Source organism: Watersipora subatra, chromosome 11, assembly GCF_963576615.1.
Source record: "Watersipora subatra chromosome 11, tzWatSuba1.1, whole genome shotgun sequence".
NCBI classification, from domain to species: domain Eukaryota; kingdom Metazoa; phylum Bryozoa; class Gymnolaemata; order Cheilostomatida; family Watersiporidae; genus Watersipora; species Watersipora subatra.
The window spans coordinates 4,960,535-5,032,623 of NC_088718.1; the positions used below are offsets into that span (position 1 = coordinate 4,960,535).

At 34.9% G+C, this 72,089-nt stretch overlaps 2 protein-coding genes across 3 annotated transcripts; one reads left to right on the forward strand and one right to left on the reverse strand.

Annotated features, from left to right (window-relative positions):
* Nucleotides 1-4,506: 4,506 nt before the first annotated feature.
* LOC137407753 (uncharacterized) lies at nucleotides 4,507-24,055 on the forward strand. The gene is made up of 14 exons (XM_068094134.1): nucleotides 4,507-4,527; nucleotides 5,631-5,649; nucleotides 7,533-7,576; nucleotides 7,756-7,786; nucleotides 9,197-9,228; nucleotides 10,700-10,736; nucleotides 10,989-11,029; nucleotides 11,553-11,763; nucleotides 14,113-14,184; nucleotides 18,409-18,600; nucleotides 19,805-19,995; nucleotides 20,150-20,287; nucleotides 21,562-21,747; nucleotides 23,617-24,055. The coding sequence occupies exons 1-13, from the start codon at nucleotides 4,507-4,509 to the stop codon at nucleotides 21,742-21,744; spliced, it is 1,212 nt and encodes a 403-aa protein (XP_067950235.1). The 3' UTR covers nucleotides 21,745-21,747; nucleotides 23,617-24,055.
* Nucleotides 24,056-47,119: 23,064 nt separating this feature from the next.
* Nucleotides 47,120-67,554, reverse strand: LOC137408482 (uncharacterized). Of its 2 annotated transcripts, none has more exons than XM_068095026.1 (9): nucleotides 67,392-67,554; nucleotides 59,344-59,631; nucleotides 58,610-58,724; nucleotides 56,743-56,865; nucleotides 53,803-53,966; nucleotides 50,642-50,787; nucleotides 49,850-50,059; nucleotides 48,861-48,973; nucleotides 47,120-47,522 (listed from the first exon to the last, which is right to left on the reverse strand). In XM_068095026.1, exons 1-9 carry the CDS (start codon nucleotides 67,455-67,457, stop codon nucleotides 47,266-47,268), a joined length of 1,482 nt encoding a protein of 493 aa, XP_067951127.1. In that variant the 5' UTR covers nucleotides 67,458-67,554; the 3' UTR covers nucleotides 47,120-47,265. The 2 variants fall into 2 exon arrangements, with proteins under 2 accessions (XP_067951127.1, XP_067951125.1); XM_068095024.1 differs by having other exon boundaries at nucleotides 53,803-54,005.
* Between the last annotated feature and the right edge of the window lie 4,535 nt (nucleotides 67,555-72,089).

Genomic DNA, 72,089 nt, shown 5'->3' on the forward strand with positions numbered 1-72,089 from the left:
CGATCTTACTGTATTCGCTGACTATGTGGGGCACTGTTTCATCTTTCTGCTTGCACAATCTGCATTTCGGATCGTTTGTTGACTTTTCTATCTTGGCCTTCCTATAGTTGGTTCTTAATGCTTGATCCTGGGCAGCAATGATCCCGCTTTCAGTCTCTCGTTTGAGACATCCCCTCTTCACCCATTGCCATGTCTCCTTTGCTTATTATCATTATTATTATTGTAATTGTTATTGTTATTATCATAATTATTATTATTACTAGAACCCTGGCAGTCTGGTTCGCCGAGGGAGATCGCAAACTGTGATAGATATGTGCACAATTTTTCCAAAATATGGCACGATGACTGATTAATGCAGGTAGTAGGGTATTAGGCTGCTGAGCCAAATTTCATGTGTTTAATCTTGCGCAATATGATCAGTACGATCCGTGACTGCAGATGGACAAATGTACACAACAATTATTGTAGTAAAGATTATTATTATGAACAGGCTCATGAGGCTCATCGATTCATGCACTTGTCCTGTTTACCAAAAATTTTAGCAGCTCAAAAGTTCTTGGTAGTTGCATTAAATTTGTTGTTTAGGGAATTTTTATAAAACAGCTTAATTGATTTGATATAAATGATGTATCAGCAGAACATCAGCTCACTGATGTATTTATAGCTCAAGTAGACCACAACAGAAGGAACACTCTCTGTATTTATTGTTGATCCAAGGACTATTTATTGAAATAAAAATAGTCCCTAGATTTACAATAAATACTCCCTAAAAATTTAAGTCTAATTTTAGACTTCCATGGTTTTGTGGAACTAAGGAGTTCTTTAGGTTTGATGTGGTTACTATAAAAATATTATAACAATCATTGTACATCTCGATATTTCTTATGGCTTGAACACAATTCTGATAGGGTGTATAGAGGTTGGACTCGAAGTGAGGGATGGCATCAGGTCATTACAACAAAAGCAGGAGATATGGAGCGTACTTTGGTACACCGGAAGGTATGTATTTAATATATAACTAGTATGCTTGATGCCCTGCGCGCTGTGATAGATCACCGAGTGTAATAACTATGTGCACAATTATTCCTAGATGAAATTATTGTCCACGGTAGTCGTACTTCGTGAAGTTGTAAAGCATTCTCGTGGCGTAGTTAGCACTTGCCTGCAGAATGGAATATCTATGTTCGATTCCTGTGTGAGGTGATTTTTTCCTAATGCTCTTAGAGTGGCTTTGGACGGACACGGCCCTTATTATACTGAAGATTATATTAAAGGGGAAGTAACTCCCTCACTATGTTGCCATGATTTGCATGATGAGCATTTGAAACTGTGCGTTACTTTGCATTTGAGTGTTTCTATGAACATCCACATGATACGCATTTAACGCCAGCGCTTGGCCACATAGGTCAAGCATTAACGTAACTAATGACCTTATAAATAGCTACGCAGTTTTGTTACGCTAAGCTTAGCAGCATTTGTTCAGAAAATTGGCCCATTTAGACTGCTCAAATCGAAATAAAAATGACTGAAGCATGAAAATGTTAGAATGGAATAGCCTGCGCGATATTTTAATGCGCATGATTCACAAGTGTCGTTTCGATCATTCGCAAGCATGATAGATTCGATAAAGTTTTGCAAATCGCAAAACTAGCTTAGCTCACAGATTTATGCGGTTTCTATGATGCGATTAACTTGAGGATTAGCCCAAATTCACGCATCATGCGTGTCATGAAAACATAGTGACTGGCAGCAACATCATTAATGCTAAATATTTCATTGCGCTTTATCATCTATTTTGTAATAGGTATATTGTAAGTTTTCAGCTTTGCAATGCGGCTCGGGTTCTCAGAATACTAATGCAGGTACATTAATTTTAGCTACCACGTTGAATCCTTCAGAAATAGACGAGGAACAACCTACAAGCCAAGAACCACCAAATAATGATGACAACATCAGGACCAACAAGGCAACCAATGAGGGCGGCCAGGTAAAAATTGCTTATTTCTATCAATGTGTGCTCCTATCCTCATAGGATAACGCTGGCTAATATAATCCGATTTATCATGGAAAGCTCCTAGCTTCCTTATATTACAACCTACAGTTTCCAAGCAAGGAGGAAGTTTGGTGATTTTATCTTTGAGTCAGTCCTGATCAAAGTTCAATATTTGCCCAGACACCACCTAGTGGTTGGCAGCGTCTTCCGACATTTAGTACTAAGCATCTTCAAGGCAAGCAGTGCTTTGTTTGACAAATAAGACTTTTTGTTTGGCCATTTATGACCCATTGGGTAAAAGGCTGTACTAAAGGGAAGAGAGTTCTATGATGATGAATTGCTTTGCTGACAAAAATTGAATGCTCCTTAGCATGATGACATGTGTGTAAACTCAATGTTTAAATCTAGGTAGCTAAATGTATCATAGGCATTCATGAGCTAAACATGAATTTTCTAACTATGAATTTCATAAACTCAAATTATATGAGTTTTAATTAGTGAGTCACACTAGCAGCACTTAAATTAATAGACAATAAATTGATAGATGCAATATGTTACTCAAAATAAAAAATTAAACATCAACTTGAGTTTTTACAGCTAATACATAGGCTTATCTGTAATTTGGTAGTCTCACCATATGAATATCTTTACTTGCAAGGGTTTAGCTAGTGTCAAGCGCAAATTTGTTTAAACCAAACCTCTCTACTACAATTGATTGTTCCATAGTCAACTGCATTGTTCAACCTCAAAACAAAAGGCATGATATAGCTATGGCTCATATAAGCAGGTAAACTGCATGCAAACTCTAAATTCAATATCAGCTTCTCAAAGGGTTTGTGCGCAAAAACAACGCGCAAATACCGTTAAAACTCCAATTCCAATTGAACCCCACCTTTATTTAAGCGCCACCTCCATTTGACTGCCACAATAGGGAAATAGTTAGAAAATAGAGTGCCATGGCATTCAAATAGAGGTTTTACAGTATGTTTTGCACAAATATGAATTAGAATTTTAGCATTATTATAAAGATGGCTTCATTTCTCATCTAGGTCATGTATGTTCTATCTTTTTGGTCAATCTCCTAGGTCATGTATGTTCTATCTCCTAGGTCATGTATCTTCTATCTTCTAGGTCAATCTCCTAGGTTATGTATCTTCTATCTCCTAGGTCAATCTCCTAGGTCATGTATCTTCTATCTCTTAGGTCAATCTCCTAGGTTATGTATGTTCTATCTCCTAGGCTAATCTCCTAGGTCATGTATGTTCTATCTCTTAGGTCAGTCTCCTAGGTCATGTATATTCCATCTCCTAGGTCATGTATGTTCTATCTTCTAGGTCAATCTCCTAGGTCATGTATATTCTATCTCCTAGGTCAATCTCCTAGGTCATATATGTTCTATCTCCTAGGTCAATCTCCTAGGTCATGTATGTTCTATCTCCTAGGTCAATCTCCTAGGTCATGTATCTTCTATCTCTTAGGTCAATCTCTTAAGTTATGTATGTTCTATCTCCTAGATCAATCTCTTAGGTCATGTATGTTTTCAAATGATCTACGAATAGTGTTGTAAAGCTAGCATAGAGAGGCTTCCATATTAGTTACACTTATTTAGGCGTGACCAAAAAAGACTCTAGTTCAAAATGCTTTACGCTGTCAGTGTGCAATTTTAAAAGCATACACAGTAGTCCTTCGCTATGTCACAGTTAAGCTTTCGCAGCTTTATTATATTACGGGATAAAAGTTATCATTACAAAGCTCAAAGTAAATAATAAACTATATAAATCTCTCTCACACTCTGGCCCAGTGATATCCCTCCATGAGTAACATTCTGATAGCAGTCGCTGGTTCCTAATGAACTCAAGAAGAACAAACTGCTTTCGACTAATACAAATAATAATAATAGTTATTATTATTTGATTATATGATTAGACTTTATTAGATATGAGTTTATTAATTTTCATTTCATGAATCTTCATTCTTCATGGAAGGTGCCAATTTCGACTAACCGTGCAAAATCAGGAATTATTATTATCTCCTCCATTCACAATTCTTCACAGCTCGCAAAAAACAATGTATATGAAGTGGTCCATTATTATAGTCATTACCTTTTTTCCCATTATCCCAGACCCAGAATCAAACTTCCTTCTTCTATTAATAACCCTTTGATCAGCGCATTTTCTTGGAAATCGATAGAGCCAAACATAGGTTAAGTATATGACAAAATAGGACCAACTGAAAAGACAAAAATATGTTTTTAGACCGAGCTTATTCGGTTGTTTGTAGGTAGATGAAGTAGAAATACAAAACTGGCGTTGCAAATTGTAATCATTTTAGATTCTAGTGTAATTGCATCTATAAAAATCAATGGTAAGCAACTTATGAGCTCATGAGCCATTCAAATCCGAATAACTTTAACTTATTTAAAAATTGACAATAATATATAATATTTTAGTAACATATAAACAGGTTACAATATTTTAGTGATTTATTGTCAACTATGTAGCTCAAGTGAAAAGATGGAAAATGATTTTCATGAGGTGAGAAGAGCAGGTGTACATGTGGTTGTTGACAAACCTGTGCATTTTTAATGAACTCATTTGAAAAGCTTCTCAATTCTTTGTTATAAAAGACCAATGCTTAATAACCTTTCATGTCAGTGCCGTATAGCTTCACAGTCTTGCGACAAAAACTGGAAACAAAAACGCTTGTTTCTAAACAAACTCAATTGACATCCTGATCTCTAATAGAATATTCTTACCTCGCTCTCAACATCTCACTTTTTTGCATTTACTTTACTTTTTACAAAAACATTATTTGTAGCTTCTTGTAGGGAATTTTGCCCTCTTTCAAATGATATATAAAATCAATTTCAGAGCAACTGCCAATGGGAGTAATCTTTGTTGGTTAATGTTGCGGCCTCTCCATTATAGCTTATATAAAAAAATAGTGGGCGTGGCAAGTTTGTTTGGAAACGAGCGAGCTCCCATATACGCTTCCGTTGGTCGGGGGACTTTGTGAAACTATCTACGGCTCTGCTTTCATGTAACACAATGGTCAAGGTATTTTGGATCAATGTACACTTACTTTAATGCGGCGCTATAATAGTACAGGCTTTTTCTGTATCATGACCTGTACTATACTAATACAAGAAGACGTAAATGCATTCACTGTATCGTAACCTATACTATACTAATACAAAAGGAAATGGAGGCATTTGCTGCATTAGAATCAGCACCCCGGTAATGTAGAAGTAAATTTAAAGGGGTTGTGGGTTTGAAACGTGGTTATTTTATTTCATGGTCAGTAAATACAAATATTTTTGTATTTTTTGGAGAGAAAAAAGCAATACATAGCACTTTATTTTATAATATTTTAACACATTACAATGCATTGTATTGCAAGATATTGTAAAACATAGCAATAAACATTTTTATTATTACAAGAGTTATAAATCATTGCATCCTGTTGGATATTCATTGTCCTGCATCATAATATGAGGGTATTGTGGTGCTGTATGGTTCCTCAGTTAATATACCTTGTTCTATAACTTTGTTGAAGAGCCCAAAACCATACATAGTGTCATGTGTAGTTACTTGACCGTACACTGTATCATTTGCACGTATTTATGTTCTTGTTGTAGCTGCTACGGAAGTCTTCAGGTATAGTGCTACTACCTATTTTCTGTAACCATTAAATTTCTTTCTCACCTTTAACTGCTGCCTAGCGAGTTTGTCAAGGTCGAGCTCTATGTGCTGTTAAAGCATGTAAAATGAATGTGTTAACCACTTGGTGAGTAACAGCGTATGTAAGATGTTTGTTTGGGAGGAATTAAAACCTTTGTGCTTCCAGTGGCAAGCACAGACATTCAATGATTCGAACATGTTTAGGTATAGCTGGCTAATTTCTAGTTACAACTTGCTCTATTGCTGGTATTGTTCTATTGCTGGTCATATACAACACCAAAAAGTATCGCAGATTTATTGTGTGCATATTTGTTGTGGCTACACTCACACCGGCACTAATAAACGATAGGTCGTGTTGATAAATAGATTATTCAACAAGAACTGCGGGAAGTACAAGGTCATGACTCGTTAAATTCATTAGGATATTCATCAAATACGGAGCTCATAGAGTTGTGATAGCAACAACATATCTACATCTATTTGTATCGCTAAAATCTGTTCGGAAAAAACATTAAAAGCTAATGATAAAAACAGACAAGTACAAAAAATACTGTTTGTTCATGGCATATGGTTAACTTCAAAAAACATTTTAACATATTTTTATTCCCACAAGCATTATCTGAAACAATAGCCGGCATTTAGTTATTACAGAAAAAAAAGAATACTATATTATATATATATATATATATATATCTTTATATATAAAGTTATATATAAAGTAATATAAGTTATATATAACGTTATATAAGTTATCCCACGACCAAACAAGAGCGAAGCAATTGATTGGGAGATTTATGATAAATGCACATGTGCACCCAACTCCCGAAAAATTATCCGTTAACGGCCGTCACCAAACCCTTGCAACAAAATCCTATCAACAAATTTAACTATTTTTCAGTAACGTCGTTTAAGTATAATAATGATGCAAAATGCATATAAACCTATTTAAATATGTTACCAAGCCTTTGAAAGGTTACCGCAAATTCCTAAAACTAACCCATCTGATCGGATTATACACAAATAGACAGATTAATTTGGACGAAAATCGCCACAAAACGCTTGAAAAGCTTGGTTTAATAAAAGTTAAGACCGGAAATTGAAACGCCGAGCGACAGAGAATAGAACGATAAAGTCGTGCGCATTTCACAAAAAAATAACGCGCACATTTCAATCGTCTATAGCATTGTCGAAGGTTTCTGTAATTAACGTAAGAGTACTGAAATCGTTTCATTTTTGCCGATTTCAAAGTAACTGACATTTTAGACTCTTGAGTACTTCGGTATTCTAACTGATGTACAATGCAGTTGTAAGTAAAGGAAATGATGATGATATTTTTTTCTAACGATTCTTATGAGATTTTAAGATTATGAGATTACACTTATGAGATTATACTTATGAGATTATAAAAACTATGACGTTTTTAAGTGTAAACAAAATTGTGTATTGGTTTTATATTCTTACTATATTAATAATATTGGTTATTCTAATAATATCAGTGCATTTTACTTCTAATATTACATTTCTCCTATTGCAGGGGGAGAGATATAAACATATAATCTTTTCCTTTCATTATTGCTATTTGTTGTATATAATAACACCCACACCCAGTACATTACAGCTACCATTGCAGTTATCCTATTGCACTGCAGTGCCATTTGACTGCTAATATTGCATTTCTCAACTATCAGTACCCTTTCTTTTTTTTCAATATCTCTTTGGTCGTGGGCTGTATGACAGTGGAATTTCTAGTAAATATATATATAACTTTATATATATATATATATATACAACTTTATATATATGCATATCAAAAAAGCTGTAATATAAATATATAACAGTTAAAATAACTGTGTTTGCAGGTTATGGAAGCCAGTATGAGCCTTGTGATGACAGGGATTTGCATGTAAGTAGGCGGAGTAACTGACCAAAATTTCTTGTTATAAAATTCAACTTACTCTCTGCAGTGTTCTGTTTGATACACACATGTTGCTCATACCAATTTTATACATGTACATGTAATTATTGCACTGATCGTTTGCAAGATCATACAACACCTGAAACATGTAAATCCAATTATTTCAGGAAAAAGAAGACCTCACGTTACACTTCTCGGGTATGTAGTACTTAAGAGTTTAGCATGTTATTTGTTATCCTTGCTTCATTGCTTACCCAGTTTTACTAGTTAGAAGTAATCAACTAGGCCTTAACTATTTAGGTACTAAGGCTAACTATTAGTTCCTTACAACTCGTAAGAAACTAACTAAAATGTCTAATACTAACCAACTGTGTGAACTGTCAATGTGTGTCTTCAATAAGCAGTACTTACGAGGTCTGATTCAAAAGTTCCTGGAATGGAGTTGTATACACTCGCATATTCGAACGCTGGAAAAACCCATTGCAGGGAAACACCTGCGGAGTGTTATTACAAAATTTCAGGTTGCTAAGACAACGCATTCTCATTTGAGCAGACAATATGTCAAGGTCTGTCAGGTGCCTCCGGCGATTTTTAAAATTTTTTATTGTCATGTCTAATAAACCGGAACAGCGTAGTTGCATTAATTTTTGTGGCAACTTAAGGAAAACAAGGATATTATGACCTTCAAAATAAAGTTTTGATCATTTCTGAAAGCTTCCTTAAAATCGTAGCAAGCGTGCATCCTGAGCTCTTTTTGGTCATCAGTTAGCAAGCATGACACGAACTTTGCTGCGACTCATCTCATGTTTAAATTGTCAGTTAAAACTTTTTGAAGAGTTCCAAAACCAAGTCCAGTCTCTCCAGATATCGCTCTAATGGTATACTGTGCAGTCGTATACTGTGGCCCATTGCATGATACTTCAAATCGTGTTACCAAGCAAACAGCAAGTAGGAGTAAATATTAGTGAACATATCAAACAATATACCCCTTTACTGCTTGAATGCTAACTTACCACAATGCTGCCAGGACTGATAGTATCATGTTTCACATTGTTGTACTGTAAGTCTGTAGACTCTTGGTAAACTTGAGCTGTCATGACATTGTAATATTACACAGTTGTACTGCTGTAATACTATACCATGCACCACACAGTTGTACTACTGTAATACTATACCATGTCATCACACATTTGTACTGCTGTAATACTATACCATGTTATCACACAGTTGTACTGCTGTAATACTATACCATGTCATCACACAGTTGTACTACTGTAATACTAGACCATGTCATCTCACAGTTGTACTACTGTAATACTAGACCATGTCATCACACAGTTGTACTGCTGTAATACTAAACCATATCATCACACAGTTGTACTGCTATAATACTATACCGTATCATCACACATTGGTACTGCTATAATACTATATCATGTCATCACACAGTTGTACTGCTGTAATACTATACCATATCATCACACAGTTGTACTACTGTAATACTATACCATGTCATTACACATTGGTACTGCTATAATGCTATACCATATCGTCCCACCGTTGTGCAATTTAGTAATGCTGTTGAGATTTTGTTTTGTTTATTTCAAGATGGAGAGAGCCCTGGTTCCTTATCACCACAAGTAAGTTGGAAATGGAGTTTTGTGTGTGTGTGTGTGTGCGTGCGTGCGCGTGCGTGCGTGTGTGAATTCATAGTGTGTGTATTTGCGTGTGTTTTTGGTCAAGCACCAAACCTTATCCTGTGGTGACTTTACCTGGTTTATAAAATCACTTGTGATGTTATCTGGTTAATGGATTATTGCATAAACGCAATAATACAGGCACATAAAAATCACCTTAGCAATGGAGTCGAACTCGAGACATTTGAATCTCAAGTCTACTAACAAGGGCGCGCAACTACACAGCTACTATATCCTTTTCGTGATTGCACCAGCTAAATGTGCACTTTTTATTAATAATTAACAATACCTTTTGCGTTTGTAATTTTTTTGAAAATTTTGTGAAAGCTAATTTCTTTTTACCATCACCTATTTTATTAATTTGGAATTTTCAATTGTGTTGTTTCAATTTCAATGTACCGTTACAATTATATTTCTGGTTTTGGTAAATCTGTAGAAGCTAAATTATTTTTTCTGTTGGCATTCGCATTATCTTGAGTAGGAGTTGCCTCTACGATCTTTCTCCGTTCAGTCAGACAAAGTATTTAACAAAGAAAGTCTGATATCTCTTTTTGAAATTTTTTACCAGTATTAAAAGGTACCAGTATTGTCTATCAAAATATTGAACAGCCATTTCCTTGTCATATGAAATCTAAAAATCCAAATAGTAAATGTTTATGTTAAATAAAGATAATTTTTTGCGCAAAGACTTTTTTATTATCCACCTAGCTTATTATCCATTAAGCTTCCTAGCCTAACACATTACCATCTGAACCACTTGGTCACCTCTCAACGTCTAAGAATAACTGTGGAGAAAATTATTACCCATGACTACTGCCTGGATATTAGTTATAAATAGTGGTTAAAACCTGTAACAAATCCATATTAGAATTAGAGCACTAAAAAATACATGCATCATAAAAAATAATGAATAAAACCTACAAACAATGTGTTCGTTTACCTTTGGTGTTGACAAACTAGGCTAGGCTAAGTATTCACTGAAGTTCGCTAGTGAGTGAAACCTAGTGAGATGCACTGTACATATCAGCGAGTAAGAAACAGGCCAGTGAGATGGTAAGAAGTTCCTGGGTGTCAGCCGATGGCTGAGCAGCTCACATGTGATTTTTTAGGACCTGCTGCCCTTCCACATAAATGGCCAGCAGAGCGTTTTGTATTTAAAAGCATCTTTCGTTATTCGGAGCAATATTTCTATGAAAAAACTTCATAACTTGGAAATTTTGTACTCGGAGTCGTTTGTTAGTGGAGGTTTTACTGTATTACCTATTAGTAGTACATAACAACATCTAAAAACTGTTTTGCTTACAAGCTTTTTGCTGAAAAGAGATTGAAATGAAAACACACCTTGAAACCAAGTTTTACATGGATTAATGAATTTGTCCATGAATGCATCAGTGTACTGTTTGTTTCCTTGTAGGATTCATGCAGGAGATCACCGTTTCTCTCTTTAGCCAGTAAGTAGATTTTTTGTTTAAATCATAATCAATTGAGCTAGTATGAAATAATAATCGTATTAACATTAATAATTCTACAAACTATTCAATTTTTAAGCGTTTGAATTTATTTTCTGCCATATCCTCTGTGTACGTTATTGTTATTTTCTTAGGAGAATTTATGCTTGCTAAGTCTTGGGTTGTTCTCCAACATTGCAAAGGCCAATATTTGTCTCCTTACAATGATACATAAGAATTGTTATTTTATTTTAGGTCTAGGAGAGCTGAAACTGTCATCATCTTGTGCAATACAGGTTTGTATAAATGATGAATGAATTTGCCCAAAATTTTAGTAAATTTTATCAAAAAGTATTTTTATATTTGTGACAGTTTTTGATGTTTGAGGTAATCTGACTGCCAGGATGTTTCAAGAATAAATTTGACAAAACTTGGTCGCGGTTAAAACTCTCAGATCAAGTGAAAGTGCGATTATGACGTCTGTAGTTGCTAAGAGAACGACAGAATAAATAAAGCGATAGCCGATATCAACTGTCACAGCGACAACAACTAGCGACATCGATTTGCCCGTATCTTTTTTTAAGTGTTTTAACCATGATCAAACTTTTTCGATTATAATCTTGAAACATCTTGGCAATGAGGTTACCTCAAACATCAAAGACAATATCAAATGATAAAAAATTACCAATACTTTCCAATAAAATTTAGTAAAGTTCTGTGAAAGTTTATCTCTAAACCCACCCACAGCATATCCTATGAAAATTCTGTACACAGTACTAATAATCTTCCTATAGTATTATATGGCTCTGGTGTTTTCAGGAGGATCCCCTAGTTGCCCTTCATCTTTCTGACCCATTTTCGCAACAGCTACAAAGCATCTCAAAAGAAATTAATGCCGGCTTATCAACCATTTACTTGCCGGCAGTGACAGCAATCAGCTGCCTTATGGGCAAAAGCACAGTTAATACCTACACAGACCTAAGCTTCAAAGAACCAAATATAATTTGGTCTTTGGTTGAGTCGATAGCAGGTACGCTATAATGCCATGTAACCAAACTATCATTTTTTGCTATTTTAGTCATGGGACATTTTTGAATAGCAAAGAGTTGACACTGGAAATCAAACATTCATAACGACTATGGCTATTCTGAAATTTCTGTAGCAAATCCACTACTACAATACACTAACAAGCATTGCAAGCATAGTATCAGCTCAGCCTAACAAACCACCTGCACCTAACAACCTAACATGGCTGTCACGAATTTTGTGTTATTATTAACTATGAGTTCAAATCTCATACGGTGCAATCTGTTTTCCCAACCTGCAATTGTGGCTTCAGTCAGACAAATAAACACTGCTCTTATTGTAGAAAATATTTGTTACGGAATAAGTAACACGTATCAGATACAAAAACTATACTTCTTTTATCAACAACAACAGTTAGTCTAATTCAACCTGTAATGTTACGTAACATGTATGAATAGTGGAAAATCAATAATAACAATGATATTTCCATGATGGTTATTATTTATTCTATATCAATGGCTAATATCCTCATTAAAAAAGTCTGAGATGGTCGGGCCCCATATACAGAAAGGAACAAGCCCGGTCTCCACATCAACTTTTATACTCGCAGCTGTGTGATGGTAAACGAAATCAAGAAATGCTTGGACTTTGTTATAAAAATGTTGCTAAGAGAAACTTGAAATGGAAGCAGATTACTACAAAGTCATGGCAGATGATCATTTGTAATCAAGCTGATTGGAGATGTGATATCATATGAGAACCCCAACCATAGACAGTCTTAGTCCCCTCAAATCTTTGCAAGAGAAAAATTGTATATATATAACTATTAGAGAAGTTTGATATAAAAATAAATTGACTAGATTATCCATCCGCTAGGTTTATTGGCAGCAGGATCTCATAATCAATCCGTTAGGTTTATTGGCAGCAGGGTCTCATAATCAATATGCTAGGTTTATTGGCAGTAGGGTGTCATAATCAATATGCTAGGTTTATTGACAGCAGGGTCTCATAATCAATCTGTTAGGTTTATTGGCAGCAGGATCTCATAATCAATATGCTAGGTTTTGAAACATTTTTTTTAAACCTGTCGGCTTTAAAACAAAACTGAAACAGAACAATGTTCTTTTACATACATGTATTTAAAGTATTTCGTGTGTTTCTCGCCGACTAAGCATCCTTCTCCTATATCACATAATATACAAAATTTAATATATTATGAATATTATATAATACTACAAATTTAAAATGGAAGCATTGTGAAGGATCACTGTGTGATGAGCAGACCATATGGAGTGGAGTTGTTATCTCATGTGTTGGAAGCAGAGCGTATTATTAATAACAAGAGAAAGTTGTATCATGCCTCATCAACTTGATTAGTCTGCTGGCTTTGTTAGAAAAAAATTATTACCTTTTACAGCAGGGTTGGGAATCTATGGCTCGCGAGCCATATGTGGCTTTTTTGATGCCTGCATATGGCTCTCTCAGACAAATCAGCAAGCAGTGAAATTGGCCAATCAAAACAAATCTAGTAGAATTTTAATTTTACTTGCACTCTCAGCCGCAGCCATGCTCATGAAAGCCTTCACTTCACTGCAGAGTTAGTTATAGACTTAGTCCTTGAAAGCAGTGAGTGTGCTACCATTGTGTTATATATCTAAATAGTTATTATTCGTAGGCAAAACCGGGACAATAAGCTAGTTACTCTTAGCTTCACCTACTTGCTAAAAGGTCTATGTTATTATAATGACTGGATAAAGCGTAGTCCTGTCACAACTAGAAAAGCACAATTTGAATCAGAGATTTGCTAATTGTTTTCGCAGACTTGGCATATGGGTTCAGATGTAAGTTTACAATCATTGTCCTACCTTTGTGTGAGCAACATTTTGCATGTCAATTTATATGTATTATTCATAATATAATAATAATAATAATAGACTAATTTTGGGCAAAAAAATAATATTGAAAATTTTTCTTCAATTGAATAATAATATAAATAAATTATGAAAAAGTGTCGTTAGACCCTTTTGCGCGTGTGCAAAAGACTACAAAGCCATCAGCAAAACCATGCAGCACCAGAAGTCGCATTAATGTTGGAAAATACTCATTAGCAACAGTATAGCAATGTTATTAAACAAAATCCAGTGACATGTTGTACTTTAAGTGTTGAAATTAATTAAAATGCACAATTTATTTGTATTTTTAGTTTTAAACATATTGTATGGCTCTCACAATATTATACTTTAAAATATACGGTGTTTATGGCTCTTTCAGTCCAAAAGGTTCCTGACCCCTGTTTTACAGAAATTCTGTTTAATTTATTCTAACTGTGTTTTAAGAATGAACAATATTACAGGATGTAAAAGGCACCACACTATTGATGTCATTCGGGAGGCATTAGAACATGTTGACCAATCCGAAGGTGCTGGTAAGTTATTGTTATTGCTTTGTTAAAAGTATCTTCATCACAGAAAATTTATATTCTGCTGATAAAAAATGGCAATATTGTGAAAACTTTGACTTTTAAAGTGATCCCCTTTTATGAGAATATTGTTGTGTGGATAATTGCAAGTAATTTCTATGCAATTTTAGTTGCATGGGAACAATCTGCGATTCTATGAATGTTAGCCTGAGATTCTGTGACTGTTAGCCTATGATTCTCTGAGTGTTAGCCTGTGATTCTCAGAGTGTTAGTCTGTGATTCTGTAACTGTTAGTCGGAGATGCTGTTACTGTTAGCATATGGTTCTCTGAGTGTTAGTCTGCGATTCTGAGACTATTAGCCTGTGATTTGTTCAGTTCCACAAATAATTTATAACACTTTTAGCTTTTTTGCAAAAGAAGCTCAGACAAAATCATAAAACCATTACCAAACTGGGCCCAAACTGCTTAAGATCAGATATCTTGAGTAAAATGTAAGTTTGCATTTGTATATTTTTGGGGGCCTACCATTCTGTAATATAAACAATAAATGCTTATGTGTTTCGTTGCATTGTTATTTCTACTATATGACACTAATACCCTGACTTTTGACAACAGAGATATTAGAAAAAACTGCTTATGTATATTTATTTTCATAACTGAATCTAGAAGCATCTAGAAGCATCTAGTACGAAAGGCTGCAGTGATGCTTGGACAATGTGCAAAAAAATAACGTTACATTAGTTGAAAAAAGCATTCTTGGTCTCCATGTGAATTTACAGGTGTCATTCACTGTTTCCGTGCTTCGAATGAATTTGGAGTTGCCTCCACTCCAAATCATGGAAACGGTAAAACCTGAACGCATTCAACCACATTTCGCTTCACTAAATTTGTGTCAAGGCATTTGCCACGAGAATATATCGATACATGGCAAATCCTGAAAAACCAATATAGTACAACTCCGAAGCGTTGAAATGGCAGGGTGCAAATTCATCGGCAACGGGCTACTCTGAACCCACTCGAAGCATGGAAACACAGTGATTGTCCTCCACGCCAAGACTTTAAAATGGCTTAGAATGTAAGAATGAGAGCCAGTCTGATACCAGCCCTCAATGTCTAACAGGTTCTAGAAACTAGGCTATATAAACTTAAAGAGGAGCCGTATTATGAACTGTTGCATATTGTGTAATCAACTATGAATGATTGCACGCTATGCAAGAACTTGAATGGGGCGAGTGGGTGGATAGAGGATAGAATAGTATTTTTTCTAGTATTTTTCCTACTTGTCTCTGGTTTGAATCCATCCAGCAATTCCTTTCATCAATATTATGTTTGTATTTTTTAAGCATTACCTCATTACAAAACACTAAACTTAATCACACAAACAAACAATTTTTCATAATTACACCTGTTTATGGAATTATATTGAGCTATGTTAATTCATATCACACCATATGTTATATATATATTAAATTATGATCTTTTAAATATAATATCTATGTATATAAATCTCAATATTTGTCTGTCTGTATGTCCAATTCTAGCAATAAAATTTTAAAAATAAAGAATTTCCTGTGCATGGGATTTGAACTCCCAACCTCCAGGTAGGCAGACCAGCATTTATCCAATACACTACATTGTCCAACCTACAATACTATGAAATAGATTTGGCATATTCTTATTACGTATGCCAATCATTCATGGTTTCGCGCTCAACCCTGCAGCTAGTGTTATGCATAGAGCCATACCAGAAAAAAATGAGTGCCCATACATGAAGAAAATGCTTAAAGGACAACTCCAACAATACTATTGCATCCAATATAAAGCTGTGGTAGGCACAGCAGCCGGTACAGTACAAATTACACAGAAATACACAAAACCCATTCATTTAAAATTTAGAATGGTGAATGTTGTATATTTATTATCATTATATATATATATATATATATATATATATATATATATATATATATATATATATATATATATATATATATATATATATATATATATATATATATATATATATATATATATATATACTAATATATCTAGTGGAAATCTTCTGACTAAAAATTGCTCAATGCCATAAAGGCAGTGCATATAGAATAGAAAACTTCTTCTATCTTCTTTTAAATAATAGTCAAAATTTTTATCTTCTTTTAAATTATTCTATATATATATATATATTCTGTGCAAAAAGATTTTTATTATGTGTGCAACGCCAAGCATGCAGCTAGTTAAATATACATATATAGACTAGCTGATTTCCTGTGTTTCCCAGGGAATGAAAATGTCTTTGCACAAAAAACTTATTCTTATTGAACAAATAATAACAGCAATGATATACAGCCCCAAAGGATAGCCGACGGCGCTCATATGGGCGGGGTTTAATTATGAAGCTCTGTTGGGATTAACCCGGACACGGCACCCGAACAAACAAATATGCTGAATAAAGCACCTTGTAAATTTACGAATATTATGAACTATAGTGGTTATTTTACTTATCTGTTGAATTCATTTTGTTGTCAAATAAATATAGTATCCCAATATTGTCACCGTTATGATCAGTCAGTTGCCATTCACAAGCATTCGTGATATTAATAGTCACAATCGTAAAATAGCTCAAATTCGGTTTTGCATTTAGATTTTGAGTATGAAAACTACACTGCACAGCTTTGCCTGCTGTCCCATCTTATTGGCAAGGTAAAACAATGTGAAACCGATGAAAGACTTGGTCATTTTATATTAGGGGTGGCAAAATATTAATCAAAAACTAGAAAAAAAATGCCGTTGTTAGGGTAATTATATTCAACTTTAGGCATATACTACGACCTTTACTAATTTTAAATTTACTAAAAATAGGTAATTTGAAATGTTTTATTTTGATTAGATACATTATTTTGGTTAGGTATTACTCCTACATTGCAGAAATTCAATGTTTGCTATTGTGACCCGCGGGGTCTACTGGCTGAATAATCTAATGAAACGATAACAGCGATTCGTGTTTTCTAAAACCTAACAAGGCAACGCGACCGCCCCGCGAGAGTTGTGTTTGCTTTGAAACCCAGGCTAGCACAATCCTAATAGAGCTCCATAATTAAACCACGCCCATATGATAGCCGTCGGCTATCCTTTTGGGCTGTATATCATTGATAACAGTTACCATTCTAACTTTTAAACTTCATATCATGATAAAAGTTTTCTGAAGTTCAAATAAATTAAGAGAAAAATGAAACTACTGTAAAGGTTTTCATACTTTTTCAAACAACTGTAACTTCTAAATTTCATATCATGAAAACAGTGTTACGATGAAATTAATTAAGAGAAAAAATGAAACAACTGTAAAGGTATTTAGATTTAACTGTAAAATAATTAGCTGATTGGCTAAATAATGTCTGTTTTGCTACGATTACAATGAAAAGTTATTTGGTATACAATTATGATTTTACTTCTTTCAGTGTCGGCATCGTGAAGTGAAAATGTTGTGTAGAGTGGTATAGAAACCCATAATATTATCTAATGTAAACACTACGGGGTAAAAGTCATCAAAATTTTATATATGTACTGTACATACTAAAAATTCGTAACAGTAATACATTAACTTTAGTAATTATAGTTACCAACAGTAACTTTAGTGTATTTAGTGGTTACGATCTGCGAGAAAATGTAACATTACAATGTGCTACGTGCAGTACGTACCGTAGGAGCCCTTACCTTTGAGACAGACGCATAACAAATGTTGAATTTAACTTAAATGTTGAATTTAACTTTAACAAATTTTAGTTTTGATAGAATTTTTTTTGTGATGTCGCATGGTGGAAAATTTTTTAAAAAGTTTCGTTTCTGTTTGGTAAAGACGGAAAAAACATCGTGTTCCAATTCCTAAGGCGAAAAAATTGTACAACGGAAGCATCGTAACCCGAGGCAGCATCGTAACCCAATTGCGGACTGTATTAATTAATAATATAAAGTGGACATCTTGCGTGTGCAATCGCGAAACAGAGACACAGTATATGGTAAAAGCAATGGGTATAAGAACAGCTTAGCCTTGTGGTTACATGCGCTTGTGAGAAGACTTACAATTTGAATTTGTGAGTTGAAGTTCAGTACTAACGTAATGTTTCGTTGTTAAAACATATAAAATAATGCACTGTTATATATAGATAACAGTGCATTGATTTATATATTATATAATAGTTTATAAATTACATTATGTTTATATATTTTAGGTGAATTGCCATTGTTCAGCGCCAACCAGGTGATTGAAAAATTGAGTGGCAGCAATGATCCCTGTCTCTTTATGTCAGATAACCTGCCTAGCTTGAATGAAACCCTCAAGGCTATCACAAAACCATGCCTAATCAATGGAATCTATAGAGGGTCCTACCGTCACGTGAATGACACAAGGATCAACTTTGCTGGTAATATCGATTATGCCTTATATGCATATTTGTTGACTGTTAGTCTCAAAGTCGATTAAATAATTTTCAGCTATTAAAACACCGATTGATAGATTTCAACTCTAAAGACTTGAATACTGCCTAGAACGAATCAAAATTTCTTTATGATACGACTTATAAAATCACCAAACAATTTGTAAATGCCTCATCAGAAAGACCTCTGCAAGTAGCTTTGTTTAATGGCTTCTGTCTAACATAAATTAGCATGTTGAATGTTCCTATGACAGGTACTTCTTTTCTAGTTATTCCGATTTGGCAGCATGGCTACAAACTAGTAACTTTTCCTCAAAACTAGTTTTTAATATTGATTTCTAATTAGTTTGCTTAAGCTATACGAGGAAAAATGTAATAAACAAAGGAACATGCTGATAAACAAGGGAAAATGTAGAGTGTAACATTTACAATCTTTAGTACATAATCAGTATGTGGTAAATACAGCTTGCCGCTGTTTGTGAGACTGGAGCTTGTGTATAGTTTATGCCCAAACAGCGTGTAACCAGCACGCTTTCAACTAAATGTGAAAACCTAATCATGGTAATTTTAATGATGAGCTTAAACAAAACTTATGTAGATTTTATCAGAAAGTATCAGTATTTTCTATCATTTGTGATAGTTTTTGATGTTTGAGGTGATCTGACTGTCAGGAATTTTTATGATTAAAGTCGACAAAACTTGATCATGGCTCAAGAAAGTACGTGCGAAAAGATGTCACCGGTTGTTATTGTTGGGATAGTTGATATTAGCGATTGTGTTCAAATTGCAGTGTTACGCATCTCTGTTGGTCTGTCTTTTTGCAACTATAGATGCCATAATCACACTTTCGCTTTCAAGTGAAAATACTCAGCTCAAGAGCTGAGTATTTTAAGTGAGATCAAGTGTGGTCGATTTTACACTAGAAGCATTCTGGCGATCAGATCACCTCAAACATAAAAAACAATTGCAAATGATATAAAAAGTACCAATATTTTCTGTTCACATTTACTAGAATTTTGTAAATGTTCTCAAATTATTCGCATATAACATTCAACGAAGCTTTCCCTCACCTCTAAATATTGTTTAATAAAGTTTGAACACGGGCTATAAAATGAATCAAATGTCATACCTCTAAAGCTCTAACTCTTCTCTCTCAAAGCACTTTTAGAAAGATTGAATATTTATTAACTAGGGTTTGCTGAGCCAGGACAACTTCGGGCAAAAAGCTACATACACTTGCATGATCGCTTACTTATGAGCAAGTCAGTACGGATGTGCACTTCCTTCGAAGATATTGGACCAAAGGTGCCCGAGGAGAAGAGTTTAGCTCCCCTGTTTCTAAAGGTTTATCAAAATCATCACATACATATTGATGGCCAAAAAGTAAGTGTATACACAGGAGGCTTGTCTCTGAATCAGTCAAGCCTGCAATACTGGAATAGTCCAAAAGTTCTAATGTTTGAGTTGTTTACTATATAAATAGGAATTCAAAAGCACCTGCCACTACTTTCAGTTTCCAATATGAAGTATTTTGTAGGTGAAACAAGCTATCCATCAATACACTCTCTCAAAAGAAGCTGAAGAAGTTTTCATTACCTTTCACAATTCCATCATACAAGACACTCACCCCTCTGGATTGTATGCGGATACATTCCAATATCTAAACAAGACGTCGGTAAGCCTCATTCAAGTTATAAAACAACTGTCATAACACATGTAGAATTTGACCAGTCATTTTGCATAATAAGGCTTGTCGTTTAATTAACCCGTTCACTGCCATTCATGTACAAATTTTGCCGATTTTGCTTCACGATATGGATAAAATTTTTATTAACTTAAACTTCTATCTAGTAAATTTTTATTTTATATTTTATTTTGCCAACTTGTTAACAAATAGCGCTATGCAAAAATTTCAATGTATATATAGTTTTTGCATTGCTAAAGCTATGTGAAACTACGGTTGCTACGAAGCTAAAACGATCCTCTGCAATGTTCCTTACTCTTACAAAACTATTACTTTCACCCCATCAGAGTCAGTGCTGCTACTTTAATTATTTGTGTAATGACGAAATCTGAAGCTGAATCAGCAATAATGTCATCAGCATAAGTAGTTCTCTGTTTTCTAACTCGGGAGGTACTTACGAAAGTCATAATAACACTAAATAGTTAGAACGTCAAAAAGAAAAAATGATCGTTTTTAAGTTCGGAATTCCCAAACAGAAGTTTTTAATTGCCTCGTGATTTTAGGCTAATTTTATAGAGAATTTTTCGAAAAATACAGTCAATACCATAAAGATCCTATAGATCGGTGGTTATGTTGTCAGCGAATAATAAAATTAAGTTACTACGCAATTGCTGAGAAAGTCGCAAAAATGTGCCTATGGCAGTCTACCATAGCTTACGCATAAATGGGCTTACGGTAGTGAAAGAGTTAGTATTCGTCACTATAACTAGCACACTGGAAGTCAGAGACTGTCAGGTGTAATAAGTGTAGCTATAATTATTCCATGTTACAGCAAAGTGATTCAGTGGGCAGTGGTAATGCACTTGATTAAGAATTTGAAATATTTGGGTTTGATTCTCGAGGAATCATTTTTTTCTAACGCTCTCAGTACGGCTTTGGACGGCCATAGGTCTTTTCAGAGTAAACATTTTGTTTATCTACTGCACTACTATACGTTAGTTTCTTGCAGTTGTTAGTAACCCTTTTTACAACCTTGCTTCTCGCTTGGTTTACTCTCCCTTATTTTTCATATTCACTCATTCATCCTTGAAGAGGATTTTTTTAGCATTTTTTTTGGTTTGTTTGTATCCGCTGCTTCTACTTTGTGATATTTTGTTTCTATCTGTGATAATTCATTATACTTTAGTTCAAACCATCACTCTGTCAGCACATCAATGAATCAACCAATAAACTAAAAATGTAGAAATATCTACGATACGTTACAGGGTCATGTCTTCCGCCTCTCAATGCCTTTACAAGCTGCCCATGATGTGCATGCCAATAGAGCTCCAAGTTTTACTATAGACAAAGAGGTTATGGAGGTTGCTGTGAGACTTGTCAAAGAGTTTGAAAAACAGAAACTAGATATTCTGGGCATTGATAGATTTCCGTCAACACTAACAGAGTAGTGTGTAAGTTTGTTTTACTTGTTCAACAATGGAGGTTTTTAGAAAATTTAAACCACTTAAATTTAAACCACGAAGGTCGTTTAAATGTTCACAGCTAATATTACTTGTAATGAACAAGAAAATTGAGTATTGTCATTATTTTCGTAATGAGCCTATCAATTCCATATGCAGTAGACGCTCCTATAACGTAAACTGCAGATAACGTAAAAAAAATTATGTGAAGTTTTTGCTTCGTACTACGTAAAAAATTCTATATAACGTAAAGTGTCAAGTGGAGGGGAACTCTCTAATTCGATTTGAAGAGTAACACATCTTGCCGCACTGGTGAGAGAAAAAAAAGCGACGTACGTATAGCGTTATATCTATTATACATGTATATATAACTTTTATGAAATTCTAGTTCGTCATGATAAATCGTCATATGTGTCGACGAAACGGAGAACATGGTAGCTGCGCAATTGTTCACAAATACTTAAAAGTGATCAATTGGTATAGATGTTACAGCGATGATCTACCAATCTGAATGTCATGAGTTAAGAGTTTTTATCTTAACCTTGACCCTAGAAAACAGATAGACAATAAACAGGTGGACACCACTCTTTTTATATTAAAACATGTTCTTGTTTTGTTTTATTGTAGACATATAAAATATTTGTTATTAGTTTTACTTTTCAGAATAAACTTTACTGTCTAGAAAAAATGAACAAATGGTTTAAAATGGACATTGAATATGTGTGTTCTCCATCAACTCATTGTAAAATTACTGCAATCATTGTCTATAAAACCGGTGAAATCGATAAGAAAAAGGAGACAAGTTGTCGATGTAAACTAATAATATTACAGTTATAATATAGCCTACAAATTAAAACGTTAAACGTCTAGTTTTTCCTGTTTGTATGGCTAAAGGGGCGAGTTTGGAAAGATCTTGAAATGGATTAGGCAATTTTCATGTATTTTACTGTTCTTAAGATATAACTTCTCTATAACGTAAACGTTCCTGGAATGAATTATTTACGTTGCAGGAGTGTCTACTGTATAGCAATATGGTTTACCTTCAGATGCCTTGCTTTCAGAAAAATGAAATCAGCATCCATTTTTTTTAAAATTACTTTTGTATAGTTGTTTCTTGAGATCTGCGCTCAGTTTATACAGAGCCACATACGAGTACCACTCAGTCTTGCACGCTAGCAAAATGTCACAATGGCGCTGACAGATGAACTTGCACAACTTTTATGTAAAAATTATCCGAAAGGATCGGTATTTTCTATCCTTGTGATTGTTTTTGATGTTTGAGGTGATCTGACTGCCAGAGTGTTTCAAGATTAAAATCGACAAAACTCGAATGCGGTCAAATTAAGCGCAGTTAGGATGTTTATAGTTGCTAAGAGACCAAGACTGACAGAATAGAGACGCGTAGCGCTGCAGCTTGAAAGCAATGGCCGATATCAACTACATCGACTATAGTTGCTATAGTTGATATCAATAATATTGGAGGGCACAAAAAAGACTGCCCAGAAGGCACATTTGAAGAGGGCATTTAAAGGGTGCATCTAGAAAGGGAACCTAAAGGGGCATCTACTGGGGGCAACTACTAGACTTGCCCCTAGTAGAGGAGAAAGGAGAAATCTAGAAGTATGTAGAACTTAGAGAGAGAGAGTGCCCAAGAATAACACCTAAAGAGGGAGCACAAAGAATTTAAGCTATTTGCCTCTACAGGCTATCAATTATTGTTTGAAAAGATAAAAAATAAGCCTTTTTTAATTTTCATTTAATTAATAATATTAAAAGGTTATCTGTATCTAAAATGTGTTTTTCACTGAATAATTGTAATACTTATATAATTATAAATCACAAAGCTTGCATGTTTAACAGGCCAAGTCAAGAGATATGAAGGAAAAATCTCAACTTGTTCACAAGTCATCTGAGAGAAAAGAAGTAAACTTATTGACAAGTTATTTGCAAAAATAGTTATCATCTAATTTTAATAGATTTTTTATTGTTTTACTTATTCACATCTTATAACCTTTACCCAGAATATTTATATTCAACAGTCAAGTGCCTTTTTTCAGAAAGTAAAACTTTTTTGCACTAGTCAATTATTACTTGTGCTTTTGTTTGTGTTTAGAGATTGATTGTTTTTACCTTTTTTTTCCATTTTCTATCATTTCTGCTCACATTTGTATACAGCCAGTTATTATGCCAAATATTATAGAAAAAATTTATAAAAGATTTTTTTATAAAAAAATATTTTTTATATTAAAGAAATATATTTAAAGACATCACTGACTTATTTAATCTGTGCAAGCATACATATCTTTGGTTTCATATAAATAGCGTACTATTGTTGTTAGATATTTACTGATCAAATATATAATACAGCCAAAATTATTATTTCATTTGTACTATTGTGTTGCTACTGGAAATTATCTGCTCACTATAGTGTTCCAATCAGCCTTAGTTAAGTTGAGCCACACAAAAAGGGTGTTGGACTCTCTGAAAGCGTACGAAATAATCTCATTATCTATTGTAAGCTCAAAATGCTATTTACACAACTTGCATGCATATGGTGAAGACTGTGACTGATATGACTACCTCAATGATATAATTTACATCAATAGCATGACTAACATGCTTTATGTGTTATCATTACAAGCAAGACTAACAAGGTTTTTGTGTTAAAATCACTAGCACAACTAACATGTTTTATTTGTTAGTGTCGGTAACATGGCTTATGTGTTAGCATGACTAGCACAGCTAACGTGCTTCATGATTAGTGTGATAACTATGACTAACATGCCTATTGTAGTCAAGAGCTATGACTAACATGCGTTTTGTGGTGAGCATCAGGGTGATGGCTGATGTGCTTTTTTAGTTGATATCACCGGTATAACTGATATGTTTTTATAATTATCATCACTGGCACAATTAACATGTTGTAGTAGTTAACACCGCCGGCATTATTAACATGCTTGTTTTATTTTGAGATAACCAGAAAATAACTAACATTCTTTTGGTAGTTAACATTCCTGTGACAAATAACGTGCCTGTTATTGTTAACAATATTAACTTAGCAAAAGCATGTGAGGAATAAGACTAATTTCATTAGCTCAAAATATTTGATTGTTATAGACCATCTTTGCAAGCGAGTAGTAGACTGTTCATAGCTTACACCACAAGTGCTTGCTAATTAGTATATATAACAATAAATAAATATTGTAAATTACTAATTATTGCTAATTACTAAATGCTACTTGCTAATCGCTGATTGGTATTTGCTAACTGCTATGTAATAATAATTTGTAATAATTGTTCATTACTAATTTCTACTTAATTAGTATTTGCTAATTGTTACTCGCTTATTGTTATTTGCTAATTGCTATTTACTAGTTGCTGATTGGTATTTACTAGTTGCTGATTGCTATTTGCTAAATGCTATTTGCTCTTTTCTATATGCTCATTACTTGTTACTTACTGTTTGCTAATTACTGAGTTCCTAACAAATTATAGCTTATTACTAACAACAATTGCTAACTTCTATTTGATAATTGCTAACTGGTAATCACAAATTGCTAGTTCCTCATTACTAGTTGCTAATTACCAATTGATAATTATTGACTATTAATCAATAATTGCTTTTTCTAATTAGTAATTTGCTAACTTATAATAATTCATTAACAGGTTCCGATAAAGAATTGATAAGTACTGATTGCAAACTACGCAAATTTGGATAGTACGTCGTTTTGAGTTGCTTTTGAACTTTCACCTGAAAAATTTTATCGTATCAAAGGTCTGTTTCTTACAATGTCAATAAGCGAAAAGACACACAGATTGATAAACATAATTCCCTAACAAGCTACAAAAGTTAAAGGTTGACTTGCAACAAAATTCACATTACAGTTATTTTGTGTTGGAATATTTACATCTTACTCTGCTGTGTTGTAGGTGCAAAATGAGTGGAAATGTGATTACAAACTCTTAAAAGCTAAAAAAGGAACAGTTAATCCCAGCCATCGCAAAAACGTTGTTGGTTGGAATCCCTTTATTTCTATGACGTACTCAACTCGATGTGGTTATTGTTTTGACACGTGATATTATTACGTGAATTGAAAGGCCAATAAAAGGCTCAATATAAAACGTCTCATAGCACTAGTTTATGACAAAACACTTCAGGTTCTACAAAAAGCCCTTATTAAATATAGACGCTCGCTACTTTACAGTTTGGTTTCAGCTTGGTCTAATCATCTAGTTGTAATCTGATCATGTAACCCATACTTCCTGCCAAATCGCGCCAACAATTTTTGCAGCATTTTTCAACCATCACATGTGACCAACAGGCTCTTCATGTTTATCAGATGATGATATGCAATCCTTCGAGCTAAGGTTAAAAAACTAAACAAATTTTTACAGCAGGTTTTGAGATACCAGTGTTCAAAGTGATAGCACTACAATTATGATGAAATAAACGCGTAAGGGCAATAAACATGGTTTTATTGAATGCGTGAAGTATATTTGTGAAAATATTTCAACGAATGAGGCTGCATGAAAGTGTAAACAGAAGCACATCGTGTTCAACTACGTCCCATTTGAGCCATTTTGGAAAGGGATTCCTATCTACGACGTTTTTGTGATGGTTGCAATTATCTGATTGTTTTTTAGCTTTTAAGAGCTTGTAATCACATTTCCACATATTTTGTACCTACATACAACACAACAGAGTAAGGCATGGTGAATCTTTCGATACCAAATAACTGGTATTTACCTGTAACAATGTAAATTTTGTTGCAAGTCAACCTTTAAGGAATAAGTAACTATTATATACTAGCTGCCAATGTGATTATTAGGCACCAAAAATTATGAGAAATAGAAAAGCTCCTTGTGCTTTAAACGCATGAACTGTATGCATCATGATTAATTCTTTATAATACATATCATTTACCGAAATATTTGCTTCATTATAAATAAATTCTTTGCGCTTTATCTTTCTCAGCTTTAGTCTGCTGTGGATTTGTAATAGTTGCAGTTCTAGCACACATGACATGAGAGAATAGACTGAATCAACATAAATTTGACAAACCATAAAGCGGGTTATTAGTCTACGAGTCTCTTAGGCTAGCAATTAGATTGGAGAAACAAACTACTGGACTAGCTGTTTTTGTATAGAAAGCTGTTTAAGTGAAGGTTGTTTGCAAGAATCGTTTTTTTGTCGCAAAATCTCCTTGCAGTAATTATTTTTGCAGCTAAAGATGAGTTAGCAAGCTAGTCTAGACCAGTGACTTTTCAAACTCTTTTACCTGTAACAGGTGTTTTACATTTAAAAAATTTTGGAAAATTTTGGCCATTTACAAAATAGCACAGAATGATACTCTAACGCAGTAATACATATGGCTAATAAGTTTTTTTTAACTATTTACGCACACATTTCCTGTGAAATCAGACTGCCGATCGATAAATCTGTAAATTTTATACTCTTCACAATTGTACATGTGAAGAGTATAGCTTTTACAAATTTAGCGATCAAACTTGGGAAAAACCGGAAATAGATGTGTAATGGAACATTTGAAAATTAAAAGTTTTAAAAGTGGATAATGGCAAAAAATATGCCTTTCAAAAGATTTCTTAAGAAAAACTAAAATACTTTATAATTTGTTGACAACCTGGATCTATTGAATGTAGTTTTCCTTGAATATAATTGTGTAACATCATACAGTAGTTGATCGATTAGCTAACACGTGCAGCATTTGTAAGAATTATAAATAGTCTATACGATTCATCATTTGAACGATGCGCTCTCTCAAGTCAGTTTTTAGTTTTTAAATTTCTTATTTCTTATTCTGAAAATATTCTAATTTTCATATCTTAGTAAGCCCGACTACCATGCTCCCTCAAAAGCTCTTTCTGCCTATGACACTCTGTGCTAACACTTTGGAATGTGTAACCTTTTGTGTTAACAAAAACTACATAAAAATAATTAGGAAGCACAGATTGGCTAGATTGGCACAGATCTTGGAAGTCAAGATCTTTAATTTCACCATAAAACCAAATTCTCAGTACGAATTAATACTTTTTATGGTTTAAAACCCCTTATTTGAATATATGAATCATGTTTCTACTGTATAGTACACAGGAAAAATAATGTACAGGAGGTTATAGCTTGAATATGTGTAAGTTCATTTCAGTAAACTCTTCTTTGTTTAACGTACACTTTTATCAATTTATTAAGAGCAACTTCTCAAACGCGATTTTAATGATTAAATATTTCAATATCTTACAACATCGCACTATTTGATTCACAAAAGTATGACTCCTACCCAAGCTACCAATCCTCGGAGGCAGACAACTTCTAATTTTGGAATATCAAAAGCTGTTCGCTAAAGAAACGAACTGTGGCTGTGCACTTTGAGGTAATTTCATGAGTCTGAGGGGTGGAGTTGGGGGTGTGGCTATGCTGAGCTTGAGCAGGTCAAGTATCAACAGCTATGATTTTGACCCTACTCATGGTCCCGCCTTGCTTGTCAGCTTGTGGATAGGTCTCACGGTGATGGTAAACATGTGAATATATCACCTTTAGTAGTGAACAGTGTTAATCAGGGACCACCTCTACATATGTGAAGTCTGTAGCCATGCTGACCATGATGACTATAGGGTGCAAGTACCTGACCTCGGGCTGTAGCAGCTTGCACTTGGGATGCTTTAGCTTCAGTCAAGCAAAGGGAATTTTACAAAAACATTAAGATGGTCGTGTTGGGGCAGAAGGAAATCATTATATTTTTGGAATAAAACAAAACTTATATGTACAGCAGTTCAACTAATTATATGCTGCGACACAAAATTACATCATCAAACAGGTTTTTCCATCTCCACCACCATCGGCAGCAAAATAAGCCCGCGACTCTTTTGACACACACGATTGATCCTGATATTTTTGAGGAGTTATCATCTTGGCATATTCAAGGGTGTTATCTCCTGTCACGTCACTAAAAGGTAGAAAAGGAGACCTGCTTAGGCGCAGTAACAAACAAGAGCTAGTCTAGTCAATGTTCAAACTAGTCGTAAGTGAAGAGATGCTGGTGAATGTCGAAACTACTGAGGAAGATCAGATGCACTATGGGTAATTGAACTAAAGCTCCATCATTAGATGTCTAGAGGTAAGTTATTAGTAATTTCTGAACAGTCAAAGTAGGTTCTTTAAACAAGTAACAGATTAACTAGCCAATTGAGCAAGCAGTAATACACAGTACTTACATTACATATTCACGAAGATTTTTCAGAATCTCTGAAATGAAAACAATCAGTTTTTGTTACAGTGGTATTAGTAACACTGGGGTACATCTTTAGTTCGATTCAGCAAATGGTTTAACATTATTTGTTGTAAAAGTTTTCCTAAACCTACATCCATTAATCCATTCACCATGAGAATTTCATGAGAAGGGAAGAAAGCAATAGGTGGTGGTTTTGGTGGAGGCGTTTGCGGCCACACTGATGAATGTTTTGTAGCTCCTCTGAGCATACATTTGGGAAGAGCGTGATGCTTCTCAGCCCATTTTGCATTTTTCATGGCTGAAATTTATTATTATAAGTATACGAATAATAATAACTTTTCTGAACACAGATTACAATGTCTAGAATAGTTTCAGCCTACCTTCAGAGGTCATCGCAACAGCTTCGTTAAGTTGTTGTTGTTGTTGTACTGTTGGAGGCATGTACGAGTACATAGAAGATGGTTTTAAAACAGCTTTGTTCTTTTTTGGCTGCCGTTTTGGCGGAAGCATGTGTGGGCAAATCGATGGTGGTTTTGAAGCTTCTGTCACCTGCATGGTTTCTACAGCACCACGAACTGGGCACTTTATGGCTACTTGGTTGTGTTTGTGTTGACTTGAGGCTGCAGCCTGAATAGATGCATCTCCTCTTGCAGTTTGAGTTGGGGATGTTCCAATCGAACGTCGGGAGGTAGTTGCTATAGGCTCCAGAGTCTTTTGAGGAGCAGACATGAAACAACCATCGACTGATGACTCAACGTCAGGAGATTTTTTTGCTTCCATATAAGATCTCCTGAAAATAATTAGTAACATTAAGTTGATGTTTTCGCCATTATTGCCTTCTGGTTTCTATAAAAGTTGACTACACATGTAGGTGTATAAAAACCTGATAGTTATTATAGTTTATGGTATTTTCTGTACCAATACTATCAAAGAGTCTATTTCACACTGCAATGTAAGTAATAATATATGCATGGAGAGGGTACTGATTATTACCGGTACTATACTTACATAAAATAGCCAAGAACTGGCCTCAAGTTTTTCGTTTGGTGCAGGAACAACATACTTGCACCTGCAACTGTGAAACTAGTCAACACTATAGACTTTAGTTGGTCCATAATTCTACAATAAACATCATACAAAGATTACTATAAATGAGTCAAGTTTACCTCTTTTATATAAAACAGACATCCGGTTTCTTCCTTTTTTCGATATAGAATTCTACATCCCTGGGCTGGTTCTATTATCTGAGTAATAAACATTGGGAAAAGCAAACAATTCTATTAAACAAACTTACAAGCTTAGAAGTAAGTTGTTTTGTAACATAATTTAATAATAACTTAACGTAATATAATTTAATCAATAAATGCTTTGAATAGTGCCATGAAAAGCTATTATCAAGTTTAAGAAGACTCCATTATAAAATCTTTCATAAATTATGTAGAGTTGCAGCTAATGCTACCTCAGATTTTATGAATGTAGTTATTCTACCAGTTCGACCAGCTTTAAAAAGCTCAAATCCATCGCAATTGCAATAAATTAGACATGAAACTAACGTCGAGTGGAAAAAATTTGTTACAATTTACAATCAACTCACACAATTATTCTAGTTGTCTTACCGAAGAGATCTGTCACGGTTTAAACAGAATTATTAGCGAATAGCGAATGGTGTCACAAATTGAACTGTTACTCGCTGTGGTTACTGCAAGAGTGAGAAAGAAATCAACAATCACTCATGGCTTCATAAATCAAATAATTCGCATGAGTTAAAAATGGCTTATCTTAGTGGAATGGCTTCAGTTTAGCAAGATAATTATGTATATGTAGTTTGTTAAAATAATATTAATACATCATTTTGTATATCACATGGCAAGAAAAACAATAGACAATACAACTAAATGTAAGGAATTTCTAAAGTGACCTGCCCTGTGATGCTTGGGACCTAGAACGGAATATGTCAAGTACTGCATGGTGATGTCAGGTGCAACCACGACAGAGCTCATATGTCCTGCATGGTATTATCAGATTCTACAGACTGGACAACTTCAAGTGCTGTATAGTAACTTTTAATGCTAAATAATGGAGTACTCTCAATGCTGCATGGTAACAACACAGACTACGTGAATACAACACTGTTGAACTGTCTGATGATTAAGTTATCATGGAATGCGTCTAAAGAAACCCCAGCGGTGGCTTGGTTAAATTGTTTTGCTTTCTTTCTACAGCCTGAACGTATGCGTCTCTTGTTGCAGTTCGAGTCGGTGATGTTCCAATAGAACGTCGTGAGGTAGTTGCTGTTGGTTCCTGAGTCTTTTGAGCAGCACACTTGGAAGGAAAACTATCAACAGAGAAGCCGCTGTCGGGAGTGCTTCACCTCCATATAAGATCTCCTGGAAATAATTAGTAACCTTACATTTATGTGTTTATATTTCAGTGTTGATTTCCTGTCTGTGTCTATAAAGGTTGACTACACATGTACGTGTATAACAACCTGAAAGTTATTATAGTTTATGGTATCTTCTGTAACAATACTACCAAAGAGTCTATTTCACACTGCAATGTAAGAAATAATATATGCATGGAGAGGGTACTGATCATTACTGGTACTATACTTATACAAAATAACCAAGAACTGGTCTTAAACCTTTAGTGAGACGCAGATGGGGGCGTACTAACCAGTCTTGACAAACTGTTGTTTTTGCGGAGTTGTCCCCCGTTGTGCGGGCCAGCAACACAACAGCTTGTCACAAGAGGTACTGCACCTGATGCATCAGCTGCACTTATAGGGAGTTGTTCTTTTCCGTCTATGCGGCTTAGTTGCGATGTTATATCGGTCGCTCCATTGGTAATCATAACGGATTTCGCGCCAAAATTTATGTAAAAATAAGAAGATTACAACGTTTAACCAGCGACCAGTCTCTGCGGTAAACTTTAGTAGAATTTGAGAACTTATAGGCAACAACAGCGTCTAAACATGTCGTTATTTGTGCGCTCAGTCAGTTTAATTTCTATTTTTGTATCAGTCAGTTTTATTTGTTCTTATGGATTTTATTTTCAATTTATTTTATTCGTAACTTTTACTAAAATTTAAAACAGAGTTGTAAACAACCAACAGTCTTTGGTTAGACTTTGTAATCTTATTTTTTTCTACATAAATTTTTGTGCGAAATCAGTTATGATTACCAATGGAGCGACCGACATAACATCGCAACCAAGCCGCATAGACGGAAAAGAATAACTCCCTATAAGTGCAGCTGATGCATCAGGTGCAGTACCTCTTGTGACAAGCTGTTGTGTTGCTCGCCCGCGCAATGGGGGACAACTCCGCAAAAACAACAGTTTGTCAAGACTGGCTAGGGGCGTACCTATACCAGCCCTAACACACTGGCAGCTTGTGATAAATGCACTGAATAAACTGATTTGGCACTGTATCAGTCAGCTTTCAATTATTTATTATTGATATATTTTGACAGAAATACCTAACAAAACAATTAAATTTCCTTCCATTTTGAGATTCTGCAATATTGGCAAGCTTATCTCTAACAACTTTTGAATAGTCACTCTTCAACTTGTTTATCAAGATTTCTTTATGCTATGCTGTTCAGCTATCACTTTCAAAATGTTCTTGCGGGAGGTTAGACACAATCGAAGTATGAGCAAGCAACTCTTGCTGCATAACTAAACTAACGTGTCAGCAGGGTTGACATGCATTTGTTTCAAGAAAATTTACAATTAATTTTCCCATTGTTCTTGCAGCAAATGAGTTAGTTTTATAGATGAGGTCATGTCAATTGTTGCAATATTGCTCTATTTTGATGAGGAATCTCTCTGTTTGTATATCAAAAATGAAAAGCAGTGTAACTGGAGCAGATGCAGACGAATGAATAGAATAGACGGCAAAATTGATTCAAAATATGAAATAGAATATTGAACCTAAGAAAAACCGGAAATACTTGTGTAACGGCGCATTTAAAAATTCAAAATTTTTAAAATGGACAATGGCAAAACACAAGTTTTTCAAAAAATTTCTTCAGATCTTAAGAAAAACTAAAATGCTTTCAAAATGGTTGACAACCAATCAATGGTTTGAAAAATGTAGTTTTTCAACTTGAATATAATTATGTAACATCGTGCAGTAATTTATTTAATTTGACTTAATTTAATTAGAAATGGTCTATACGATTCATCATTTGAACGATGTACTCACTCAAGTCAGTTTTGCAGTTTTCAACTTAACATTATGGCCAGTTTATCAGCTTCTACATACAATACAAGAGCCTCAAGTTAGCTATATTTGATATCTTAGTAAGCCCGACTACCATTCTCTCTCAAAAACTCTTTCTGCCTATGACACCCTGTGTTAACACCTGAGAATGTGTAACCTTTTGTGTTAACAAACATTACATACCATAATGATTTCACTATAACTATTGGTAACTACATTTATTCTTTGAAGATTTCAAATCTTGGGACTGCAGCACAAGTCTGGCAATATGTGATAAACTGCCTTTAATACTTGACTCAAGCACTAACAAAGGCATAAGATTTGCTTGGTCCAAGGTTACTCAGGGCAGCAGTGTGATTGGAATAATGACAGCAGAAACTGGGATGAGTGTGAAAAAGACATAGCGAAAGGGCCTCTGAACCTAGATTTTTCATATGTTAGTAGTCAAAATGTGTAATCATCACAAACAAATTACTTGATTTAAAGCTATTTCTTATGCAAAATAAAAGTGTTGTGCAATAAATTTTGTACCATAACTTGATTGCCTCATGTGGCTGCACGTATATGTTCCCTAGCCATTGGTCTAAGACATTAATTATAGCTTAACTAGATGTATGCCCGCCACGTCACACATTGCACAGGTAATCAAAAATTTTACACCGAAAATTTATTTTTAATAAACTTATGCAACATCTAATTTTTAAATAGATGTGTTGGTTGACGTCTGTGTCTGCTATAAGTTTAATCAAGTTTATGCTAAATATACATATACATTTATTTATAACACTTTGAGAAAGTAAAGGCATTCATTTTGTTTTTTGGAAATTAGTTCAAGTGTGTTAGTTTAAAGCGTGAATCGTGGGTATTTTAATCAATTGACATTAAAGATTGGCAGGTGTAATAACTATGTGCACAATTATTCCATAGTATGTCAAGTAGTACATGCGACGTAGTGGACAGCATGAATACCTGCAGAGCCGGGGTTTCCAAATTCAATTCCACTGTGAAGGGGTTTTTCGTTTCTAAAACTTAATTGATATAACTGGACATACTAATGACAGGCATCTACATTTATATATGTAGACTAGCTGTATTACTTGGCATTGCCCGGGTAATATTAAGTCTTTGGAACGAAAACTGATTTGTATTTAACATATAACAACATTTGCCATTCTAAGTTTCAAACTACGTATCATGAGAGAAGTTTTTTATGGCCTTTTGTGTAGTTGAAATAAATTAAGAGGGAAATTAAAAACCATTGTAAGGGTTTTTAAACTTTTTCAAACAACTGTAACTTTCAAACTTCATATCACGAGGACAACCCTTTGTACAAGAAACTAAATTAAAAATCAATAAAACAACTGTAAAGGTTTTCAAACAACTGTAAGTTTAAAATTTCATAACTTGAAAGAAGTGTTTCGTTAAATTAAATTGGAAGGAAAAATGAAAATGTACAGGTGTTTAAATGTAAACTCATTAGCAAGTAATGGCTAAATATAGTCTGTTTTGTTACAACTACAATCAAAAATTATTTGGTATACAATTATGTGATTTCAGGTAGTTTCAGTGTTGGCATGCACCAATTGGCATGTAAGCTAATATCGTAGGCTATAGGTACAAATCTTCATCACTAAAAATAGTACCAAAATACCATGTTAACTTTAGTAACTATACGTACCTACAATGACTTTAGGGCATTTTGTGGTGGTTATGATCTGCGGGCCCATAATAATATAACATTACAATGTACTAGGTGGAGAGTTCTTACCTTCGAGACAACTGTATAACTTAAACGCTAAATGAATTTAGTTTACTAAACACATAATTGAGAGAAATTTTAGTATGTATTTTAGTAAACCTTAAAATTAAAAACCTTAACATTAACTTTACCATTGCGAAAGGTTTTTATTTTAACGAATACTGGATATACCGTATAATGGATAACTCGCCATGGCAGGTTCAGTGCCGAATATCTGTTAATAACGTATATAATCAGTACACAAATCGCCAAATTTTAAGTTCAAGATAAATTATTGTCGATATCGTGGGGTCAAATAAATTAGCTCTAACGAAAAAAAATACATTCGTCGTGAGTTCGAATCTATCTTAAAGCGGAATTTTAATAACTTTGGCTGGACATACCAAAAGAAAACAGAGCAGTCAGTGCAAAGCTGATTTGAGAAATAAGGTTAAATATATGCATCGTGGCACCATCAAATGGCTTTCATTAAGGAAAAATACAAACAGAAATTTTCTACTGAGCTTCATAAACAAGCATTTGTGGCAGCAATACACCTTCAAAGTGATAAATTTATAACCTGTAAAGGCAGCAGTACAAACCTGCTACCCTAATATCTCTCTCACTGTAGCCCTGTCTAGTTTTAGCAGCCAAATGAAGAGGAGGCATCCATTTGTAACCACATATTATCAAATGAGGAGGAGATATTCATTGGTACCCCTATATTATCAGGTTTCCAGCTTACCACACCTTCACACATCCCATCACAAAATTGTTCAACATTTTGAGGTATTTCAAAGTTGTTCATTTTTGAATTTGTGTTACAGGTTTCAAAATCTTGCATAAATTATGCCCAGAGTATATGTATTTATCCTTCCACATATGCCAAACATCGTTTGCTACTTTGCAACACCAGCATACTATATCCACCATCGTATGTTTCAGTTTATAAACCTTCTGTTACTCCAGCCTACAATTCACTATTCCGACTCCTCCACAATACTATTAGATTATCAACTTTCAAAACACATCTCTTCAACTCACTCATTAATTCCTGATTTCCGTCATTTAATTTGTGTTCCGTTTGGGACGGAATGAAAAACATAATTTTGTTGATGACTACTAAAGTCAATAAGAATTTATACCATCAAACTTTTTTCAGAGTCATAAATTTATAAACTCATAGAGCTGATAAGTTTATAAGGTATATTATAGATGATGTTGAATAAGTTTGTGAGCTTGGTAACATCAACAGTAATGAAGTAATTACACTGACCTTTGAACTGGCTGGTGTCCACTTCATATGTCCACTCAAGCGCACTTCCTGTATAGGCTCATTGACACAAAGAAATAATCTCAACTCGCCATCCAGCAAAGTTCATCAGAAAGCCTCATGGCTGCATTAAAACAACCACCATAATTGGTGTGGTAAGGTTTAGTAACACATAGGAGTTGTCTTCCACTTTTACAACACCATGGAAGATATAATCTAACAATCTCAAAAATTGGTGTGGTAAGGTTTAATATTAATAACACATAGGAGTTGTCTTCCACTTTTACAACACTGGAAGATATCATCTAACAATCTCAAAAATCCCACACAGTTCACAGGTTTTGCAACCCAAAAAGTCAAGATCTTTACTTTCACCATGAAACCAAATTCTCAGTATGAATTAATACAATTTTATGGTTTAAAACGCCTATGAAATGAAAATATGAATCATGTTTCTATTGTATATTAGGTAGGATAAACAATGTACAGGAGGTTATAGCTTGAATATGTGTAGGTTCATTTCAGTAGAATCTTCTTTGTTTAACGTACACTTTTATCAATTTATCTTTCAGTAACAGCTGTTGGATACACCGTGAAGTACTACCAGCTATGCGGTGGTAGTTGTATTGGTAGGAATTGTAGGATTGGTACTAGTAGTAGTAGTCGTACAAGTGATATCAGTAGTAGTATTGATAGTAATGGTAGTAATACTAGTAGTAGTAGTAGCAGTAATAGTAGTAATAGTAGTAATAGTATTAGTAGTAATAGCAGTAAAAGTAGTAGTAGCAGGTATAATAGTAAAGTAATAGTAGTATTACTAGTAGTAATGGTGATAGTATTAGAAGTAGTAGTAGTAGTAGTAGTAGCAGTAGTAGTAGTAGTAATAATAGTAGTAGTGGCAATAGTAGCAGTACTAGCAGTGGTAGTCAGGTACATTAGATGTTGAGATCAAAATTGGATAGCTTTTCAAAAGCTTCCTCTTGTCTTTCCACCAGTTGACTGAATAATTATGCTATATGTTGTACTGCATAACAGTAATAATAGTAAGGAGATGACCAATAAACTGTTTATGCCCATCTATGAATGTTTAGGGTATATTTCATTCATTTTGAAACAAAAAATGAAAATACTATATTTCAAGTTTTATCACCCGCCTATTGCCTTTGCATTTTCAAAACAACAATTTTAAAAAATTGATCTAGATAGAGAATTGCGTCTTGGCTGTATTATGATTCTGTTTTTACTCTAAACAGATTCGTAACCTTGCAAGGATAAACAAAACCCAGAGAGCGAGCATAGTTAGCATTTGTACTATGTTATTTTGTCAGAGTGAGGAGTTATAAAATTAAATTTAATTTACCTTTTTACATATAGTAACCCTAAAAATCCTTATAACCATATAACATCATATAATAATGTCATATAAGAATGTCATATAATAATGATTTACAGATCATTATTATATGACAATCATATTTGTGCTGACCACTTCTACTTGTCATACTATACTAATAGATACCTGATAGTATTATGACCAGTTTGTGTGACAGCAAACTATCGTCTGCACCCATAACTCCCGGGATGATGAAGGCCTCACAGCTGACCCTATTCCTGTTTTATGTACATCCGGTTAGTCTTGACTGATCAGCGCTCCTTGCACCACTGTCATTGAAAAAGCAAGCAACTGTAAATCGCAAATTAATAAAAAAAAGTTGTCGTATAAAACGAAAATGCCAAAATTGACGAGTGGTAAAAATATCCACCAGTTAAATTAAGAAACATGATTCCCATGATGTTTCCGTCAGCCATTTCGCTATTGTTCACTATTGCTGACTTTATTCAGTGCTTCTGCTACTTTAAAGTATCATTGTCAGGATGCAGTAATCAACATACCACCAGCACAGCTTTCGATGATAATTAAACAAGGACTAAGCGTTACTATACAGTAGACGCCCCTATAACATGTACCTCATATAACGTAAATCCCTGATAACTTAACAATATTATGAAAAGCTTTTTCTTTGTACTACGTAAAAAAATTACTTGTAATGTAACGTGTCAAGTAGGAGCAACTCCTCGAAAGCGATTTTAATGGTAACATATTTCAATATCTTATAACATCGCACTATTTGATTCACAAAAAGTATGACTGCTACCCAAGCTACCAAACCATGGAGGCAGACAACTTGTAATTTTTGAAAATCAAAAACTAATCGCTAAAGAAATGAACTGTGGCTGTGCACTTTGAGGTAATTTCATGACTCTGAAGAGGTGGGTGGGGGTGTGACTATGCTGAGCTTTAGCTGGTCAAGTATCAACAGCTATGATTTTGACCTTACTCATAGTCCCACCTTGCTTGTCAGCTTGTGGATAGGTTTCACGGTGATGGTAAACATGTGAATATATCACCTGTAGTAATGAACGGTTTTATCCGGGACCACCTCCACATATGTGAAGTCTGTAGCCATGCTGTCTATAATGACTCTATGGCGCAATATATGTATGTAGCAGTTTGCATTTAGACTGCTTTAGCTTCAGTCAAGCAAAGGAAATTTTACAAAAACATTAAAATGGTCGTGTTGGGGCAGACAAAGATAATTATATTTTTGGGATAAAACAAAACTAATATGTACAACCGTTAAGTAATTATATACTTCGACACAAAATTACATCATCAAATGGGTTTTTCCATCTCCACCACCATCGGCAGCAAAATAAGCCCGCGACTCTTTCGACACGCAAGATTGATCCCGATATTTTTGAGGGGTTATCATCTTGGCATATTCAAGGGTGTCATCTCCAGTCACGTCACTAAAAGGTAGGAAAGGAGACCTGCTTAGGTGCAGTAACAAACAAGAGCTAGTCTAGTCAACGTTAAAAATAATCCTAAGCGAAGAGCTGCAGGTGTACATGTGTGTTGAAACTAGTGAGAAAGATCAGATGCACTATGGGTAATTGAACTAAAGTTCCACCATCAGATGTCTAGAGGTAAATTATTAGTAGTTTCTGAACAGTCAAAGTAGATTCCTTTAAAAACAAGTAACAAATTAATTAGCCAATTGAGCAAGCAGGAATACACTGTACTTACATTACATATTCACGAAGATTTTTCAGAATCTCTGCAATGAAAACAATCAGTTTTTGTTACAGTGGTATTAGTAACATTGGAGTACATCTTTAGTTTGGTTCAGCAAATGGTTTAACATTATTTGTTGCAAAAGTTTTCCTAAACCAAAATCCATTAATCCATTCATCATGAGAATTTCATGAGAAGGGAAGAAAGCAATAGGTGGTGGTTTTTGTGGAGGCGATTGCGGGCACACTGATGGTTGTTTTGTAGCTCCTCTGAGCATACATTTGGGAAGAGCGTGATGCTTCTCAGCCCATTTTGCATTTTTCATGGCTGAAATTTATTATTTTAAGTATACGAATATTAATAACTTTTATGAACACAAATTACAATGTCTAGAGTAGTTCCAGCCTACCTTCAGAGGTCATCGCAACAGCTTCATTAAGTTTTTGTTGTTGAACTGTTGGAGGCACGTACGTGAACATAGATGATGGTTTTAAAACAGCTTTGTTCCTGTTCGGCTGCTGTCTTGGTGGAAACATGTGTGGGCACACTGATGGTTGATTTGTAGTTTCTGTGAGAGTACATTTGGGAAAAGCATGATGCTTATCAGCCCACTTTGCATTTTTCATGGCTGAAATTTATTATTATAAGTATACGAGTAACAATTACTTTTCTGAACACAGATTACAATGTCTAGAATAGTTCCAGCTTACCTTCAGAGGTCATCACAACCGCTTCATTCCATTTTTGTTGTTGTTCTGGTGGAGGCGTTTGCGGGCACACTGATGGTTGCTTTGTAGCTCCTCTGAGCGTACATTTAGGAAGAGCGTGACGCTTCTCAGCCCATTTTGCATTTTTCATGGCTGAAATTTATTATTATAAGTATACGAATAATAATAACTTTTCTGAACACAGATTACAATGTCTAGAATAGTTCCAGCCTACCTTCAGAGGTCATCGCAACAGCTTCGTTAAGTTGTCGCTGTTGAACTGTTGGATGCATGTACGTGTATATAGATGATGGTTTTAAAACAGCTTTGTTCCTGTTCGGTTGCTGTTTCGGTGGAAGCATGTGTGGGCTTTTTGATGGTGGTTTTGAAGCTCCTGTAACCTGTATGGTTTCTGCAGCACCGCGGCGAACTGGGCACTTTATGGCTACTTGGCTGGGCTTTTGTAGACTTCTTTCTGCGGCCTGAATGGATGCGTCTCTTTTTGCAGTTTGAGTCGGGGATGTCCCAACAGAACGTCGAGAGGTAGTTGCTGTTGGCTCTTGAGTCTTTTGAGGAGCAGACACTGGACAACCATCAACGGATGAGCCAGTGTCGGCTGAATGGTTGTCCTCCATATAAGATCTCCTGAAAATAATTAGTAACATTAAGTTGATATTTTAGCCTTGATTGCCTGCTGGTTCCTATAAAATTTGACTACACATGTAGGTGTATAACAACCTGATAGTTATTATAGTTTATGGTATTTTCTGTAACAATATTATCACAGAGTCTATTTCACACTGCAATGTAAGTAATAATATATGCATGGAGAGGGTACTGATTATTACCGGTACTATACTTACATAAAATAGCCAAGAACTGGCCTCAAGTTTTTCGTTTGGTGCAGGAACAACATACTTGCACCTGCAACTGTGAAACTAGTCAACACTATAGACTTTAGTAGGTCCATAATTCTACAATAAACATCATACAAAAATTACTATAAATGAGTCAAGTTTACCTCTTTTATATAAAACAGACATCAGGTTTCTTCCTTTTTTCGATATAGAATTCTACACCCCTGGGCTGGTTCTATTATCTGAGTAATAAACATTGGGAAAAGCAAACAATTCTATTAAACAAACTTACGAGCTTAGAAGTAAGTTGTTTTGTAACATAATTTAATAATAACTTAACGTAATATAATTTAATCAGTAAATGCTTTGAATAGTGCCATGAAAAGCTATTATCAAGTTTATGAAGACTCCATTATAAAATCTTTCATAAATTATGTAGAGTTGCAGCTAATGCTACCTCAGATTTTATGAACGTTGTTATTCTACCAGTTCAACCAGCTTTAAAGAGCTCAAATCCATCGCAATTGCAATAAATTAGACATGAAACTAACGTCGAGTAGAAAAAAATTTGTTACAGTTTACAATCAATTCACACAATTATTTTAGTTGTCTTACCAAAGAGATCTATCACGGTTTACACAGAATGGCTAGCGAATAGCGAATGGTGTCACAAAGTGAACTGTTACTCGCTGTGGTTACTGCAAGAGTGAGAAAGAAACCAACAATCACTCATGGCTTCATAAATCAAATACTTTACATAAGTTTAAAATGCCTTAGCTTAGTGGAATGGCTTCACGAGTTTAGCAAGATAATTAAATACATGTAGTTTGTTTAATTAAATTACTTGATTAAATTAATTAAATTGTTTGTTAAATTAATACATCATTTTGTATTTGTATATCACAAGGCTAGAAAAACATAATATCACATTGTATCACTGAAGCTTCAGTAATAATCTGTGTAGTCTAGAGGGACACTTTGTGAAGAGATTTATTCATTATCGGAATCAGAGATTTGTGATCAGTCGCTGCATGTACCTTGCATCCATATAAGTAGCTGTGAAAGCGTTCATCGCCAAACACAACAGTAATTGAACTTTGAACGATTGAACTTTACATTGACTGCTTCAGCTTTTGCAAGTTACCTTCAAAGGTTATTATCACGCACTCGTTGTGTCTTTCCAGCTACAATAATGTCATCAAAATATACTTAAACACCCAGCAAGTCTCCAAATATCTGATCAACCGTTTTCTCAAAGACCTCATTACTTCAGTGAAACCTGAATGGAAGCTTTTTAAAGCAGTACTGGCCACATGGGGGGTTGAAAGTAGTTAGCAGACTTGTCTCTTTCGTGGAGGCAACATGCCAGTATGTCCCCTATTGTTGGTATTCCGTGGTGCTCATGCTTTACAGTTCTGTTTAGATCTTTTGGATCTGGGCATGTTTTTAATAGAACCATTTTTCTTCTTCATGCAAGTTATGCTGCTGACCCAGTTTGTTAGTATATCAACTTTTAAAATAACTCTAGAACCTTCCATAATATTCAGTTCCTTCTTCACTCTATCCATCATGCCTAGAGGGACATGAGGAGGAAGATGCACAGCAGGTTCCATTTTCTCAACAATGCATATCTCATGTTCACCTTTTAGACATCCAATACCATTGAACACATTGGATAACTCATCCAAGATTGAGACACTACAAGTCACCTCATTTACACAACAGATTAATCCTAAAAGCTCATCAGCTTTCAGGCCTAAAATGGAGAGCAGGTTCTCATCAACTACTTCAAAGTGTACTCCATGGCTGATACCGTTATAGTTCACAGAGAGCTGTACTGCATCAACGTTGTTGATCTTCAAATGGTTGTTTCCATAAAGTTGTACAGCAGACGGTAAAAGTTTAGCTTTCAGAGAACAGATGGTGTTTAAGGTGACATAGTCTGTTTTAGCACCCGTATCAATTTTCAATGGAATCTCCATGACTTCATGCTCGTGGCTCACATTCATTGGCAAAATCCAAGATTTGACAGACTTAAGATTCAAATAGCTTAGGATAGCATTTATCAAGCCAACAAACAGACTATTCATTTATTTATCAGCGTTGCTCTTGGGTTTGTGCTCTACTTTTTCAAAGTGATGTTTTAGCTCACAGTTATTACAGGTCTCTCCATAAGCCGGACATCGGCGTTTAGCAAGACTATATCCACAATACTTGCATTCTTTGCAAAGCTTGGGCTTCTCAGGTATAGCACCTGATTCGCATTGAACGGAATTGACACAAGATTCAAGGAGCTCATTCTGTACAGTATTTACAGCTGTGTCACCGGCAGATCATTTGTAAATTTGCTGTTTTGTGATTTCTACAGCGTGTATGTGATCCAAAGCATTCTGTAGGTCGATAGCCTAGTTCCTTGGAAAACGCTCTTTTAGTTTGGCATCAGATAATCCAAATACAATATGACATAGCAGTGTCTGATCATGCAACGTACCAAATTCACACTTGGCAGCTTGTGTTTTCAATTGTTTAACAAACATGTCGATAGACTCACCACCAGTTTGATTCATTGGTTAAAATACATGCAATCATAAAGCATATTTCGTCTAGGGTTACAGCGTTCCTCATTTTTTTCTAATACATTAGTAAGTACTTCTTTGCTTTTGCCAATTTTGTACTCAAACTAAATAAACATTTCTGTAGCCTCCTAACCAGCTTGATTGAGCAGTATAGCTACTTGATGTCTGTTAAAGCATTTTAAGGCATGGCAACACCCTTCACGTCTGGCTTCAATACCAAATCAATTTCTAGCAAGTAACTACCAAAAGAAATCCACTATTTTCTTCAGCTGTCAAAAGTATTTCCCTCAAAAGAAAGTTCCCCAGAGGCTATCAAGCCACTGTTTATCCCACAAACCGAAGGTATTCACAGAAGCAAACTATAGAAATGAAAAACAGAAACAGAAAAAAACAAGTCAAACAACAAAGCAAGGTCCAAAAACTCTAGCTGCCACCATGTAATGATATCATAAGCAATTACCTGTGTACCACTCTTGTAGCAAGAGTCAGAGCATATCAGGAAGACAGAGACAGGCCAGCCAGAAGTAGGGGTACCAACCAAGGACAAACCTGAACCGGGAATTCAGGGACAAAATCTAAATTCAGTTCGTATCTTCAGTCTACTTGTTTATTATGCTCGCTTCCAGTGCAGCCGTCCTCGACAGTCTGCTGAGATCACAATTACGAGCATTAAATTGTCACGTGCATTTAATTATTACTTTTAAAATATACTAGAATTTCCCCTGTCATACAGCCCACGACCAAAGTGATATCGGAAAAAAGAAAGGGTACTGCTGGTTGAGAAATGCAATATTAGCAGTCAAATGGCACTGCAGTGCAATAGGATAATTGCAATAGTAGCTGAAATGGTAGCTGTGATGTCCTGAGTGTTATTATGTACAACAAACAGCAATAATAAAAGGAAAAGATTATATGTTTATATCTTCCCCTGCAATAGGAGAAATGCAATATTAGAAGTAAAATGACAAGCTGCTGTGTAATATACACAGTTTGAAAGTTGGTTGTGTTGAATGCAGAATGGTTTTGACAACGATCTGTAACCAAAGTGAAGAAATGGGTCATGATCACAGAAACTGTGATTAAGTCGGGTGTGTGAGATTCAGAGTTATCTACACTAGCAGAAGGATAAAACTCTCAGTTATTTTGCAAAAAAAATTTTATTCTATCTTAATTGCAACAGATTATATGGTCAATAAACTGAATGCATGTTTACCATTAGTGCAAAAACATAGTTTTGAGAAAACTGGTGTTGATGTTTCAGAAACGAAAACCAATGCACAATTTGGTTTACATTTCAAAACGTCATAGCAACCAATATCGAGAAATTGTGATATTTATCTAGATTTTTGTATTTATATGCAAAAATTATGCTGAATTTAAAAATCTAAACAGATTTTAGTTGGTTGTCATAGAAATAGCTATACATCTATAAGAAAGTGTAGGCCTATAACTTAATTTTGCAGATATTTAAAACGGCTTGGCAGTAACACGATATTGGGCACAGCCGTAGCATCATCAACAAAATCTTTAAAAAAATAATGACAGTAACATATTGCCCAACATCGGTCACTATATACTTCGATCTTGTAAATTCAAATGATTATTCTTATAGTTAAATCTGAACATCATCTTATAAAATCGAATAATTATTCTTATAATTAAATATTTTAATAATCTTATAAGAATCGTTAGAAAAATATCATCGTTATTTCCTTTACTTTCACTGCTTCGGACATCAATTGAAATACTAAAGTACTCATTATAAGTGTCAAAAATGCCAGAGTCCGGTAGAATTGGAGTTGTGTGCACATATGCATTTATCATAAAGCTTCCAAACAATCGTTTCACTCATGTTTGGTCGTGGGATAAGTTAAATTATATACGTATTCAGATTCTACACAATGTATCAAATCATTGCATAAAGATCGGAAGGAGAGACATGGGAATGGAATAGCTATCCAATCCTGTAAAAAGCCTATAAGCAGTAAAAGAGAGCCTCCATGCATATATTCCCAAGCTACAACAAACAATTGAGTATGTCACATAAACTAGAATTTCACTGTTTGAGCTTTCATTGAAATCTGTGTAGTTTATGCTAATTTTTGCGTTTTACTTAATGTTAATTTTAGTTCTTGCATTTCATGCTAATTTTATTTTTATTGTACACAAGCAATGTCAAAGCAAAACTATCAGACTCTTAATGGGACTATTATTCAGACTCTCACAATGTCAGCAAACTATCAATCTCTTAAAAAACAGCCCTTCTAACTAAGTTTCCATGGGATTCTACATAATCATGGAATTTCCTAAGCAGCTGACTTTTAGCAGTACACAAAGCCTTTGAAAAATAAGCTTTAATAAATTTTCATAGCTCAAAGAATTTTTTTTAAATATTGCATTTAGAAAAACAGAAAGAATGAAGCAAATTGTATACTCCAGAATTTTTTCAGATTTTAAAAGCTACAATCAAAGAAAATACACTATCATAAATTCTACAATCAATCATTTCGACTGAGTGTATTTTGTCGAGTTTGATTTGCCAACATTCTGGCAGTCAGACCACCTCAAACATAAAAAAAATCACAAATGACAAAAAATAAGAATACTTTCTAAAAAAAATTTTGTGTGAGTTCATTTTTAAATCAATATGAATTACATAACTCGACATGCTTAGAGCTCAAATCTCTAGCTAACTTTATAGGTGCATATAAGCAAGTTTAAACCATAACTGTCACGTACAACTTTTATCGTATTTTCCAGATAAATCAGACAAGCTGATTCCGATTTTGTACTCAAAATAAAGATTGCTCTACTAACCTTCAAAGTCATTAAGGCTTTTATAAAGCGATTCCATATCCGTCTCGAAAACAACACATACGGCATTACAAGCTCCACCCATAAATATGTGACAAAACCTAGCTTTTGCAGGAACGGAAGTTAGGGGGAGGTTTAGTCCAATTTAGAATTATAGAGATGAGTGTCTTAAAATCCATTATTATCTAAATCCAGCATGTAAAATAATTTCAGTCTTTTAAGAAAGGTATATAAACTATATTCAAAATTGCTTGTAGCTTGTTACATGATGTTTAAATAGGCTGAGCGCCGAGAAAAATGAGCTCAAAAAGCGCGGTTTTATCACAAGCTAGTGTTGTTATCGCGCTTTTTTGAGGTCATTTTTAAATATGTAGTGTTAAACAGCTCATCTACCTTTCAGAAAAGACTGAGATTAATTTTAAGGCTGAATTTAGATAAAAATGGATAATAATGGGAAACCAAAAAGAATGAGATGATAGTGGCAATTCAAATATAGAAAGACATAGTGTGTAAAATAACTTTCTGACTTGCTCAGCGAATATAGTTTTAAATGCATAACTAATACAGTATTGAGAGAGTACATCAGTTTTTGTACCTTGACATCTTAGTTATTCCAAAGAGTTATAATTATGCCCTTTGTAATTTTCTTAATTTTTCCTGTATGACCCTGAATTAGTGTTTTGAAAAAAAAGTTGCATTTTATCATTTAAAATTATTTTTCAATAAAAGATCTTTAATATGCTTCATTAAAATAAATCTTTTCTAGCAAAATAAAATACTTTAATGGCTTCAAGATTGGCAAAAATAAAAATTGAAGATATTTATTTTGCTAATTTTTAGCAGGCATGTAATATGGGCTATCATCAACATTTTATTGCCATGAGAAATTCTATAGTAAAAGCCTGATACAAGTATGCAAAGAAGACAGAGTAAATAAAACAATGATTTCCATAACAATCAAAAGAACACAGCGATGGTTTCAGTTTCCCACAGTTCATCTTAGACTTCGATGCTGCCTTCACTGTCATATTCACTTATCCTGTCTCTCCGCACTCTCAGATCCAGTGTTGGCATTTGTGACAAAGACAGTGAAGAAGTTCTGCGAGCTGGAATTATGTCATCATAGCATGGCGGGCCATCGAACCCTTCAGGTACTGCAATATCGGAATTAAACACAGAATCATCCGGATTGGGGTCGAAAGACGATTTCTCTTGGTTTGTTGGCTCTGCTGGTTCTTCATCAAATTCGTAATATCCTGAAATAGGCAATTTAGTTTGTAGGCTCCAGCTCACCTTCATATGACCTTTGTCAGGCCGTAAATTCTTCAGCTTTGATGGTCAACTGGCCAGTATTTGTCCAATTTAGTGGACAAGATTGCCAAAATGAAAGCAGACTACCAAACAAATGTGGTCAACCGGATTGAGTCGGGGAACGTGAAAAAAATGTTGATAAGATAAGAAAAGATATGAGAGATGTTGATTGGATAACAAGGGATATGAGAGATGTTGATTGGATAAGAAGGGATATGGGAGATGTTGATTGGATAACAAAGGATATGAGAGATGTTGATTGGATAAGAAGGGATATGAGAGATGTTGATAGGATAAGAAGGGATATGGGAGATGTTGATTGGATAACAAGGGATATGGGAGATGTTGATTGGATAACAAGGGACATGAGAGATGTTGGTTGGATAAGAAGGTATATGAGAGGTGTTGATTGGATACGAAGGGATATGAGAGATGTTGATTGGATAAGAAGGGATATGAGAGATGTTGATTGGATAAGAAGGGATATGAGAGATGTTGATTGGATAGGAAGAGTTATGGGAGATGTTGATTGGATAACAAGGGACATGAGAGATGTTGATTGGATAAGAAGGGATATGAGAGATGTTGATTGGATAAGAAGGGATATGAGAGATGTTGATTGGATAAGAAGGGATACGAGAGATGTTGATTGGATAAGAAGATATATGAGAGATGTTGATTGGATAAGAAGGAATATGAGAGATGTTGATTGGATAAGAAGGTATATAAGATATGTTGATTGGATAAGAAGGGATATAAGATATGTTGATTGGATAAGAAGGGATATGAGATATGTGGATTGAATAAGAAGAGTTATGGTGTTGCTGCAAATTCCATTTGTGTTACTTTCTTATGTACCATATAGAGTGTTTATAATTTGTGATTTAGGCAGACACTTGGTAGATAGGGAGCATAATAGCAAAAATGCCTCACAACTTCTGTTTTTATAATCTTGAATGTAACAAACAGTGCCTTGTGATTGTAAAATGTTTTAGATAAATTTTAAAGTGTTGGAAACTCAGTTAATAGCTTTAGATTAGTAGAACATGGCTACCCAGTGATGCAGTTTCCTGTTCTGACCATTCCTTCTGAGAGCACAGAACTCATTGAATCCAGCTATAATGTGCTTGTCCCAATGCACCCCACTCTACCCTACTATAGCATTCAATATATTAAACAAACCAACAAACTTGGCCAGGTTCACTGACAACTGCTATGAACGCCTGTCAGCATTTGACCATGAGATAAATCGCCTTGTTAACGATAGTTTGAAAAGTAACTACCTTGTAGGAAAGGATTTCTATTAGGAAGGCCTAACTGGTCAATGGAAGTTGCCTCCTCTGGCTCCGGATTGGTGAAAGAGTCAATGAAAGAATCTGTGCCAAGAACTAGCTCTCTGTAAAAAGAGGTCAGATATCTTACCATTAAGGTTAGATTTGTCTCAACTGAATTCCTAACAGGAATGAAATACCCTCCTTATTAATTCCACTACCTTAAAACTGTCAAAACATTTTTAAAACAAAACAAAACAGTATTTGTACGGATATGGGTGGCAAGGCAAAAAGTTAAAAAAACTTTCTCAAATGGTTTTGTGGAGAAAGGAAGGAGTTTTCTACATAGGCACCTTCATGCAGTGAGACATACAAAAACTAAAACGAGCTCTAAAATACGCGGTTTGCACTATAACTATCACATGGTGCAAATTAAATAACTTTAAGGTGCAAACTGCAAGTAGAATATTTGATAAGCGCTTGTACTGCCTGGTCAGTGTTATTTTTAAAACTGATCTCATGCGTAAAGCACACCCAAAGACATCCTGCTCAAGTGGCCAGCAGTGAAAAATTTGATCAACTAATCCATAAAACTTGATGATTAAACTAAGTGAGTAAAGTACGATGTTCAACAAATGTAAATTGGAGTTGTACAATCATGATAATTTTATATGTTACTTCGGAAATTACATTAACCGTTATTAAAACTAGTAACTCGGCAGTCTATTGTATTGGGAGAGAGCTTCAGGTGTGCTGATTAAGTGCAGAGTATGAATATGGATGGTCGATCACTTAAGATGTTGGAGTGTATGTTTACCATGCTGAATGTTGTGAGTTTGAACCCTAAGTGATGCAATCCTTTTTCCCTACCTTTAACCGTAACTACGGGCAGACCAACGGGTGGACATGACGCTTATAATACCCCTTCCTTCAAATACAACTATTCCAATTATACATCCCGTCAGAGAGAGATTTCAAATTTCAGATTTCAAATGAGTTACCGATGAGAGGGTCCTCCTTTGTTCTTCCTCATAGTAGCGGTCACTTCATCAAAATTCTCCCAATTGTTTCGGTAATTCTCTCTGCCTGGTACTCTGTTCAAAGTCATTGAGTCACTCCTTTGTACTGCGGATGCGCCGGAAGGTCGCCGCAGTGGGCGGGACTTACTTGTGTCACCGGAAGTCGATCTTTGCCTCACCACTTTTGGTGTCCTATAAAAAACATCAAACAAGCTTACATATTTTGAGAATTAGATTATATTTGGATTATATATGCTTGCAGTAGCTAAAGCGCATCCAAATAGTGGCTATGTATGCAAATAATAAGCCGACCTACGCCACTATTAGATTAAGCATAGGATTTGTTTTTTCTTTAGAGAGAAGATAATTCCAATGGAGTCAGAATCCATATTCAGTATTCAAAGCACAGCTGGTCGTCCTAAATATCCTGATCTAAAAAAGCTGATTTATGCTGATATTGTTTAACTAATTGGAGTCATGTTCTCTCAGTATATACAAAAACAATCATGACTCAGGTAATTTCCTGTAATTCATCATTCTACATGTTTATGTCAACTCACTATGGTTTTTTCTAGCTCTCCTATAACATGATACAGAGTGTTATAAATAATATATATAATAATTTAATGTAAGATGGAATCACGCAATTTAGTTTGTAACATACTAAAATATAGTGAGGTATATTGTAATGGTGTCAAGGTTAAGTGCAACCCATAAAACACTGTAGTAGTCTTCTCTTGCCGACTACTACCATACCAATATTACAGCCCTTACTTGATGATAGTCCCAGTGCCATCACTTCTCTCGCCGTTGTGAAGGTTAGGATGTGACTTGGTGCCAGACGACATCCCAGGGGCTACAAGAGCTGTCCTCGATGTTCCTCTAGTGATTCCTTCCTGAGAAGGATTTCTGGTTCTTTTCTAAAAACACACAAAGTGTTAAACGCAAGTAAAATACAATCGTAAATGTTTTGAAGGCCAGTAGGAAATATACAAGTACAGTAATATTTCAACTTACGAGTGCTCCAACGTACGAGAAACTTGAGATACGAGCCAGCTTTCAAGCAAGTTTTAGCACTAACATACGAGCCATATTTGAGATACGAGCACTTGAGTCAGTTGCCAAGTATGCCGGAGGTGTTTTATGAGAACAGCATCACTCTGTATTTTTCAACTGCTCAGGTTATACTGTTGTACCGTGTTTTTTGTGCACGATTTTCTGTGCAGAATTATGTGAATTAAAAGTACTGTGCGTAGACCGAAAGTTTGCCAGTAAAATGAAAGATAATACAAAGAAAAAGCAAATGATAACAGTCGATATTAAACGGAAAAATATTGAAAAATATGCGAAATGTGTATGCGTGATTCAGCTAGCTCGGCAATATGACAGAAATACATTCATAATTATCAAACAGAAGGATTATATTCAGGGCATTTAGTTCGCAAAAGGACTAACCATAGTTTCTAAACGGTGCAGCGATCTTCACGACCGCTGATGGCATTGGACAAACAATTGGCCGGTGACAGCGTAACGGAAACGATGCTATGTGAAAAGGCCGGCGCTATCTATCCAAACTGTTTAATAAACATTCGGACAAGTTGGCTAATGGTCGTGCGCTAACCATTTGTGACGACACCTGTGTTCGTCCTAATCGCAACATGTTGAAAGGGCGACAAAGGCAAACGTCCTTAGATAGGTTTATCTTAAAACGGCCGGCTAGTCGTGAAAGCGAAAAAAAAGGAAAAATTTCTCGCTAACCAGCGAGAAATTTCAAACTATTAACGCCGAAGAAATTTTAATTACGTTTAGTTGAAAATGAAAGTTTGCTTTTAGGTTTGCTTCTAAGTTTGTCTTTTAACACTTTGATAAAATCCAAATTTATCAAAGTCAACTGTTGTAACGAAAGATAACTTATATCTCCCTCCCTGGCAAATGCGAGTGTTAACTGCTATTGTATGTATTTAATTTTACATTTTAATTAATCACATTTCCTTGCATTATTTTTTATTTGTTGCTTTTTGAAAGCATGTAGTACGTAAGGACAATAACTAACATGTTCTTTCTGTTACAATATCTTGTTTTGAGTGTTTTATTTGCTTTTTTTAGAGTATGGAAACCAATCAATATATATTTAATTGTTCTATATATAAATGAATTGCACTAACATGCGAGTAAATTGACATACGAGCTCAGTCTCGGAACGCATTAAGCTCGTAAGTTGAAGTATGACTGTAGGGGGGTACAACTCTTACAACTTAATCAAATAACACAATCAAATGATTCAAGGAGTTCTTGATTCAGTAAAGTTTGTAACAATTAAATTTGCAGAATTCAATGGATTTTATGGATTTAAGTATCCAAATAGGCAGTTCATTTGCACTGTTGTATGCGATACGCTTACAGCTTGTCATCGGGGTCAACATCGGGGTCAACATCGGGGTCAACATCGAGGTCAACATCGAGGTCAACATCGGGGACAACACTAGGGTTTAAAGCTAACGGAACACAAAAAACTGGTGGTTAAAATAAAAGGTGATGGATTCATAAATGATTGTGAAAGATAATTACTGTTTGCTGTTGCCACCCCTTCATTGTAAATCACCATACAAGTTTTTAGCAAATTGGAGCTAATTGGTGTGATTCCACTTTTTATTTTAAAAATATTTTGTAACCCAATTTGACTAAAAATGCTCAACCGATGAACTCAGTATGAATTATAAATAGGCACAGTATAAACATACATCTAAAAAATATATATGATCTAATATAATATATATAATTTACTATATAATATATATAACACATATAGTATATGTGTAATATATAAATAAATTAAAAAAATCTGGGAAGTCGGATTTTAAATTTTTTGCTATAAATCTGCTTTGGTTTCCTACACAAACATAAATATATATAACGTTGACCCTCCGAATTCCATTCAACATAAAAATTTATGTAAAGGTGTGAAGTTTTTGCTTCATACATTGTAAAAAATTTCATATAATGTAAAGCGTGAAGTCAGTAAAAGTTTTCAAATCCAGTTTAAATAGCGGGCATTTTGTTGTTAGCTTTAAAAATATTGCTTTCACTGTTGAAGGATTTGAGAGAGAAAATGACGTATAGGGTTATCTCTATTATATATACTAGTACCCTGGCAGTTTAGTTCACTGTGAGAGACCGTCAGGGGTTTCAATAAAGCACAGATAATAAAGAGCTACAAAATTATTTGGTGTAGGTGTTAGAATTTAGGTCTACCAATTAGACTGAATGTCACAAGTTGGCCGATAGCTATATTTTATATATAGCATTAAACTGTTTTACAAAGAAAGGGGCGGATACACTCCGCTCTTATTATAGTAAAGTTGTATTTTTGTTTTACTTTATTTAGATACAAAAGACATTTTTAATTTTTCTCGTTTTGCAAAATGAACTTTGCTGTTTAGAATAAAAAAGAAACTGGAGGTAAATTGACATTAAAGGTGGGCGTTCTCCTTAACTCATAAAGTTACGAACCAATCATGGACCATTAACTGAGTGAACATGATAAGCAAAATGAAAGAAGGTGTTGATACAAACAACTAATACTACAGATCCTTAGATTAAAAAATTTCATCTTTTTCTTTTTGAAAAACCAAAGGGGTGAGTTTGGAAAGTTCTAGGAACAGATTAGACAATTTACAGGTAATTTACTGTTTGTATAACGTAAAATCCCTATAACATAAACTTTCTCGGAACGGATTGTTTATGTTGTGGGAGCACCTACTGTATTAAAAATATTGCACCATGCAATATGAATATTGCTTCATTAGCAATTTGACATTAGCAAATGACCCATCATATACATTATACAGGTTACTTAGCTTTTCAAAGCAGCCTTCCGAATTTTAACCTATTTACAAAATATTTGGAGTTGTCCAACTCTGAATCATGATACCTACATTATTGGTGACACCAGCACCAAATCGAGTGTACGGAGGAGATCCTAAGTCAGAGTCTCCAGTATCCTGAATGGTGGCATTTGCCAGGTTTCTATGTCTATTGTGTGATGCTATTTCAGGACTGGAGAGCAGAGGTGCCTGACTCGTAGCACTGGATGATCGTCCTATATCAAATATGGAGGGGGGATTTGGAGAGTTCTTTCCTGAAAATAATGTACCCAAAGGCTAGGCGGCAAGCTTCAAGCAGGAAGCATTAAATTATTGATGTTAACTTGATAGCATCATTGAAGCATGACGTAGATGTTTCTGGAAAAATATACAGTCAAACATGGATAACTCGAACTTCAAGGGACCGAGCAAAAGTGTTCGAATTATCAGAGCGTTCAAGTTATCAGAGCACTGTCACAAGTCCATATATTTACTTATTTATTAGTAGATACATGTACATATACAAACTATAATATAAATCAAAAGCGCAAATGGCTTGTTTCAAATTAAATGCTTCTAATGTAAAGTTTAAAACGTTTTCATGAAAAAGTATAGAGATTTTTCTATCACTTGAGATTGGTTTGTTGTTTGAGGTGATGTTAATGCCAGGACGTTTTTCAGATTGACATTGGCAAAACTCGATCGTTGTTGAAATGCTCAAAAGAAAAGACATTTTTTTCTTTTGGGGTTTTACCCACGATCAATTTTGCCGTTTTTTCTTGAAGTTTATGCAGATTACCTTACTTTACCTGAGATTCGTTAAGAGCAACACTCCGATGCAGTTCAATTAGAAGTTTTACGAGGTTTTACGGTACATTCTATATCACTCACGCTTTTTAAATAGATACTTATTGAATGTACACACATATTCTGTGTTTAGGTCAAACGATGAATAGTTTTTTTGTAGCTCAGACAACGTATACGTTTAATTACATCATTTTTTAAGACATTTTAAACATTCAATATTCCGACGTTGATTCAACACGGAATCAACGTCGGAAAACTATTCATCACGGGCTAGCCGGGTCACGCACTCAAGGATTTTCGCCACGCACATACAAAACAACATGCGATTTTTGTTTTGTATGTGCGTGGCGAAAATCCTTGCGCGCGTGACCCGGTTAGCCCGTGCTATTCATCGTATCGCAGTATAAATCAAATTTCACCAAACTTTTAGAAAAGTCGTTGACAAAAATATTTTGCCGATGGTGGTAATAACGACGCTTATGAATTACGAAAAGATGAAGTTTACCTCTATGGCTTTGAATAAAGTGATTTTCTAAAGCGATAACAACCGTTTCGGTAGCCGTTGGGCAAAAAACAGTTCGAATTAACAGTGTTGAGTTCGAGTTATCTATAGCAATTTATCATTACGTGGGAACGGACCAAAGGAAATGTTCGAATTAACCATGTGTTCGAGCTATCCGTGGACGAGTTATCCATGTTTGACTGTAGTAATAATATAGTAAATATAGTAATAAAATCAATTCTAAAATTAAATTTTTAGAATTGAATTTGAAACTGATTCTTTTTTAAAAATTATAAAAATTAATTTTTTCAAGTAAAATTTAAAAAATTGAGATCAGACAATAATTATAAAAATTACATCTTCATAATTTGTGCCTGTCTAATTATAGTCTGTATCAGTCTATAATTTTTATAAATATATAAAAATCATATCTTTATGATTCTGATTTGAGCTCAATTTTGAATATTGATAGTCAATGTTATCCATGACACCTTTACATGAATTTCAACTGATTTATTACTAAACCAGGTCAGTAGGTACTGAAAAAACATGTCAAACTCACTCTTGCAGAGACGTTACAGTGGCTGAAAATTAAGGCACCTGCTATTCTGTGTCCACATTGCTAGTTGTGTTTATAAAACAGACTCTTATACTACCTCTATACAATGACATTGATTAATTTTTTTTCAATTCACAGGCTATGACTACTGCTTTACCACATCGCCATGATGTCATGTAGCCAACAAGTATGTTTGCCTACAGAAGTATGCTACATAAATCTCAATAAGTAAGGAGAGTTTTTGGTTTCTTCACAAATAATTCTCTTTTTCCCCATGTTGATGACCATTATCTATATTAGACTCATCGCAGGAAAGAGTTCACCAGTTACTCTCCACGCTATTCATACTTGTTGGTGCGGTATAAAAACATTGTGACCGTTGTTTCGTGTAAATTATGAAATATTTTTCATTGAAATGTTATGCTAACCAGCCATCTCTAGCTTGCAACAAACCAAATCATAGAAACCTGCAGCACAAAAGCTGAAATAAAAACAGGACTAGCAGTTGTAGGAGTGAACCTGTAATACGTCGAGCTAGGAAACCAATAGCATCCCAGCAGCCTTGCTTAGCCTTCCTTAGCTCAGATCCTAAACCGCTGTTAAGTTTGCTGAAAAGCAGAGCGACTATTTCAGACAACCTTATGGCCAGCTCGACAACAAATGAGTGCGGATGGTTATCCTATCTATGAGCTGTTTGAAGTTTTGACATTAATTAGCAGATGCATTTCTGACACCTCAATGTTGAGATCTTACCAACAAGCTGCCGATTCTAAGAGCTCATTTAGTAATGTTGACACGTAGGAATCAACCCAATCATTTAGCAGAACTAAGCTAAGATGACAAATTATCGATTGAGGTATTTTTTAATCGAAAATACCAAAAATATGAATTATATTTACTTTTTAAACTTTTAAAACCTTAATTAATAGAAATTTAATCAAGCTTGAATGTTTTGAGCTTTCTATGAACACTTATAGGGTTTATAGTTCACTTTGTGCGCTGTCAGTGCGCTGTCAGTGCGCTGTCAGGGTAGAATATTGAAGCATACTAATCAAAGTACATGAAGTAGTGATGCGCAACACCAACTGGCCTCTAGTACTTCAACCGAACAATTTATTAGTCTTAACATAGTGGTTACACTTACTCAGTGTACCGTTATGAACCACATCTGGTACAGATCGGGAGTTGCCCACTCCTGCAATAGTTGCGCTTAGTGCAGCATTCCTGTCAACTTTGTAGAAGATTTCTGAGCCATCTTCAACTGCTCCTAAAATAAATACAGGCTTGGAGAGTGTTATGGTTGTCTGTAAATCTACAGATACTTTTCATCTCTGTCCATGACAATCTCTGATTACTAAGTGTATTAGCAACTTGTTTATTACAGCCTATTAAAGTCAAATTAGTATATGTATTTATTTGGATGTCTATGATAGTCTGTATTAGTCTTTAAAAGTCTATGATAATCTGCATCAGTTTTTGGAAGTCTATGATAATCCACATCAATTTTTGGAAGTCTATGATAGTCTGTATTAGTCTTTGGAAGCGTATGATAATCTGTATCCCTCTTGGGAAGTCCACAATAGTCTTATAATTAAGTTCTTTTTGTTTCAGTTGCTTATGACAGCCTATGATAGTTTATTTAATCTGTGTAATTAGCTGATTATGGCAGTTTATGATAACATATAATAGCAAACAGAAAGTGAACAGTCATAGAAGTCTGTCAATGTGACAATGACTAATGGCACCTTCTAAAGATCCCATATGGTGAGCTCTGAACTTTGAAATTTGTCTATGGTTGCTTTAGAACACTCTAATAGTCTGTTGGTTATCAGACTGGCAGGCTGAAATGACCTTTTTATGACATTTTTACGAACAGTCTGCGAAACTCGAAAGGCATAACAGTTTTCTCTTCGTATTTTGACAAACAAAACTAAATGATTTCGAAAGTAAGTCAGAAATCTGCTTGGAGATTTTTTTTATACAGTAGATGCTCCTACAACGTAAATAATCTGTTCCCAGAATGATTACGTTATAGGGATTTTACAGTATACGAACAGTAAAGTACATGTAAATTGCTTAATCTTTTCCAAAATCTTTCTAAACGTACCTTTTTGGTACTTCAAAATGAAACAAACTAAACTTAACTTTTCAATTTTATGACTGTGCAGTAACTGTGGTATTATTTGTTTGTAACTACAATTTTTTTCTTTTTTCTTATCAGTTACACATAGCTTAGAGTCCATGATTACGATAATTTTTGTGTTAAGTTGAGAGGAGCGCACATATTCAATTTATTTTTTTTCTCGCAGAAAGGTTTATGCTGCAAAAAATACTGTATATGCCTAAAATAAAGTAAAAAAGCATTATATACATCGTTTTCCCTTTCAAGTGTAGCAAGAGAAAAAATGATATTTTTAAGGCCAACTATAAGATTTTTTGGTTTTGAAATCAAATTTGAAAACTTGCCCTGACTTTACGCTTCGCGTTATATGGAACTTTTTACAAAGTATGATGCAAAGACTATATAAATTCTCTATATTAAGTGGAATTTTTACTATAATAAGAACCGTGTCTGTTCGTCCGTCTGTCCAAAAGCCACGATAAGAGCATTAGGTAAAAAGATTACCTCGCACAAGAATTGAACCCTCGGCTTCAGTTTCATAGACAAGCATACTACCACTACATCACTTGATCACCTTGCAAGTTTTGTATTAAACTATTTATATTATTTATATTTATATTATTAAACTTAATCTTAAATTATATTCATAATTTTTATATTCATGAAAAATTATGGATATAATGCTTTCCACATGACAACCTCTCATGATGCACAGGGGTGCTAGTTCACATAACATGAGGTTCACGTTATAGGAGTGTCTACTGTATTCACTTATGTTTTCAAAAAAACTATAAAGTAGATTATTTCTTGGAGTTAGCAAAGATAAATAATAGGACACTAAAGCACCTATAAGGCTAAAGAAATTGAAAGCTGAAGACAGTAGACTCACCTTCCGTATCATCGTTGTCAGTCCAAGTCGGAACCTGAGGCTTGCTTAAGTAGCTTAGGTTGTACGTGTTGGCAGCATTTTTCTTGTCAGCCATCTTCTTCTTTTTCACATACCACTGCAACGGTAAGTTGGCCATACTAACTAGACATGCCAAACTTTTTTAACGACAACCTTCTTACCTGTCTAATCATACATTTGGGTGTTCTAGGGCAGTGGTTCTTAACATGGATTCTATCGAACACTAAGGGCTAGATAACTTAGTTTCAGGGGTTCAGTGAAGGTCTCTCAATAACAATAACAAAAGCAAAAGTCACACTGATTAACAAGATCATATATTTATAGAAAAAAAATCTTGAGGAAAAGATCTTTGAACACAGTGATGTTAATACACTGTTCATTTTTTGCACCAGTCAAACATATACCTGTCTTGAATGGGAAAAATATCATTTTTTATTTTTTAATAAAGAAGGTTTTGGTAAAAACCCATATGCAACTGGTGGGGGTTCAGTATGTCCAACAAAGTTGAGAACCTCTGCACTAAAGGAATACATGCAGCAAAATCTCTACCTACATATGATCACCTCATGACATGCTAAGGAAATCCTCTCAAGTCGAGGCGTGACTGTATGTTTGAAATATGGTGAGCAAATTTGGAACAAATTTGCTCACCATATTTTAAGACAGAAACAACAAATATCGCATCAAAGCTAAAATACTAGTTCTAGGACACTCACTAAAACCGCTGCCAAGACCAAAACTATAAGCACTATCGGTATCAAAACCGACAGAGTGATCACAGTTGACAGATTGTTTGGTTCTGTCGTCTCAATAACTGGATCAAGACGTGGATTAGAGCCATTTATGGATGGTCCAGAGTTGGTGTCCATGCATGACCATGGGTCATAGTGTCCAGTGCACCATTTTCTTTTGTAGTCTTTGAGAGCTGCAGGTGGTGGTGGTGGATCCGGGATTTGTGGTGGACACACACTAAAGCAGTTGTCATAGATCTTCTGTGTACAGGTCTGTAAAAAGGTCAAGCAATACTTAGTTTGCTAAAGTATTCATAAATTTGTTGAATTCCTAGTTTCTGTTTGTATAAATGATGTTTACCCTTAATTTTTTTTTTTGATAATTTTTTGGTTGTTTTTGCTTAGTTTTTCTTTTTGCTTTTACAACTAATTTCTTTGGGAGTACATGCAGTCTTCAAAAGTTAACATATTGCATGTTAACAAGTTACTAACAAGCTACATGAGTGGCAGGTGCCAGAGAGATTGATTATTTTTCAGTTTGAATTATTAGAATTTCATACCAAACATATTATGTTAAAAATGGTTAATTCTTACCATGCAACACAATTATAGTTGTAGACAAGCTGAAATACTTATTGATCAGAAATGGTTTCAGGATGACACAATAAACGTAAACTGAGCAACCACTAAAAATTGATGTGATCTATTGGTCAGTCGCCTGCGTCAAACAAGGTTGCTGTTATGTATGACTATGACATGTTGGTAGCAAGTGTCTTACGAATCTATATATATGAAAATCTCAAAGTCCATCGATTGGTCTGCCCAGCTATAGCTATTAATAGTTAAGAATCAAATGTCCACTTCCTGCTGGTCTCGCAACCTCCCATTGAGTTACAGACGCAATTGAATAATTGGACGATATGAGTCATTATATAGGTAAAGCTTTCTCTCCGAGCTCTCATTAGTAAGTTTAGCAATACTAGCTTAAGTCTGGTTCCCATATACGTCGCAAAGCACCGGCGACAGCACCACAGGCTATTAGCCGTGAAATTGAAACCGACGTGCCGGGTAACGCCGGTAGTTGCCGGGGGCAACGCAAAAGTTTAGCGCTGTTCAAACTTCGCGAAGAGCCGCAGGCAAAACCTTCTTGAAATGCACTGTACAGGTGAAGGTCAGCACTATCAAAACGGCATGGCGGGCAAACCTTCTTATGGCATTATTAACGATGCAGCTTTATGTGAACATAAGCCCTCGAGCCTGGCATCATAAGCGTTTTGCTGCGCAGTTTTACCGCCGGAGTCTCGCAATCGATATGAAAACCAGGCTTTACACATATTAGTCATTGGCAATGTGACAGGCTAATGGCAAGCAACTATATTACCTGCCACTGTTTATAAGCTGTTTTTTAAATGCTTATAAACAGTGGCAGGTAAAGTGGTAAAATGTTTAATATGTTTCAAATGGTAAACAGGTTTACCATTGTAAACATCTGGTAACACTAAAGAATAGAATTTGCCAAACAACTTAAAAATGTGACAGAAAATTCTTGCGGCTTTTAAAAAAGTAACAGCTTCTTGCACTCTACGATCGTAAGAGCAATTTCCATCCATCTGAAGCCACTTTTGAATTAAAAAAAAACATTGCATTGCATAGGATTCGAACACACGAGTTTAAGTATGGCAGAACAGCAATCCAATGACTGCACCAATCAAACACCTCACCAAGTTTCGGAATAATCATACAGATAGTTATTACAAATGCTGATCTCTCACGGCTCACCAGATTATGATGAAACTAAATATAGATATGTTTGCCTTGGCCTGTCTTTAAAGCATAATATAGATGCTCTGTAATCTACTGCTATTTATAGCTGCTATTACCCTAGTAGATATACATTTAAGAGCCAACAGAATATATTGAATAATCAAACTGCTTTCAAATTCATAAATAAGTTCAAAGTAGGAATTGCTTAAGTTGTAATCGTGTATAAAGCAATAAAAACTGATTAACTAAAATGTTTTAAATGCATCAATTGAAAGTAGCATCTGTAACTATGGTAACAATGCACAACAATGCGTAATTTGAGAAAATCAGCTGTTATCAGCTCATGTTCTATTACAAACATTCATTGAGTAGACTAAACTGATTGTGGATTAAGATTCGAGCTTCACAATTTGCAAAAATCACAAGAAGATTCGATATTGCAAACAGACGATTCGCAATCTATAGCGATATTATTATTATGTAGAAAACACTAAATATTCGTTAATATTTATTTGTATTTTTATCTCGTAAGAAACTGTTTTGTGCTCATGATAATTAGAAACATGTATTTCATGAATGCACGTGTGCGTGGAAGGTCATGGAGGGAGTGTATTATAAAACTAAAAGGCCGTGAATTTTACTTCTAGTATTGTTCACTTTGAAAATCATCAAGTGTGAGATAAATCACTAGTACGAAATATATAATTTATACGACTGGCGATATCTCTTTAAATGGTGGCAATTTTCAAGTCGTCCGCCTTAAAAACCACACTAGACCATTAAATCACCATATCATGAAACTCTGATTAAAATATAGTTGTCTCCCCTGTAATTATTTAAGTTGCCATGAATTATCAATTGTAAAATACCAATCCTTATCAAGAGGGCGAGTTCACACAATGCCAATCCTTATCAAGAGGGCGAGTTCACACAATGCCAATCCTTATCAAGAGGGCGAGTTCACACAATGCCAATACCAATCCTTATCAAGAGGGCGAGTTCACACAATGCCAATCCTTAGCAAGAGGGCGAGTTCACACAATGCCAATCCTTATCAAGAGGGCGAGTTCACACAATGCCAATCCTTATCAAGAGGGCGAGTTCACACAATGCCAATCCTTATCAAGAGGGCGAGTTCACACAATGCCAATCCTTATCAAGAGGGCGAGTTCACACAATGCCAATCCTTATCAAGAGGGCGAGTTCACACAATGCCAATATCAATCCTTATCAAGAGGGCGAGTTCACACAATGCCAATGCACAACTTAAAGATGAACTTTTACAAAGTTTTAATAGATTGTATCAGAAGTATCGGTATTTTTCTAACATTTGAGATTGTTTTTTTTATGTTTAAAGTGATCTGATTGCAAGGATGTTTATAGATTAAAAAGATGTTTCAAGACAAAACTTGAACACGATTAAAACGCTCAGAAGAAAAATGCGTGTCGAAACAATGCTACTAATTTCGCGACTGCTTGTCTCTCTCTTGTCACTGATATCGGCTATTGCATTTGAGTTGCAGCATTAACCGTCTCTATTCTGTCGGTCTCTTTGCATCTATAGATGTCATAATCACACTTTCGCTTGATCTGAGCACTTTAACAGCGATAAAGTCTTGCTCCTTTTAATCTTGAAACATTCTAGCAGTTCGATCACCTCAAACGTAAAAAAAATTGCTATTAATAAAAAAATACCGTTGCTTTCTGATAAAATCTAGTAAAATTTTGTACAAGTGCATCTCTAATTTGAGGTCTAGTGAACAGTAATCTTTGCTCTTACCTGTGAATGACTGATGTTAGTTATTTATACTTGCTTAATACTCAGGAGCTAGTCTTGTTATTAACCTTAAGCTAACCCGTGATCAAGTGCTTTACTGCAATTTTCGAATCACATGTAACCATAAATGTCACGGGAACCACTCCATTAGCTCGCGCCATAGCGCCACATACAGTGTAGTCTATAGTTATTGGCAAGGAGACTGGCTTTTTTCACCATATATAGTATTGTGAATACATAGAAGACTTTTAAATCAGAGGGGACAATTTAACTGATCTCTATTGTAAGCTGTTAATCAACCAATAACATTCTTTATTGCTTGTTTGAAGTTGTATCGTAACGACTGTTGGCAAGTTGTACTTAGATTTTACTCTTTTTACGCTTTTAAAGTTATGATCTTTTTCTCTCAAGTTGATTCAAGATTGTGTGACTGTTAGCCTATGATTCTCAGTGCTAGCCTGTGATACTGTCACTTAGCCTGTGGTTCTGTGACTTAGCCTGTGATTCAGTGACTGTCAGCCTAAGACTCTGTTACTGTTAGCATATGGTTTCCTGAGTGTTAGCCTATGATTCCCTGAGTGTTAGCCTATGATTCCCTGAGTGTTAGCCTATGATTTCCTGAGTGTTAGCCTATGATTCCCTGAGTGTTAGCCTATGATTCCCTGAGTGTTAGCCTATGATTTCCTGAGTGTTAGCCTGCTATGATCTTTTTCTATCAGGCTGATCTCCCTTTCTCATCGTTTGAAACAACCAGGTGAAAGTTAAAACAATTGACCCTTGCGTTGTCTATCAGCACAAAGTCTGTTTTCAGGCTTTTTCAAGGAAAGACATGCTATGGCAACTTGAGAAATACAGACAACCTTTGTTTGTTCGGACTAATACAGACTATGTCACGCTCAGACAATAAAAACTGAATACTGTACTTTATGGTATATTATATGTATGCTGTATGGTATATATGGCATATATGGTATGATATACCTATACAGTATACATGAGAGTAAAATATGGTTATTCCTGTAATAGGGTACAGTATAATATTAATAACAGTAATGATAACAAACAAAATTTATAGTACAACGCTTTGAAGGGAAACTCATGCGCACGTCGTCTGTCACAAGAGTGGCCTGTCGGCTAATGTTGTTATTTTTTGGCCAGACATGGCCGCATCGGAAAATCACTGGACTCCAGACAATTGGAAGACTGAGGAAGTGAAGTTTGAAGAGGTGGGTGTTGACTATAGTAGGAAATTAAAACTTAAGTTTTAGTGATTTTCAAGTGTTATGGCTCGCTGCCAACATTGACAAAGATCTATAAAAATGTTAGTAACTCCCAAGGCAAGGCCTGTATCTGGTAAGCTCTGGTAGTTTACAGAGCATGAGCTACGTAGTTACCAGCTGTAGTTAAAAGCACAAATCAGTTGTGCAGCAGGCCTCACAAGGGATGCATATATGTATTTGCTCGCTGCTTATCGACCAATGTAATGTCAAGATTATTAGATCCCAAAGAAATATTCCCTATGGGATCTGATATCAATATGATCTTAAAATTAGAAAAATTTCTCCTAGCGTGTTAGTTTGCCTTCATCTACTATAACATGAGAATTGGCAACATAAACTGCAGCTATAAGTCTGTCATCTTGTAACTATTACTGTTTATTTCATCTGTAGTAGTACCCTGGCAGCTCGATGTGCTATGAGAGACCATCAGGTGTAATAACTATGCGCACAAGTATTCTACAATTGAAGTAAGGCTGTCGATTAGTGCAGGTGTTGGAGAATCGGTCTACCAAATTTAAATGCTATATGATGCAATCTTTTTCTCAAACATCCAACCACGGCTCTGGACGGATAAACGGATGAACAAACGAACACGGTTCTTATTATAGTAAAGGTTGTTCTGATGTTTTCAGTTTTCAACTTGGCAATATGAACCTAGACTAGTGAGTTAGTAGAATCATGTATCTCTTAATGCTGTCTTATTGGTTACAGCTAGCTGATGGGGCTAATAATTGCTTTGCTTGAGCAACACAACTAAATCTTGTTTTAGCGGTTGGACCAAAGTTGTGGCAGCCGCTTTGGAGAGATGATAAAACAGTAAGCAGATACACTCCGCCATCTGTGTCAGCAACAACACTCTGAAGTGCGACCAAAGCATAAGTATTAAGCATAAGAATTATTTGCTAGCAAATGGTAAAAATTAGATAATTAAAAATAATATTTTAGGTCATTTTGCAATGCTAAACACCACTTTTTATTTTTATATAAGTTACCACGGCAACTGAAAAGCAAAATAACAGCAAAAGATTTTTAAAGCTATCTAAACGAAGCAATTTCTTACCATTAGTTTATGTTAGCTTTCATACTGCTCGTGAAATGAAATTATTTTACATGCCTGTTAAGTTGGCTTGTTCGGTAAACTTATTAAAAAACTGCTGCCATGTTGAACAAATAAACCCTGTAATATAACTGATCAGCTAGAAAGATTTTGGTCAGCTTCAGGTATTGATGCTTCTCTGATTTCTGAAGGCAATACTAAGCTCAAAGATTTTAAAACCTGTATTGACCAAATGATGCACATACATGTGTACGATCACTGGTACTATAAGCTATTGTCTAGTCTATCTTTATACATATAAAAGTTTAAATCTCGTCAGTTTACTGTGTTAGTGAAAGTAAACATTAAGGAGAGTAGTGGATATAAGTATTTGGAACAGATCAGCGTTTCATTTTGTACACTAGTCGGAGCCGCATTCACTAAATAGCCCTAGCATTGCAAAAGAGATTATGACGACTTTTTATATGTACAAACTTTTCACGATCTGATTTTAGTATTAACACTTTGAAGCCTGGGCCCGAGATGAATCGGGAGTTATTTCTACCTGATCCTACGGCCAAGTAAACCTGACTGCATAGTTTCACTTTGTTTTTACATACTTTTGGTTTAGATAGGATTGTGAAATTTAGCGGCTTTGTGTGTAATACAACTTCAGTAGGATTCTGAAGTTTCAACTCAATTGAACCAGTAGTTCTTGAAATATTGCCAAAATACTGAGGGTGCATCTAACTGACGGAGGAATATCAATTATTTACTGACAGAAAGTTAGTTTCTAATGATACATTGCTTCAAATCATTGTATTCACTGGGTTTATAAGCTTCGAACAGATTCAGAGTTGCCCTCCGCCGATGAATTCACACTTTACCTTTCTAACAATTCGGTGTTGTCCTTTTTTAATTTTTCCCAGACTAGCGATGTACTCCTCAAAACAGAATTTGCTAAATTAGACTCGCTTTTGGGTCAAGGTAAACGTTTTATACACTTTTGTAATAACTCAGCAACGGTTCCTGATGAGTACGTTCTTTTTTTCTTTTCGTTATTCCTGGACTCTATATTACAAAACAACAACATAATTTACTACTTGCTATATAGTTACTACTTCAGAGGTTATATGAACGACAGTGCTTTTAGTAAAAAGACTTTTTCTATGCTAGAAGAGTTAAGCCTAGGAAGATGTTAGCACCAACTGGTGGGAAGCTGTACAAACAGTAGGTTTAATTATTTAATAAATAAGGTGATAAAATAAATAAAAAGGTAATTATCTCATCATTGTGATTTGAGCAATCTATCGTTGACAATAGTAGTTAGAATATACCAGCGTGGTAGTGTGATGAAAGGCGCCAAATTCTTTTTCCTCTATTGGGGTGAGCTTAACTGGGTATTATCAATTCGAATTCATCCGCAGTGAGCGTTTCTGTGACGTCGAATAATAGTTTCACAGCAAATACCTTCGCGCAAATTTTGCAAGGCGAAACGGCGTCGAATTCGTTCAGATTTTAACGTTTCTATGATTCGGAGTGGAGGAAACTCCCAATCCATTCAAAGCATGGAAACCCAGCAATTGTGGGATCAAAAATAGACAAAGCTAGAAAGCTTTTTCTCCTCAGCAACAAGAGCTTTACGATAAAATTATTCATTTCCTATCCATAACAAATATACACACTTTACCAGACTCGGTGTACTGCAATCATTATGTTTCTTCAGTTACCTCTAAAACATCACTTTTTTAAGAGGTGATAAAAAACCAATTTAATATAAATTATTTCTGTTTTTTTTTCATAGAGTTCTACAAGCTTGGTGTTTTACAAAGTTATTCAGTTCAGAAGGAGTTGTGCCCTCCTAAGTACTTATACAGTTGATGGATATTGTTAACACTGAGTAAGATCATGAGACTTTCTTGTATGTAGAAGACTGAGCTTCAAACTGTTAACCAAAGTGATGCTGAAGTCACGATTCTTTGATCACAAGAAAGACAAGCTTCACTATATCTGTTTCGACTGAGATGGGTATAATCTTGTCAGCGTACGTGCTTATAGGCTTTGGGACGGAAATAAACTATTTATTAGTCAATTATTTTTGTAGATTGTTTGCTGTTGGTCAAGAAAAGCTGATCAATAAAGTACATTAACATTTGTGAGGCTATCAGGCACTTACCGGATCTACCTGTCGAGGCAGTCTCAGGTGAACTAGAGTATTATGATCTCTCTTCTCAGACCTCATCTCACCTGTTTCACGCAGTTAAGAAGAGTTTAGTAATTACGCTAGCAGCTAGTAGGTAGGTTAGTTAACTTTAGACAGCCAGTCTACACTTGAATGGGCTTCTCTCTCATCTGTATTAGAAAGACAATGATTGTTGCCATAGCAACCGTTCAGGTTGAGTTACTCCTATGTGACTAATGCTCTGACGTGACGAGTGATTAAGAGAGATTTTATTGGATTCCTCAGAATCTTCAAGACCGCTTATGGCAAAACAGAGCTAGAGAATATGGGTTTGGTTTTAGTAAGGTTACACCATAGACCTATTAACTAAACATAGTTATATACTATACATATACTATATATAGTTATTAGGTCTATGGGTTACACTATCAACAACCTGCTTTCTATGAAACCTGTTCAAATCATTAAAACTGTACTTATTTCACTCTCCACCATTTCTCTTCTCTTCCTTCTATTGCTTTAAAGACTATAGCTGTAACTTATAATATATAACAACAATAATAGTATCAATACAGTAAGAAAAAAGCTTGCATATTTAGCGAAGCAGCTACTGGCTTTGATAATTCAAAAAAATTTGAAATAGTTAAGAGTTGGGGTGAGATAGGAAAGGCTGGTATTAAAGAAAAACATTAACTGAACACCTAGCTAAACAATAAATAAAAGTGTTGGAGTTGCCTTTCCTCTACTGCATATTTTTAAAGATTTTTTCACTGAATATACATGTAATTCAACAGGCCAATCTTAAATGACATTTCGTTTTCTAATCAGTAACATATGTATGCATAGATAGTAGAAGAGAAGATGTTCAACAGAGTGCAATGTTTTCAGCGTCTGATTGATACGAACCAAAATTAAAAGTTGCTACACCTGCCATTTTAATTGTCAAGTGTTTAACCACTACTAACAATAAGTTCCTACTGTAGCTTACACAATAGTTTAAGTAAGCCTTGATAGAAACAATTGTGAAAAATAAAGCTGTTGTCATTTTTCACAACTGTTTTACAAAATAACAAATACCAATTGTTACTTTCAAACATCAAAAAAGATTTAGCAATTTCTTTGCAAAATATTTAAAGATTGTTACTAAAACGATGGCAAGTTTTACAATATTTTTACTTTTATAATAACACCTAACATACTTTTAATTACTCAAGAAACATTGTTTAACCATAGACAGGTCTTTGGAGAGAATGCTAGTGTAAAAAATACTGACTGATATCAAACAGATTTAGCAAGTATAAAACGCTGAATCAACAGTGGAGTTGCCTGCCTAAAATTAAGCTCACAGTCTTGGCAATGGTTATGACAACTTGTAAGGCGTGTAACTACCCCAGATATTAATTTTTGAGTTTATCCGGGTAAAATGTAATAAGATTTTGTAGTCTTGGAGCTTATATATTTTTTGTGCAATTCACAACTTCAATATCCTTGCTGTAAGTAAAAACCTCTTTAATAGTGATACCGCATGTACCGCCACTCTTCAAATTTAGGGAAAGGTCAGAAATAATGGCACATCTGCACCTGATACTGCTAGAGAATTTAACAAATTTAGCAAAATTTTATTGTTTATGAAAAAAACTTTGTGGGTTTCATAAAGAATGAAATCTAGATAGCAATATAAATTTCATTATTAACATGAACTTTAGTCCAAACTAACTGACTACAAACTAAACACAAACAGAATAACCCTTTGATCTTATTAACAATGTGGAGAGAAGCAATATAAGGACATTTTGCTTCTGGTGTATCATTGCAGCTGTTCCTGTACAATTGTGTTATCCTTTGTTATCCAGTCAAATAAGTTAGTGAATGATACTATAAAGTGTGTTCAGAACAGCGTTGACAAGAAAAAAGCTTTGCTGAACTATTTTCCATTTATTCTTAAAATAAACTTTTCATGAAGAAAATTACAAGCAGGTGTTCAAGTCATATACAGTCAAACATGGATAACTCGCCCACGGATAGCTCGAACGCATGGTTAATTCGAATGGTTTCTTTGGTCCGTTCCCACGTAATGATAAATTGCTATAGATAACTCGAACTGAACACTGTTAATTCGAACTGTTTTTTTTCCCAACGGCTACCGAAACGGTTGTTATCGCTTTAGAAAATCACTTTATTCAAGGCCATAGAGGTAAACCTCATCTTTTCGTAATTCATAAGCGTCGTTATTACCACCATCGGCAAAATATTTTTGTCAACGACTTTTCTAAAGGTTTGGTGAAGTTTGATTTATACTGCTATACGATGAATAGCACGGGCTAGCCGGGTCACGCGCGCAAGGATTTTCGCCACGCACATACAAAACAAAAACAGCATGTTGTTTTTGTTTTGTATGTGCGTGGCGAAAATCCTTGAGTGCATGACCCGGCTAGCCCGTGATGAATAGTTTTCCGACGTTGATTCCGTGTTGAATCAATGTCGGAATGTTGAATGTTTAAAACGTCTTAAAATTGTTGTAATTAAACGTATACGTTGTCTTAGCTAAAAAAAAACTATTCATCGTTTGACCTAAACACAAAATACGTGTGTACATTCAATAAGTATCCATTCAAAAAGCGTGAGTGATATACAATGTACCGTAAAACCTCGTAAAACTTTTAATTGAACTGCCCGGAGTGTTGTTCTTAACGAATCCCAGGTAAAGTAAAGTAATCTTTGCATAAACTTTAAGAAAAATCGGCAAAATTGATCGTGGTTAAAACGCTCAAAAGAAAAAGATGTCTTTTCTTTTGAGCATTTCAACAACGATCAAGTTTTGCCAATGTCAATCTAAAAAACGTTCTGGCAATAACATCACCTCAAACAACAAACCAATCTCAAGTGATAGAAAAATCTCTATACTTTTTGATAAAAACGTTTTAAACTTTACATTAGAAGCATTTAATTTGAAACAAGCCATTTGTGCTTTTGATTTATATTATAGTTTGTATATGTACATGTATCTACTAATAAATAAGTAAATACATGGACTTGTGACAGTGCTCTGATAACTTGAACGCTCTGATAATTCGAACACTTTTGCTCGGTCCCGTGAAGTTCGAGTTATCCATGTTTGACTGTATCAAGTTCCAGTGAGCTAAAGGGTGCGCAACTCCCATTAATTAATGGGTGCGCAACTCCCTTTGGAGAAAGGCCGCATAGGTCCGAGTAGATAAAAGGTATGCAACTATAACTCACCAAAATAGGGTTCAACTTGCTTCATTTTACTTTTAAAATTAATTAAATAAAGGCTAGACAGGTTGTATTACCAATAGATGTATAACTCGCTTTAGTTAGAGAGTACGCAACTCCAAACAACTAAACTTGTCTGTTGATTTATTATTAAACTAATTAGGCACCTTGGCCAATATTATCTACATAATTAGGGTTTCTCAGTGGAAGTATGAGATTATGCAGCAAAAAATTATCTATAAGTGAGAGAGATGTTGCTTTCAAAAGAGAAATTTGCAGACAACAAAAGTCTGATCAAATATCTGTGGGCGAAAGCAAACTGGTCCACACTCTTTACCCGATGCTATAAAAGGCATTATAAGTTGATAAAGTTTTAAACAACACTTGATTGACTTTAGACAGGCAACAAACTGTATGAAAATTTTGAAGTTCAGCCTCTCATCATTGTTATTGCACAAAAAACTAAATGCAGAACACATTTTATTTCGTATGAGAAAATGATTCAAACAATACAACATTGTTTGAAGTTTTGCTTTCTAAAAATAGTTGCATAGGATCTGTACTCCTTCTTGATTGTGGTACCATATAAAATGTGTGCTACTACTTGAGTGTGGTATCATATAAGATGTGTACTACTTGAGTGTGGTACCATATAAGATGTGTACTACTACTTGAGGGTGGTAAAAATGTGGTATCCACATAGTTGCTTTGCCTGATGGAGCAATTCAAGGTGAAATGCTTTTCCTGTTACCACCCGTGGCTTTTTTGAGAACCTGTTCTTCACAGGCCATTCATTCTAGACCACTAGGCCATAGCTGCCATGACTGCACAACTGAGAGTTCGAAATAATTCTTTTTTCAATTTAGACTAATGTGTAGATCTTAACACAAGTACATTTGATCAATTAAAATTTTGAAATAAAAACAACAGCTTTGTGATAAAACTACTTTGGTTGTTTATACTTGATAGCGGTATGTTTGATGGAAGTAAGTAATCATTGGTTTACATATGTTGAACGTTTACCTACTTCCTGCGTTTGAGCCAACTTCTAATTCCTATTGGCTCAAACATTCAGGGCTGTTTGAAACCTCTATGCTCATAGCCTGAGATGAAAAACTCCTCAGCAACAAATGACCTTCATTTTACAGCGTTTTTGTGATTCAAGGCTAAAGTGATTAATCTTTAAATGCCTTTACAAAGTAAGACAGTTTTAGCACTTCAAGCTTTTTCAAACTGAAATTTAGCTTTACTCCTCAGTAGTAAAGTCTCCAACTAGCTACTTGCTAGCTTGTAATGACATCACAATAATTTGCATGTTCCACAGGCAATTAAAAGAAAAATTAAAATAAAACAAGTAAAAAGTGGGAATTACAAGAAAACAAGAAACGGTAAAAAATCTGCCCTGTTCAAAGAATGTTTGAAATACATGAATCGTAGAATATTGGTTTGTGCACATTT

Bases quoted from the DNA above. Each gene is read 5' to 3' on its own strand.
- LOC137407753 (XM_068094134.1), top strand. From the start codon at position 4,507: ATGGAAAATGATTTTCATGAG. The intron at 9,229-10,699 runs GTAAGTTGGAAA...GTTTCCTTGTAG, and splicing joins CTGGTTCCTTATCACCACAA to GATTCATGCAGGAGATCACC. The intron at 11,030-11,552 runs GTTTGTATAAAT...TGGTGTTTTCAG, and splicing joins CATCATCTTGTGCAATACAG to GAGGATCCCCTAGTTGCCCT.
- LOC137408482 (XM_068095024.1), bottom strand. From the start codon at position 67,457: ATGAGGTCTGAGAAGAGAGATCATAATACTCTAGTTCACCTGAGACTG. The intron at 56,866-58,609 runs GTGAGTCTACTG...TATTTATTTTAG, and splicing joins TGACAACGATGATACGGAAG to GAGCAGTTGAAGATGGCTCA. The intron at 50,788-53,802 runs GTAGGTATCATG...GTGTGTTTTTAG, and splicing joins GTGCTGGTGTCACCAATAAT to AAAAGAACCAGAAATCCTTC.